This window comes from Papaver somniferum, unplaced genomic scaffold, assembly GCF_003573695.1.
Source record: "Papaver somniferum cultivar HN1 unplaced genomic scaffold, ASM357369v1 unplaced-scaffold_137, whole genome shotgun sequence".
Classification (NCBI taxonomy): Eukaryota; Viridiplantae; Streptophyta; class Magnoliopsida; order Ranunculales; family Papaveraceae; genus Papaver; species Papaver somniferum.
Window position 1 is genome coordinate 18309275 of NW_020622934.1, and position 60948 is coordinate 18370222.

Genomic DNA, 60948 nt, shown 5'->3' on the forward strand with positions numbered 1-60948 from the left:
TTGTAACCAGAAGTCGCCACTATCTGAGGCGAAAGACATGGAGTCATGGATATACCAATAACAAACGCATAACAAAATGGTAACAACCCAACTCTTACCTATTTACAATTTCACTAGATGTAGTGATTATAACGTAAGAATTTCGAAAACTTGCTCGTTCCCTCAAACCTGCAAAGACGAGCAGAGTTCATTATTCAAAAATCATAAATTGATTTTTATAAAACTGTGAACAACCCACGTAAATTTTTACCGAGTGAACATCTACTGACTTTTCAAAAATTGGACAGACGTCCATTCTACAATTGTGAAAACTCACATACAGACATTATTTCACCATGTATAATTGTCTACTTTCAACAGTTTTTCAAAATCAAAACATTGATTTTACAAAAAATATATTTTAACGTGAAACTCACGTAAACTTGAAATATATATATATATATTTGCTCATTCGCGCGAGCATACGTCTTTGAAATAAGAGTATATTTTCAAAATTTGTGAAGGCTCACATATCGAAAATAACATTTTTCATGAAAACTCATCGACAAAATTTTTATTACTAGTAGACACACGTCTATTAAAAAAAAAAACTTTTCTCTCGTACTAGCATCCACCTTTGAAACGAGAGTTTATTCCATTTTCTGAAATCTCACATATTTAAAAAAATAAAATTTTGGTTTCCGTGAAAGCTCATAGACAAATTTTTTATCATTGGACACAGGTCTATTGAAAAAAAAAATCTCTCTTATGCTAGGGATCATTGTTTGTTTCTTAAACTAACGAACGAACGAATGTCTGTTCCTAAAACAAGGATTTCTTTTTTTGGGCCCATAAACACTAAACCGACCAAAACAGGATGCCCGATCGTCCAAATCAGCAGTGCCTCATCTCCGTGCTCAAGGGATGACACTCTATCATATTATCAGGGTCCTCCTCTGAACATTTGTTCGTACATGGAACCATTGGAGCAAATAGGGGATTCTGAAAATACCTTTGTACAACTGAGTTCAACCACCGACCTCGTCTGCGAAAAATCACTATCTAATGCTTACCGCGGAACATGACTGTCCCTCACTAAGCAGGGGACTTAATGTTGATGGTGGATTTTCAACAAAGGTCAAAATCGTAAAATCACGATACTACATGTTTCTGACACGACTTCATGAACGCATGTGACGATTTATATTTTACGAGCTATGATGCATATGTCACTCGAAGGCCTCCCCGGAGCGTTTGATGTTGCTCATTTCATCACGACCTCTATGTAGAATAACATAATTGGGCGGTTCTCCGATGATTGAGAACTTAACGCCTTCAAGACATCAGTGATACTCACTGTTCCCTGACTATATAGAGAGACCCCCCTCTACATAGAAGAACGATTGGGTGGTTATCCGTATGATTGAGATCTTAACACCTTCAGGACGTCGGTGACACTCATTGTTCCCTGACTATGTAGAGAGACCATGTATAGATTCAGGCGGCTCTCCATACATAATTGTTGAGAGGGATAAACGCCTTCAGGATGTCGGAAACACTCGTTGCTCCCTGACTATGCACCTTTCAAAACGGGTATGACGCTTTAACTGGCTAATATCCCTTCTGCAATAGATTAATTCTACCGTGACATTCACCACTGAATTCCTAGAAGATAATCTATTTTATCTCATTACTCCGATTTCATGATCGAATCCACGGTTGATCTCATGGAATGGTAATAGATAATCTCATTATTTCGATTTCATGATCGAATCCACGGCTGATCTCATGGAATGGTAATAGATAATTGTATTACTCCGATTCTGTAGTCGAATCCACGATCCTATGAGATGGTAATGCTCATTTTATTATTTATAATTCATGGTCGAATCCACGGATGATCTTATGGATTGATAATAAATAACAACTCACCTTTATTACTCAGTTCATGAATCATTTTCTAGTGAATTTCATGAATTAGTAATAAATACTCAACAACCGGGCATCTAGATTATCACTGAGTAAGCCCCTAAAATGGTGCAAGTGTACTCAACGATGATGCACGAGCGAGCACCCAAATGCACGAACGAGCATTCAAAAATATGGACAAACGAGGAAACCCACACAAAATAGGAGAGAGAAAATAATAATAAAAAATATATAAGAGGCGCCCAGGGATCGGGCCCACCGGCCTGCCGGTCATGCCACCATGGCTGGTCCCCCACGTCTCTTCCCTTTATTTATTATTATTATTTTCTTATTTTCATGAACTCATGAAAACTCCTTCATTCAAGAAACTTTCCTTGTTTGAGCAAAACTCACGGTTTCTCCATATTTTCACGGTTTCATGAAAAATAATAAAATAGGGAAAGGTGTTGCGGGACCGGGCTACCTAGCCTGCCGGCCATGCACTAGCCGTGACCGGTCCCACACCTTGCAATCCGTTATTTTCATAATTATTATTTCCATCATCTCATGAAACTCCTACGTTTGAGAAAAAATCATGGTTTCTTCATATTTTCTCAAATATTGCTCAAACCATGAAAAGGCCAAAAAGTCAAATGGTCACATGACCGACTAGGCTACTCACGCCAAATAATAAAATATTATTATTTTAATATTTTCCAAATTTTGATCAAACGAGCAAGGTTCTACTTGCTCATTCGAGCAAAATCGAAAATTTCGGTCAAAGATCGAACTCTTCTGAAAATTCAAAATATTGTTCAAACGCACATCAGAAAATACGGAAACTCTCAGGACTGAGACACGAACATTATGGTGACACGGTCATGCTTTCTGACCGACCAAGGACGGACCTAAGGCTTGCAAGGAGCCGGTACCACACATTCTTATAATTTTGACCTAATTTGCTCGATTGCTCATATTGGGTCCAAACTATTTCCAACCAACTTGGAATTTGCTCAAACGACCATAAGCTGGTCCCACGACCACCAAGGGACGGTTTCATGCCCTCACTTCTCCATAAATTAGGTTTTATTACCTAATGCTCAAATGAGCACTATTTTAATAAATGATGAAACCGGCATTTAATCTTCATTCTTTCACCAACTGGTCAACTTATAACCCTGGTGCACCCTCACTCTAGCAATTGGGCATCACATGGTTGTCCATTATCCTATGTGGTCGGTCCCTCCCTCGCTCATGACCTATTTTCAGCAGTTCATCAATTGACGAACAATTGATCAAAAATTAGGGTTTCATATACTGAGAAAGTTTAAACACTAATAAATTTATGTTGATCCAGCAATCAACATCTGGATTAATTATATAATATTCGGTAGTCTACCAATATTTTAATTAATATTTTATTGGGTCACGTCACAAATAAATAATTCGTCGAATTGAGCAATACTTGCTCAGTTGCTCGAATATTGATCCAACTATCAATATTCAGTAATTCGTCGAATTGAGCAATACTTGCTCAGTTGCTCCAATATTGATCCAACTATCAATATTCAGTGATTTGTCGAATTGAGCAATACTTGCTCAGTTGCTTGAATATTGATCCAACTATCAATATTCAGTAATTCATCGAATCGATGCTCAGTCGTCGAATTTACCATCTTTGCTAATACGCACAATGTCAACATCATTCAAAGAACTATACGTCTCAACAGACATGTTCGATCCATGAATCACTGAGCATTCGTCACTCATGCTCAATTCAACAAAATCGAGACTCATTGTCTAAACGGTCAACAACTGACTAATTAAATACACATCTGTCATGCAGACTCGGGGATATCAATTAGGGTTTTGGTCTGGCGGCCTACGGCACGTGGATTCATCCACGATGATAAATGTGAGTAAATCTTGCAAACGGTTGAAGGAGTTAGCAAAGTAGTGAGTGGATGGTTAACCAAGTCTCCGCATGACCTGGAACTGGTTTCACCACGATCTCCCATTTTCCCACTCTTTCACTCAAGAAACCGACACACTTACAGGGATCATCATTCTGGCAATATAAATAAGTCCTAAATCGAGGAAAAAAGACAATGTTCGTTCTACACGAAAACATTCGTCTATACAACAACTCGATTGAAACTTATTCACAGAACTCAACATTCAACAGTTCATCAATTTTTGCAGAAACCCACAACACATCCACAATCCTTGATCATCATTGATCCCACACAATTCTCAGCTTCCCTCCTACATATCAACCCATCTCCCTCTTTGTGACCGAATTGACTCTGGAACGGCCATTGACTTGGTTTAGGCCGGAGTCCTACAGATTGATCTCTCGAATTCAAGCACACCCTTTGCAGTGCATCTGTGCGAGGTTAAGCAGTTGGCTCGGTTGAGGAGTCTCGTCCGCACGCTCGTCTCTTCACTTTCCTCAAAACTAGCAAATCGTTTTCCCCCATCTACAACACCAAATCGAATTGACTCTGGAACGGCCATTGACTCTGGAACGGCCATTGACTTGGTTTAGGCCGGAGTCCTACAGATTGATCTCTCGAATTCAAGCACACCCTTTGCAGTGCATCTGTGCGAGGTTAAGCAGTTGGCTCGGTTGAGGAGTCTCGTCCGCACGCTCGTCTCTTCACTTTCCTCAAAACTAGCAAATCGTTTTCCCCCATCTACAACACCAAATCAAAAATGCATAACCACGGGGAAGGGAAATCCCCGGACACACTAAATTAAAAGAAAAAAATCCCGGTGTGTAGCACGAGCACAAATCTAGTCTCTTAATAAAAACACAAAAACAAAACTAAATCAGGGTATAGAAAGACAATGAACCTTGGATCCAGTAGAACAACTTAATGCATCATGATATGTAGAGAGATTGAACTTTCTAGAAGGTAGGCATACTTCTTCTGGTTAAAGAAGCCTTTTTGCGCCTTAGCAGCCTTTGAATTTGTGTATTAATTTCTCGCATCAGCTCCAGAGCTTAGTGTTTGAAGCTTGATGTTTCAAATATTAAAGATTGAGAATTCAGGTTAACTAATAACTTCAAGCTGGAGTTAGAGATCCGCCATTTCAAATATACTGCATTATGAGGTTAAAAAAAATATACTGTATTATGAGGTTAGAGATCCGCCATTTCAAATTAGAGTTAGTTTATGATCGTTGATATTATTGGCTTAACACAGCTTAACAGACCGTTCTTGTAGGACCGGCAAATTTTATCTTCACGTGAAGAGTTCTCAAAGGTTGGATTTGTTTTTAAAAGGGGTAAATTTCGATACATCGGAATAAGAGTTAGGGAGGATGAGATGACAAACTGGTAAGTATATATCTCATCTAAAATCAGTCCTTCGAGATTACTACTAGCTAACTTAGATCAGGAAAAATATATCATCCATTTTCAAGTAAACATACATAACGAGCCTCAAGCCTATCTTGTTGGAACTAATTGTACCTTCTGCAGAACCAGTGTTGCTTAATTACTTCAGAGACATCATCTTCTTCGACCATCAGATTGTTCTCAAGGTCAACAAAATACCTTCTCCAGAACCAATGGTGCTTCCATACTTCGGAGGCATCTTCTTCAACCAGCAGTCTGTTTGTGCTGGGCATGAAATAATAGGCAAGAAAAGTCATAATCACCCCAAAGAAAGCCAACAAGTAAAGGACAAGAGACTTGAATAGGCAGACTATGGCGGGGAACACAAAAGTGATGAAAGCGGAAAGCACCCAATGCACTATGGAAGCCCAATGCTGGCAGCTTGACTGAACCTCCAACGGGTATAACACTAACATATCATCATCACTAGAGAGAAATATCCGGCCTAATGGACCCCAGGACCATGCAAATCCTGCAACACAAATACAGCTGATGGCTATGATTAAGTAGTCATACACATCCAAACCTCCTAATTTGATCCATACCAGATTCCCCAACATGATCTGAAATCAAAATTTTCATTTTGTTAGTGATACTCAGACACACAGAAGGAAGATAACTGTTCCACAAACTTAGTGTTCTTTACTTAATTTAGTACCATTACCTGACAAACGAATATTTGAACTCCTCCGGCTATGAAGAAAAACCTTCTGTAACATTTCCTGACCGAGATTATACCAACGATGGTTGCAGCAACATTAACCCCTCCAATGATAGCGGTGTACATTAGAGCTGCACTGGTTCCAAATCCCACAGCCTGAAAAAGGTAGGGAGCGTAGAGAACCATTACATTCACTCCTGTGAGCTGTTGGAACAAGGGGAGAGCTATTGCCATCACACAGTAGGGCCTGTTCTGTGTTCGAGACAGAATTTGATACTCGCATCCTTTTGCGGACTTTGATGCTTCATTGGCGGCTAATAAATCTTTGAACAGTATATGAACGCCGTCTTTGGTGCCATGGAGGCGTCGGAGCAACTGTTTGGCGTCATCAAACTTACCTAGCTTAATCATGGACATTGGAGTGTCTGGGAGTAAGAAAGATCCAATAGAGGTGATAGCTGCAGGGATCGCAGCAATGCCTATGCTAACTTTCCGCCCCACCCACCTTTCATGCTGTTGGTGCTGCAGTTTACAAGATTGGCCACAAAGATACCGACCGCAATCATCACTTTAAAAGTGATATTCAAGGAAGCTAAGTAGTTTCTATGAGCGAATCCCATCTCAGACATATAGACTTGAGCACCCTGCACAAAAGTAATGACGCGAAATGAAGAGGAGGGATATATGTAGTTCATAGTTGGAAAGTCATGAATTAGGCGGGAAAGAAATGAAAAGGTAAGATGAGCTTAGTTGATTATTCTCCCATTTGGCCCTTCGCATGAGGAACAAATGAAGAAGATCAGTGTTCAAAATCAAAGCAAATGATAAATTTGTTGGAAAGCAACAGCTAAGGTGGTTTAAACTAGAAATGCAATGACAGTTCAAATCTTTTCGCTAAATTTGACACAAGTTGTTAGGTGGCACATGGTATGATGATGAACTAGACTCCTACACTGTTTGCATAAATACTTGTATGAAAGAATACATACATGACAATGACATCGTACATAATGTCAATGTACTGTTATTAGTTACACCAAATAGTACTGAATAGAGGTAATGTATATGGAACTGCCTCAGTTAGTATATCAAATCTTTTTTGCACGTGTGGCTGATCTCATAGCGAGTGAATTGCCCGTGAAGGGTTCTCACTCTGCCAACATCTTTCCACTGACAAGAGACCAAATAAAGCTCCGTAAAGAAAATGTCTATTATAGTATTATTGGCTTACGTTAACACACAACGAAAGGTGTTGTCTACACTCAAGATGGGGATTCAAATTTCAAACCCATGGCCTTCTGTATCCTGTAGGAGACACTATACCTCGTCTCTGAGCAACGTTATGAGAAGTTCACTCTACCAGAATTATTTGATATAATAGAAATAGAACTACAGGCTTAGACAATATACCTGATACATTAAGCCAAAACCCAAAGCGTACAGAAACGGACCTATGACTAACAGAAATTCGTTGGTAATGAGAACAGTGGCCAGTGAACCCACGGACAGGAGTGCTCCCCCCGAGATCATATGCCTTCTCATATCTAGTCTACTGAAATCAGGTGCATGTTTTCTAATATGTATGGCAAGAATACCGCACATGTAGAGAGCTGCTAGAAACATAGAGACGAGAACTCCGTAAGAGGCCACAGAATCGTTGCAAGTATATGGGTAGAATTGGTTCGCATATCCTGTCCCAAATATAAGCCCTCCTGCAAATCCATTAGATTTATTTCATAAACATCAAGCATTTAAGTGTATGTGTGTAAAAATAAAAAGTTGCTGCTTATATACTTGATAAGGCGGGGTGTTGTAAAAAATGTTATTGGTAAAATGAAATTTCTAACACCGAAGTTATAGTATCGAGAATGGCGTGTTACCATCCCAAGCTACTACTAACTAATAATAATAATGATAATAATATCAGAAACATGTATTGGGTAGAGTTTATACAAGAACCATCTATAACAGTTCTTAATTCTTCCTTTCCCTGAAATAATCAATCGCAAGATAAATTAAAGATCTAGTTCTATACAAACATAGAATTACGGGAAAAGGAAAAGATAAACCCTAATCAAATCGAACTGCATGAAAATCCAGTTCCCAACCTCAGTAACAACTTTTAGAGGTGCTGGTGTGTGTTGAAGTCTAAATTGATTATCAGATTCATCATTCTTATAAACCCTAAACCCAACAAAATCATCCAAAAAAAAATAAAAAAATAAAGCAGAGGGTACATACCTAAGATACCTAGCATATACCCAATCAAGAAAGCAGAAGTAATACCGATAAAACAAGCCGTGAGGAAGATTAAAGACATCTTACTCTCATCGGATTTCTCAACATTCATTTGTCTCATTTTTGACTCAACCGAGGGTAATAGTTCTGTCGGAGGAGTTCTACCACCAAATTTATGTCTCACTGACATACTACTGTAGTGTAGATTTTGACAATGAAGAACTTACTCGGAGAAATAGATTTTTTTTATTTTTGAACAAAGGAGCAGTATATTAAGACAAAGAATGGTCGGGATTGAGTTTTGTGAAGACAAGTAGTGATTCTGATTTTTTAATCCAACAGTAGGAGATTTACACCGTCAGTTTAAAGAGATATACGCTGATCCGCCGTTCTTTATCTTCTCTTACCTTCATCCCAAGTCTCCGGCATATGTGTCCTTATCTCCTCTCTTTTTCTCCCACGTGTCTCATACCAGGTGTTTCTACGATTTTAAAACTGTCCAAACTGATTTACTCTCTTATTTTATTAAAAACCGTAATTGTTAGCTCTTTGTTTGGAATTTTCTTCGCTAACCTATTGATTTTCTGCAGCTCTTTGTTTGGAATTTACTCCTATTGATTTTCTGCAGCAGCGATATTAGAATTATGGGTTATGGGAGAAGTTTTTTTTAAAGGTATTCACCTGCATTTGAATGATGCACATCGTTTAATTTGTTAATTGATCCATCTTTCCGTTTGTGTTGCTGCAGACGATGTGCATATCGATATCAATTTTGGTCAGATTTATTTGAGTAAACCTATGAAGATCACATGGATTCTACACTCTTCGTTTGCTGTAACAACTTTGGGAATGGATGCTAAAGGGTGGGTTGATCTAAGAATGTTAATTTTGCATCCTGGGTTCGATCTCTGGGTTTTTCTTAAGTCCGTTCTATGTTTTTGTTGCATGTTCATTGATTTTTCTTAAGTCCTATGTTCTGTAACTTCGTTTTTTCTATTCCCCTTTGCAACCGCACAGAGATTGTGTCCGACAACTCCAGCAATAAAATCTGAGAAAGTGAAAAAACCATGACCCCGAAAAATCTTATTTTACTTAAATAAGTGTACTAAAAATGGAAGTCTGTAATTTACGTGGTAACTCTGTAATACGTATACTTGAGTTTATAGAAAACTCTCAGAGGGTGAAACCTAGAGCTGCACAAGACCCGGTCCAGACCCGGTGACCCGCTCCAAACCCATAATTCCCGGACCTGTACCGACCCAGACCCGGAGTAGCCAGTACAGGTACCGGTTCTGAATGTTGATACCCGGAACAGACCGGTACAGGTATTGGTTCTGGCCTATTCCCGATCTGTACCGGACCGAAATACCCGGTAAATTAGAGCCATTGATATTTTTTAGGATATTACATCCTAGCCATCCCTTGTAGGTTTAGTCTCATCTTCAAACATAGGGTATATCATTTTATTTTTTTTCGTTTTTCCCGATCTGAACTCCTCCTTCACTGAAGAGTCTGAAGAAGAGAACAAGAACAAGTGAACAACATGCACCATAGATCGTGAAATTTCTTTGTTCATACGTATCAATTTTCACCCCCCACAGATTCAAGGTTAGTCCTGGACTCCTGGCTTGAATCTCAATTTTTTTTCTCTTTTTTTTTTCTCTTTTTTTTTCTCAATTTAGAAATTTGCTTTCCTTGTTTTTCTTCTGAATCTTCTTGGGTTCTTGTTTACTGATTCTTCTACAAAGTAAACAAAGATTCTTAATAAGCTTAACGAATAAGGTGACGCACTGACGCAGTGACGCTGATGCTGTTGTTTGAGTTCTGAAAGAAGTAGAAAAGGGTAAGATTATTTAGGTTTCTGAATTGATTGATTTCTTTCCTTGAAGTTGATTTGTGCTGATAGATTAAAGATGAGTCTTCTGTAAATTTTTAGTTAGAGTTTTGCATGAGGTTTAATTTTTGAGTTTGTAGAAAGTTAGGGTTTTCCCCTGTTTTTCCCAAAAACCCAAAAATTAGGGTTCGTATGAATAAGGGTGACTGTTTTGGAATCCACAGATGAAGAAGATGAATTGGTTAGGATTGAATTTGGGTTGATAGTTTAAGGTTCTGCATAGGAGAATTAGAAACTAGGGTTTTAGGTTGTATTTAAGAATTAATTGGATTGTTTTGGGAGGAAGATGAATTGGGTGTTGCTGTTGGTGTTCTTATGTAGAAATAGATCTAGTATTGGTAAATACAATTGATAAAGTTGTTCTGTTGATATGGATTTGGGTGGTGAATGATTTGGATTCAGTTGAAGGGGTTTGTATGAATTAGTCTTTGTAATTAGGTTTGGATAGAACTTAGGTTTGGATTGAACATATTAGCAAATATTACCATTCAAAATCAAAATATAGAATCATGAGAAATCAGTGTGTAGAACCTAATGTTTGTTTGGCGTTTGATCACTGACAGTAGACTTAATGTTGTAATGTTTCTCATATAGTTTCTTGTAAGATGCTTTGATTGAAAACCTTTCTCGTTTCTCTATCTTGTTGTCTTGTTAATTACCTGCACTGAATCACTGATATGTTGCAGCCTTGTAGGCCTTTGAGGTGCTAAATGGGGAAGCGCAAAGCACCAGATGATTCCAATGATGCTGATGGCATTGCTCCTGTTAGTGTAAGACCATAATAAACTTTTTTTTTTCTTTGACAGATGTGATTGAAGGTGGAATGCGTGAAATAGGTCAACCTGACCATTTTGACATATTGGCTTGGTGGCAGGCTAATGCAAGCAGGTATAAGATACTTTCATACATGGCAAGAGATATATTAGCCATGCCTGTGTCTTCAGTGGCCTCTGAATCAGCTTTTAGCACCGGGAAGCGCGTGCTGACTCCATGGAGAGCTTCTATGTCTACAAGGACAGTCGAAGCATTGCTCTGTACACAAAGCTTTCTTCAAAAGCCCATTGCTCTTGATCTTCTATGTGACTATATACCTGATGATGCTGTTGAAGATGAGGCAGGTAATATATTAGGTTTTCTTCTATTTAATAGAACTTACTTTTCATGTTTTCTTGTATTGCTTGCTTACTTTCTTGTTTTACTTTTTTGTTCCATGTTGCAGCCATATGGGATTCTCTGCTAAAAGAAGCTTGATGTAAACTCCGTGTCAGTGACTCAGTGCAGCCAGTGCCAATTGTTCGAGAAGTCCCCCATCCTTTGCAAGGATTTCTTTTCATTTCTTGTCGCAGACTTATGGAAATGTTGTTTTTAGTACTATGTTTTAATGTTGAACTTTGAACTTAAAGTGTGATACACTTATTATTCTGTGATGTTTTAAACCTTTGTTATTTTGAACTTTGTAATGTTGAACTTAGTCTTAGACTCTTAGTCTTAGGTTGTTACTTTACTGTGTGTGTTAAAATTCAGGTAAAAAACCGGTACCGGAGTGGAACCGGACCGGTCTTACCGGGACAGGTACAAGTCCAGGTCCAGGTACAGGTACAGGTCCTCAAATTGAAGAACCGGTCAACTCCGTGTACAGGTACCGGTTCCCACAAAAACCCGGTCCGAACCGGCCCATGTGCAGCTCTAGTGAAACCTGTGGTTCCACTTTAAATTTGGTTAATTATTTTCTTTTAACTTTCCTACTGTAATTTTGTTTGGTTGATCTAATGGTAATTGATGTCCCTCTTTATTTTTCTTCACTTTTGTTCGTTTTGTTCAATCTCTATGAGGGCTATTTATTTCTATCGCTCTTCGACATTTTTGCAGATCCTCAAAAAAAATTAAAGCATCTTTGCAGAGCATGCATTAGTAACTCAATGGCAGACATATCATCAGAACTACTGGTAAATATGTGTACTGTCATTTTTGTTTTTCATCGATTTTGCTTTTTCGAATTTATAGTTGTCTGATGCTTCCAGATTATGCTTTACCACTACGGCGTCCTTGGGAAGACAAGGATATACTAAAAAACAACGTCGTCACAAAAGTAAGTAGCAATTCAGTGAGTCTAAAGTAGGCATATGGATTTGCAATTTTTTTATTATCTGTTAGTAAGGCAACACTAATAAGGATGTTATCTGTTTCCTACGAGATGCATCAGTTTCCAAAGGATGCATTTGGTTAATTATTCTTCTTTAACTTCCCTCCTGGCAATTTTACGTCTCTTATTATTTTATTCATGCACTTTTGTTCTTTTTGTTCAATTTCATATTCTTTTGTCTTCTATCTTTTTAGGTTGCTTCTAGCATCTTTTATACTTGACTTGGCTACAAGTTTGATCTGCGATATTAAATGGAATGACTATAAGAAGTTCCACGACTTGGTTTGTAATGCTACCTTGGACAGTATATGGTGCAGAAGGAGGGTTTCATCCGGGACAGGCCAGACATGGATCTGCAATTTTGGTTACTATCTTTTGTTAGTATTCCATTAAAAAATTTTACCTTTTTTTTGGGCTGGGTTGTTTCAGATTTCAACCTTAGTTTTGTACTGTGTAAGTGCGCTAATAAGTCATCCGCGACTTAATGAAAGTTCCAATTTTAAACCAGTTAATACGTGGTTTCTGATTAAGTGGAGTTTAAAGTTTGGGGACACCAGTGGATAGTTTAGTGCGGTTACAACTGTTTTTTCTATCAACAAACGGAAGCCTTGACATTTTGCTTGGATGGAATTTGGGATCTTTAGAACTCAGAAGATAAGGTCCAAAGTATTTTACATGCAAAATCGGGTAGGTTAATGCCAATTAAAACCAAGGGTTGCATGGGAGTTGATTTAATTCAGAGTATGTCAAAAGTTTGGCATTTGCTTTCCCACCTGTTTATTATTTGTATTTCAATGAAGTTACTTAATGGTACTGTTTTCATGGTTGTTTCTTTTGCACTTTTCTAAATCCAACCAAGACTGATATCTTCATAGTGAAACACCAACATTTTCCCCTAAATGCGCAATCGGGCACAGATGTATACCGTTTTGCATTCCTGTATGGTATGTATATCAAGTGGAAGTATGAAATACTAATTAACCACATCAACAACTCAAAATTAAAACTATGTGTAGACTTTCCACCTCAATGCAGCCTCAATGTAGATGGGTCACTGTTGTGTTGTCATCGCGGCCATTAGCTACTAACACCTTGCTTCACACCACATTTTTCTACATTTTTCTCACTTGGGGAATGAAACTTCTAATTTTCCGGAACTGTTCATTTTCCGGAACCATTTAATTAAAAGAAGAGATGTTAACATGACAGAAATCCTTGCTTCTGAGCCGGATTGAATTCACGTTTTCTTAAAAACATTACCACCACTAGGAATTGAGCTTACTTGCTACCAAATAAATACACTTTCTTTGTTTTGAAAGTATTAAGCGGGACTTATTAAGTGTCATCCGTTGGCATAATCACATACCACCTCAAAAAAACTAATTTGCTATTTCCAATTCAACAGAGTGACACAACGGTACATCATATTTCACTTGGCAAATGTAGTACTTCCTGATGCATGTAATTAGTATTTTTAAATTTGAAATGTAAAATATTTGTTATTTTAGTATCGAGTGAAAATTTGAATTCACATCATTAACAATAGGAAAATACTAGAAAACGCGCTCTTTCCTAGCTAATTGCACGCGTTCCGACGTGTCATCTAGTCGTGGCAAGCAGATGTGGATTTCTCGCGTCACACGTCACTGAATTAGGAAAGAGAAATAATTGCAGAAACCCATGTGATTGACTTTAACGATGAATTTCTGACTCTTTCTTTTTCTCTATCTCTCTTTTACTGTACTCTTCTTCTTCACTATCTCGGATGAAATTCAGGGGTTGTAAGTATCTTTTACCATCTAAGAAAATCCAATTGATGGTTCTTGTAGTTGATTAATTTTGTATGTAAGGATTTGAGAATTGAAACTTGATAATAGGTTTCGGTTTCAAAGATGTTGTAATCATTGATTTTATTTTTTTTGAAAATCACACGAAAAGAACATAAACAGATCCACATTTAGGATTACAAAAGTGATGATGGGTTCTTCTTCAAATCTCTGATTACCCATTGATAAGCTCAGTTCAACTTAACCTCCAATATTTTACTTTTTTTAAAATAACCATCTTAATTTTGCTTTGTTTTTTATTTATTTTATTTTTTTGATTTGGGCAGATTACTGTTAAGCAATCTCTGAATTTATATCTATGTTGATTAAATTAACAGGAAATCGAAAGTTAGAATTGTTATAATTATACACACCCAAGGAACTCAACTGATGATGAATATGAAGTAATAGAAGAAGAAGATGAAGACCGGAAAGGATGAGGAACTGATGAGCCACCCCCCCTCATCAGAAGGAGAAAATGTTAGATTATTTGGTGGAGAACAATTTGATTTCCACCGCTTAACACCAAAACATAAGATTCTGTAAAATCAGACCCATCTTCTTCTTCATCATCATCATTATCTGTTACTAAATCACCACCTTCATCATCGTCTAACACACATAATTACTTCTGTCTCTGCCATTGTACTGTAAATTCAAGATCAAAATAAGGTCATCATCATCACCATCATCATCAGTACATTCTTATTCTTCAATTACCCAGAGATTTAAAAGAGCCACCTTGATTTTGGGTTTGCAAGACTCAATAAATTCATTGAAGAAATACTACTAGCTTTTGGTTCTTCGGTTCTTAAGCGAATGGAATTTCATTTTATCTCACCTGAAACCAACGTGTGTTGTTCGATCTGAAATTTTATGACATGTCAAATTGACAACTCAGCCCGCGAGTAAATAGCGGGGAAAGCGCGATGAGCCTAGCGCGACCGTTAACAATAATATACCACAAAACTAAATGATTGGATATGCAGAAAGCGCGAAGTCCATCACGCCGAAGACGTACGAGAGGTTGAGCCCAGGCCTTCGGCCTGGGTGATACCCTAGTCACAATTTATACGAGGGATTAACAACATGGATGAATTGGGGGCCCTGGAAAAATAATTGGGGATCCCTTGCTACAGGACAAAAAAGGATCATGAAATAGTAATTGGGGATTATCCCTTATCTCATTTTTTTAAAATGGCTAAACTACCCCAAATCATTAGTATTAATTGAGTTGATTAGTTGTTAATTTTAATTAATTTGATTTTAATCTTTTTTTTTTCAAATTTTTTGTTTGCAATTCTTTTTTTAATTTTCTTTTTAATTTTTTTTACCGAGATTTATATGAAAAATCTTCGTGGAGTTGAAGTATTTCATTGACGACTCTCAAGAATCGTTACTATTTCAAAAACGACCCTCAAGAGTCGTCATTGTTTCAATGACGACTCTAAACAGTCGTTAATGCATATAAAGAGTCGTTATTATCTTCGGAGAGTTATTAATGGCGGAAATACATTAAAGGGTCGTAAAGTATTGAATAAGACCATGACGACCCTTTGATGTACTTTTCCGGAAAAGATAACGACCCTTTTATATGCATTAACGACTGTTTAGAGTCGTCATTGTTTCAATGGTGACTCTTGAGGGTCGTTTTTCAATCATTAACGACTGTTGAGGGTCGTCAATGAAATAATGACGACCCTTGAGGCTCGTTTTTAAAATAGTAACGACTCTTGAGAGTCGTCAATGAAACACTTCACTACCACGACAATTTTTCATACAAATCTCGGCAAAAAAAAATTAAAAAAAAATATTTTTTTTTTTAAAAAAGAATAACAAATAAAAAAAATTAAATCTAAAAAAATAAAAACTAAAAAAAGAAAAAAAAAGAAATATTAATAGGTTGACATGTGTCACAATCCCAAGGGTTGGGGTAATCTAGTATTTTCATGGTATTTAGACACCCCTTATCCTCTTCCCATGAGTGGGGATAGGAATCTAAGGCCCCTAATTATTTTTACAGGTCCCCCAATTGAGCCCTGATTAACAAGTCAGGTGGATTAAACCACCATTCCCCACATAAACTATGTTTACGCGCAGCTTTTTCCGAAGCATCAGCTACCTTATTACACTCTCTATAAACAAAATCACACGACCAAAGAAGGTTAGTATTACATAATGTCACAAACTTCCTAAAAAGAGGAGTACTCTGCCAAGGAGATAAAGTATACTGTTGTTGAAGATAAGAACTGATATTCAGATTATCAGTTTCAAAGATTACCCGGTTCCATCTGTAGTTGCTATTCATTTCCATTGCTTCTGTCAAAGCCCAAGTCTCCGCCTGATGAACACTAATAGCTCTTTTTACTGTTGCTTTTCCAACCACATATCTTCCTGCATAATCTCGAGTTATAATTCCAATTCCAGCTAACAGATAATGAGGACTATAAGAGGCATCAATATTAACCTTTAACATATTCATAGGAGGAGGTCTCCAAATGTTGTGCACATTAGATCTGACAGTAAGTGAGTGAGACTGATAATCAATGGCAATGTCTAAATGATGCTGAGTTATGTAATGACTAACTTGATGTATGACTGTGTTTGGATTAGGTGCAATATTACTAAATATAACTCTACACCTATGTTTCCACATGAAATGCATAATGCAGCCTAAAATATGTATAGAGATAGGAGTGTTATAGATGTTGATACTGCTGTTGTTATCTTGACAATACTGAACCCATTCCAAAAAATTTGAATGTTGCATCATAGTAGAATAACAGTGGGGAAGAAAGTATCTCCAAATAGCTCGAGCAAAGGAGCAATGAAGAATTAAATGATTCAAGTCTTCACAGGTAGACTCATTGCACATGACACAATTCTGATGAGAAGCATATTGGTGTCGAAACAACCTAGATCTTACAGGAATTGCATTATGAAAACATTTCCATCCAAAAAGTTGAATGTTATATGGAATTCTCAACTTCCAAAACTTAAGCCAAAATTGGGGTGAAAGATTAAGAGAAGCATGGTTGTTGAGATCTTGTTCACAAAGAATTTTATAAATCGAAGAGGTTGTGAACATACCAGAAGAAGTAAAAGTAAAAATGAGGGTGTCAGGTTGATCCAGATGAATTGGAATAGTAAGAATTGAGTTCACCTGATCATTGTTAAAAAGTTGTCGCAGAACTGAGACCTTCCATTCACCTGTATGAGAATCAATCAATTGAGATACTAGTTGATAATAACTTAAATGAAGTTCATCCCAATATTGTAAAGCCGTTGATGAAGAAGGAATCCAATTTGAGCTCCAAATATTTATTGAGTTACTATTACCCACTTGCCACTTAGCATATTTCAGCACTATTTGAAGACCAATACACACACTTTTCCAAATCCAACTTGTATTTTTTGTGTCTGGTGGAGGATGAAATTGAAGTTCACTGTAAGGAAAATATTTACCTTTAAAAATCTTCGCCCAAATAGCATCTTGATTGTGTAGAAGCTTCCAAGCTAATTTATCAAGAAATGCCAAATTATAATTACTCAGATTTTTAAGATCCACCAAGTCTTTTAGGCAGCCTCACTGTATCACAAGAAATAAGTTGAGTAGTTCTGTGCTTTTTAGAATTATTCCCCCAGTATTGACGCTGAAGCTTATCCATCTGATGGATAGTTGAGTCTGGTAGACGAAAAATTTGCATCTGATACATACCCATGGAGCTCAGAACAGCATTGACCTGAGTAGTTCGCACTGCTTGGTTGATAAGTTTGCAGCTCCATCCTTGTAATCTGCTGCCCATATTATCAAGGATACCCTTACAGTTTTTTTTGTCTAGATCTGTGCATCAGCAGAGGAATCCCCAAATATTTTTCTCCAAGGCACATAAGCTTCATGTTAAGAATACCACCAATGTTGTTTTTCTTATGGAGAGAAGTATGTTTACCGAAAAAGATTGTCGATTTCTGCATATTTATGACTTGACCTGAAGCTTGACCAAATTTACGCAGAATCTGTTGTAAATGAACCATGTGGGTATTATTAGCCTGAAAGAACAATAAACAATCATCTGCAAAAAACAGATGATTTATTTCTGGGAAATGTCTATTAATTTTAATGCCTTTGAGAAAACCTGAATTCACATTTTGTTGTAGCAATCTTGAAAATGCTTCCATTACAAACAAGAATAAGTAAGGGGACAGGGGGTCCCCTTGTCTAATACCTCGAGTTGGAGCAAAAGAAGCACTTGGGATACCATTTATAAGCAACGAAACATTAGCAGTAGAAACACACAGTTCAACTAAAGCAACCCAATCAGCATGAAAACCCAACTGTCAAAGAATCGAAAGTAAAAAAGACCATTCTATCCTGTCGAAAGCTTTCGACATATCCAACTTCAACCGAATAAGAGCTTGATTAATCTTAGTCTCCATGGTATGTAAATTCTCATGAGCTATTACTACATTATCATGAATATTCCTGCCTGAAATAAAAGCTGTCTGAGTTGGAGAAACGATTCGAGGTAAAAAAAGGTTTCAACCAGTTAGCCAAAATTTTCGAAATAATTTTTTAGATAAAATTGCAAAGACTAATTGGTCTATAGTCTGCAGGGTTTTGAGGATGAGGTATTTTAGGAATTAAAACTTGATAAGTGTGACTGATAGCTTTAAGCATGTGTTTATGTTCAAAAAAATATTGAACCATAGAGATTACCTCGGAGCTAATAGTATCCCAGCATTGCTGATAATACGGCCTGAAAGCCATCATTTCTTGGAGAATCCCAAGGTCGAATACTAAAGACGACTTCTTTAATTTCCTGAGCATCTGGCACTTGAATAAGATTGCAGTTCTCTGTATCTGAAATACATGGCTGAAACAAATTGAGAATATCTGAATCCACAGGCGGTTTTGAAGTAGCAGTAATAGATCGAAAATGAGAAAGAAAAATATCTTCAATTTCAGTTCTTGATTCATACCAGATACCCAGTGGTCTTTGGATAGAACAGATATTAGATCTTCTCTTATTAAAATTGGTCATCGAGTGAAAATAAGAAGTATTTTTATCTGCCTCAAGAAAGTTAGCACCCGCTTGCTGCAAAATATTCCTTTTGAATAGTAAGCCAAGTTTGTAAAGATTTACTTAACTGCTGCACATCAGGATGAGAAGAGGGCATGTTATTATCATAGCAACTCGTTGAAGTTGATGTTGAACACCATGAATTGAAGCTTCAATACTACCAAAAGATAACCTTTTCCAATGTTGAAGTTGAGTTCTTGTGAATTTCAGCTTGCTAGAAAATTGATAAGCAGGGGAGCCCAGAAAATCCAATTGCCAACTCTTATTGATAGTTTCAGTACAAGAAGGTATTCTAAACCAACATTTGTAAAGCTTGAACAGAAAGTGTTTACTAGAGCTAGGAGATGTATGCAGTAAAATGGGACTATGATCAGATGCAATGGGAATGAGGTGTTGAAGAAGAGAACTAGTGAAATTATTAATCCAACAATTATTTACTAAAGCTCTATCTAAGTGAACCGAGACATGATCATCACCAGTTCTATGATTGGACCAAGTAGTATCTTGACCAGTATAACCTAAATCAATGAGACCCAACTGTTGAATGATAGGTCTAACATGACTAGCATGATGCAAATGATTATTTCTACTATGAGTTTCCGAATCATGCCTAGTAAAGTTTAAATCACCTATAAGGACCCAAGGAAGATCAACATAGGGATTCATATTTATCAAATACTGCCATTGATTATCAAACTCAACAGAGTTATGTGCACCATACATAAAGGTTATCAAAAAATCAGGCTTATTGTCATGAGTATGAATAATTGCATGAATAGTGTCTAAAGTAGTATGCATAATTTCTAAATCTACTCCATTTTTCCAAGCAAGAGCAATTCCACCAGAAAGACCAATAGCCGGATAAAAACAATAGTTGGGATATTTAATGTGAGTAAGATATAATTTCATATTACTAGGTTGAGCCTTAGTTTCAGATAAAAAGAACACATCGGGGTCATAATGAGTCAAGCAAAATTTAAGGTAATCTCTAGTATGGGGATTTCCTATACCCTGAAAATTTCATGAAAAAATTTTCATGTCTAAAGAAAACCAAGAATGGAGATAAAATCCAAAGGATAAAAAGCAAAACCCAAAAACAAAAGCAGTAAATAAAGAAAAGTAAAACAAATAACAAGTTTGAGAGACAGATAAAATAACCTGTTGCCAAGCATCAGTGTGATTTTGCGCAAGATACGCTTGATCAGCAGCAATGTCCCAAACACTATCATCTTGAACAGCATGATCCAAATGATGCGAAAAGGTCATATCAGAATTTTCCAAGTCATCTTGCCCTGAGTTCTGCAAAATCATGACCCGAAATAGTTGGCTCATTAACAATAACCAGAGTAGAGACCTTTCTAGATATTTTCTTGACACCACTAGTACTTGCAACTTCACTTGCTAAAGTAGATGAAGGTCTGAAACTAGAAGGAGGTCTAGAAACAGCTGGAGTAGCATTCGAAGATGAAGCCATGTCAGGATCAGTAGCGGAGAAAAGAGAAATTCTCATACCATCATAAGGTCTCTGCTGTTGTTGCTCAAAAGGTTGTCTTAATCGCGATCTCCTCTGAGAACCATGTTGAAGAAAAAGTTGAGATTCTTATTGAGGATTTCGGTAAGCAGGATAGATGAGTTCAACAAAACCAAAACCTCGAACAAGCTCTTCCATTTCAATTCTTCTTTGTGTCATATCAGCACAAGGGTTAGCTTCATGATTAGGCACCTTACAGTTAGGACATAAACGATAAGGTTGTTTTTCATAGAAAAAACCAACCCATCTTGTAACTCCAGTAGCATTAGCAACATAAATACCAGTTATTAAAGGGGTAGCTACATCAATCAACACTAAAGCACGATATTTAGAAGGGGTAGGTTCATTAACACCATCAGGCTCAACAACTCTGACTTCTCCAACAATAGCACAAATAGTCTAAGAACATCTGGATAAGTAAATTCAGGAAGCAGGTACTTGTATGCAAGCCAAAAAGGAGAGACAGAAAAATCTAAGTCACTAAAATCCATAGTAAGATTCCAGTCTTTTAGAACAATCAAGTAACCATCAAAGTTCCAAGCCCCACCAAACAAAATTGCATTCTTATCATCAGCTGAAGTAAATTTGATAGAGAAAATATTAGGATCCAGAGTTCTTACTTGCACATACCATTGTTTGTTTCTTCTAAGGTGAGGCCAAATAAATTTAGCCGCTCTTTCCGCATCCTTCCATGTCATAATACCCGGTGCATAAATTTTTCCTGCTAAACTGAATCTCCAGTCTCTAATACCAGTGAAAATAGCATCAGTAGAATGAGAAACAACCCTTCTAGTAATAGGTTCTTCATCAATTGAAGTTTCTTCCATTTGTTGAGTAATATTTCTAATATGATTTCTAGCCATGAAAGTAATAAAAGAAGATTGAAGATTAAAAAGGGTATGATTAAAGGATCCTAGATAAGTTCTATTTATATAGATAGTGAAAGGAAGAGATGTCGAAAAAATTCTACAGAAAAGGTATTAGGTGTTGATAAACCAGATAAGATAGAATAAAATGGCTAGAAAATAGACAAGAGAATCAATACAAAAGTTACCCATTTTGAATATCATATAGCTATGATGATAACCCCGATGAAGATCTTATGAATTTTATTCCCAATAGAGAGAGTGTCCTAAGGGGTATCTTAAATGTGAAACCTATTATAACCCCCTACTATCTGGGTTCAATATAGAGAAGCCCCACAAAATGGATCCTTCACTATCAACTTTATTCTTCCATATTTTGATATTTTTAGGCCCGGAACTTTAGAATTCAGGGCTTAACAATAAGTATATGATCTAGCAACATAATATTTTTTTTTCTTTTGTTAGAAATACAATACTTCATAAAAGGATTACTCAATCAGGCTAACTACCTGTCGAGCATTAAGTTTTACAAACGTATCAATGTCGTAAAATAGTTATCTTAACTCAAAATTCTGGGGATTTGAGTTGTAGTTCGAGGCTATTTCCTACATTTTTGGCAACCACTCCTTCCTTAGGGGAATAGATTCAAGTTTACGAAAATATGAAATAATATCTACATAGTCTTCTAGCAGAGCATTGTTGGTCGTGTGTTGATGATTGCTCCACTTCCTTCTCAAGTTTGTTACAAGCTTTCTGTCTCCCACCTGGATGATGCAGATTCTTTCTTTTTTGATTTGTATCCACCTCATTGCTACCAGTACTCCAAGTGTGCTTCCTTCATTTTGTGTTGCTATTCTGCAAGTGAAGATTTTGCAGTCTTCAATCATGTGTTCTTCATCTGCAATAACTTCAATAACCGTAGAGTTTGTGGGGTGAATTTGATGATAGCAGTGTGTTATAGCAGTTTTATTTTTTGTTAGTAATTTGATCTGGAGGTTTTGAAGTTGAGAATTTGTTGGAGATCTGTTTAGTGTATGGGATGTGAGGGTATTGTAAGAGTGATTGAGATGATGTTTGATTTGGGAGATTGTCTCCTCAAGAGCTGCACCAAAACTCTTTGCGCACCTATTTTTCCATATAAACCAACAGGTGGTAGCTTCAGTCCGTCTACTGTGAACCCTTTATAAAACTGTAAGCCCTGTGTTAGAGAACCAATTGCCTATCCATTCTGAAATTGTTTCGTTCGGTCCAATGGGACCTCTAGTACCCAAACCAAATCTTACCGCCCTGCTGTAACTATAGTGAAGGAGAAGATGGGAGGTGGTTTCATCATAATTTCCACAGAAGCAGTATATGGGTGATATGTTTGTCATTCTGGTGCTTAATTTAACATTGACTGAAAGGATATCGTTGTAGCATTTCCAGACGAAAACCTGGATTCTTGGGAGGACTTATCTTACACCAAATATGGTTCAGGTTTAGATCCGTTGGAGAGTCTTTAGCAGATTGGATGAGGCATTTGTATACAGACTTGACAATGAGTTTACCATTTGGGTTATCTGGCCAGATAAGTTTGTCTTGTTGGGAGGTAGTGTTGTGCAGGTATATGGAGAGAATATTTTTTCTACTGTTGCAGGATGAAAGACTTGTCTTAGAAAATCTTGATTCCACTCCCTAGTTTGTTCTACAATGATATCACTAACTAAATTCAGAGTGTTTGTTATAATTGGTTGTGTGTGCTCCACTGTCAACTGATTTGGTTGGTTTAGAGGAAACCAGTTGTATTCCCAAATTTTAACATTTTCCCCTGTACCTATTTTCCAACCCCCCCCCCCCCCCCCCCCACATTTTTTAATGATATCTAAACCAATATTGAAACCCTTCCATAACCAAGAGATATTGGTTTTCACTTTATCAATGCACAAAGGAGAGATGCCTTTAAAGTATTTTCATCCATCACCTTAGCCCATAGTTGGTCTGGACTTTGGATCATCCTCCAGACAGTTTTGTTATTAAAGCCTTGTTAAAATGTTCAAAGTTCCTAAAACCCAAACCACCAAAATCTTTTGGTATACAAAACATAACCCACTTTTTAAGACATAGACCTCTTTTATCCTTCCTTGTATTCCCCCACCATTAGGCCCTATTTCGTCTGTCCATCATTTTGGAGACAACTTTTGGTATCCTAAAACAAGTCATATGACAGGTAGCTAGAGAGTCGGTTGCATGTTTTATCATGACTCATTTTCCTGCCAAATAAAGTAGTTTACCAGACCAACCTGCGAGACGACACTTATGCTTCTCCTCTAAAGACTCAAAGCATTTGATCTTTGACCTATGAGTAAACAGAGGGACTCCCAGTTATTTGTCATCAAGCTTGATTCTCCTTACCTTAAGGATATCTGTAATTTTTCTAGCCTTATTTTTCGAGATAGACTTGCTAAAAAAGATCCCGGACTTCTCATAATTAATCAGTTTTCCAGAGCCAGAGCTAAAAGATTCCAAAATGGTTATCAGGCGTCTACTATCTTTTTAGTAGCTTCGTGAATATGAGGAAATCATCATAAAAAAGGAGGAGAGATATGGTAATAGAGTTTTTGGAAAAATTAACTCCGTTTATCCACTTTCGATTTTATGCTTCTAGAAGGACTCTTGAGAGGCTTTCCATACAAATTATGAAGAGATAAGGGGACAGAGGGTCCCCTTGTCGAATTCCACGACTAGGCTTGAAAAAATCAGAGGGGGAGCCATTGACAAGAACGGCACTGGTTGGGGTAATAACACATTGCATGATTAATCCTATCCATTCATCACAAAAACCTAATTTTTTCATAATTCCCTCTAAGAAAGTCTATTCAACTCTATCAAAGGCCTTAGGCATGTCAATTTTCAGGCCCATGTAGCCACGTTTGGTTTTCTTGGTCCTCATAGTATGTATAACTTCATGGGCTATCACTATATTATCCGTAATTTTCCTATCCGGGACAAAAGCCGATTTATAAGGAGAGATAAATTTGTCGAGAAATGGCTTTATTCGGTTTGCAAGCAGTTTAGAGATAATTTTGTAAATAGTGTTACACAAGGAGATAGGGCGGATGTCAGCTGGAGTATTCAGAGCTTCCTTTTTAGGGATCAGAGTTATGAAAGTTGCATTTAGCTCATTTAGAAGATGTTTTGATTCAAAGAATTGTTGGACCATTTAGTGACCTCCTCTTTAATGAGGTACCAATTCTTTTGATAAAAACCGGCAGGGAACCCATCTGGGTCGGGGGATTTATCCGGATGCATGTCAAAAACAATAAGTTTGATCTCAAGTTCTGTTCGGATTTGTAGGATCTTGGTGTTGTCCTCCTTCGTTATACTTTCTGGGATAAGATTGAGGATTTGGTCTTGTAAACCTGGTTGGGTTGAGGTAGCCATGTTGCTAAAGTGCTTAAAAAGTGTGTCCATAATGTCCGGACTGTGATAACACCATTCTCCATTTTCCTTCTTAATTGCCTCTATTCTCAGTTTTTTTGCTTTATATTTAGCCGACGAGTGAAAGTAACCCGTACTCTTGTCCCCTAGTTACATATTATTATCAGTGGCCTTAATTTTCCAGAAAGCCTCTTCAAAATTGTACCATCTTTCCATATATTCTTTTATAAGTTTTATTCTAGGGCTATTTTCTGGGTGTTTCAAGGTATTATTAGCATGCAGAAAGGTTTGGTTAATATTTTTAATATTGTTTTGGATGTTCCCGAAGTACTATCTGTTCCATATTTTTATTTTTTCTTAACATTTTTTAGCTTAGCAATGAACATAAAGGCCTGATAGCCATCTATTTCTAGAGACCAAGCCTCCTCAATAACTTTGAAACAAGAAGGGTCTTGTAGTTAAATACCAAAAAACTTGAACGACTTGGCTCCATCCTTCTAGCACGGAGAAGCCCTTAGAAAAATGGGATTATTATCAGACCCTACAGAAGGCGAATGATATATCATGGCTCTAGGAAAGAAATCAAACCACTTCGGGTTTGATAGGACTCTGTCAAGCCTAGCCTCAATAAAATCTGTACCTGCTCTTTTATTAGACCAGGTATACTCATAGATGACAAAGCCCATATCCATTAAGCCAGCTGCATCAATTAGTTGAGAGAAAAACCTAGTTTCTACAGGATTCAATTTCTTATCCCCTTTCTTCTCACTTTTCTGAAGAACAAAATTCATATCCCCAATTATTAACCACGACAAATCAACAGAAACTGCTAAATTCCTAAAGTAATTCCAACTTAGGTGTTTTTTTATTCTGTAAGGGCATCCATAAACAGCAGATAACATCCATTCGAAATTTCTAGAGCTATCATAGACTAAGACATCGATCTGGTTATCAGAACTATGGATTAGTTGGATAGAAACATTTGAAGACCAAGCCAGAATGAGGCCTCCTGTAGTACCAATCACACCTGAAGGTTCCATGATAATCATATACTGGTATTGGAGTTTTTTTATGAAAGGTTTGATGTATGATTCCTTATGTTTTGTTTCTTGAAGAAAAAGTATGTCTAGGTTTTGATTTTTGAATAGGTGAAGGAGAAGGTAATCAAAATGAAATTTGAATAGATCCCCAATCAACATAATAAACAAGGTCAGTCCAACAACCAAATTGTATCATCTACCTCTAAACAAACACACAATCAATCCACTGAGTCACATGCATTACCTGTTTCAACAATCCAACAAAACCCCATCAGTCCAAAAACCAATCCTTTCCCCTCTTCTTTGAGCTCCATTGCAATCAAGCAAATCCAAAGTACTTCAACTGAATTTCACCAAAAACCCATCCCAAATGCTATATATTGATACAAGTCTGGATCCTAACAGGGATGAAATTACATGAACGCCCTCAAAAGCTGCACAAAAGCACAAGATGAAAAATGGGTGAAACCTAGGGATTCAGCAACAGATAGAGATACTGCTATCTCAAGTAAAAGGGGACCAAGTTTGGAAGCGAATCAGGTAACAAAATACGTGTATCAATTATTTTATTAAATTCAATTCTCTTTCAGTTGCTATCAAATTATGTCGCTAAATTTGCTATCGTAGAATTGCCAAGGCTTAAATAAAAATGCAAAATATCATCTTGAAGACCTAATCATCCAGCAACATAATGAGCCATGGTATCTACTTTTTTGAATAAATGAGTTAATACGATAATTAAAAATTAAAGAAAACTAAGATAATGCGTCTAGCATCCAGTGCTACCAAATAGATGAGTGAATATGCTGAATCCAAATTGTAAACTCGAGGATACCAACTGAGATTTATTACCATTGACAATAGATGGTCATATGAGCCCGTCAACGTATGTTAGCCTTTTCTAACCTATGTAATGTAAAGGAATTGATCTCATACGTTATCCTACTTTAACTTATGTAGTGCGAAATGAAATGACCTCAAATTTCACCACCACGAATGGATACATGGCATATTTTGAATGAAAAACAACTAAAACAGTGACGTGTTAACATATCCACACCTCACATATTACATTTGGAGACTAACATGACAAACTTATCATTTAGATTGCTCTTTGGTTAAAAAAAACAAAAAAAATTATCATTTAGATATTAAATATGCACTTTTAAGACATATGTTGAACAAAGAATAAAGCTTATTTGAAAAAGTTCTGAACAGCAGAATACCAATTCCCTGCTGAGGAGAGACAAAGAGAAAAAATGTCATTAGTGGACACGAACCGTAAGTAACTAAGAGGAGAGACGAGGAAATAAAAATGAAACGACAAGGTAGAGAAGATTTCTTATTACTGAAAAGCTTGAAATTACAATTGGTTTCTCTAAAACTTTAAAAGGGAGAAAGCCAAAATAGATTTACACCAAAAATAATCTATTTCCTAATTAAAATATTTCCTAACCATATATATAAAATATGTATAAATATGTGTATCTCCTAATACTCCCCCCCTCAAGTTGGAGCATGGATATCACGAATGCCCAACTTGCGAGAAGCATCTCAAACTGAGGACGTCCAATAGCTTTGATGAAAATGTCTGCAAGCTGAGCGGTTGTGCGAACATGAGAAGTAATAATAGCGCCAGACTGAATTTGATCGTGTACATAATGACAATCAATCTCAATATGTTTGGTGCGTTCATGAAAAACAGGATTAACAGCAATATGAAGTGCAGATTGACTATCACTGTAAAGGCGCATAGGCTGAGAGTGAAACACACCTATAGATTTCAATAATGCCTTTAGACACATGAGGTCACTACAAGTATGAGCCGTGGAACGGTAATCATCCTCAGCATAAGAACGAGATACAATATGTTGCTTCTTAGTCTTCTAAGATATAGGTGAGCCTCCCAAAAAAATAAAGTAACCAGTAAGCGAATTACGACTAAGAGGGCAAGAGGCCCAATCAGATTCACAATAAGAAGTAAGTTGAAGAGAATTATCCTTGCGTAAAAAAATCCCTTGACCTGTATGACCCTTTAGATAACGAAGAACTCGGAGAGCAGCTTCCCAATAAGACACCCGAGGAGACTGCATAAATTGAGCCAATACATTAGATTATAAGTAATTTTCAAGTAAACGAATGATCAATACGAAACATTCCGAGTCTACATCAAATGATTGTCTCACACAAATCATGTAAGATGTTACAAGGCGATTTTCACATGATCATATTTTGACTCATTATTTAGTTTCAAAAAAATAAATTGTTTCCAACTAAACTCGTCAAGAAGAACGATCACATATTTCGAGAAAGATATAAGCGGATTAAACTCATCTCAAAATATCAAATGTGTATAGTTTAAAAGTCTATATAGCTATACGACTTAATCTCAATAGGAGATAGAATATAATAGACTTCTGAGTGATAGATAAGTTTTAGTCTCCACATAACTTTTGTTGATGAAGTTCCTCCATGCTCTCCTCAGTAGATATCCGTCTTCAATCGATGAACGCCGTGAAGTCTAAAACTCAACTACACATTGTATCCTAATCCGATATATAGATATATATAGACTAGAAATCAAGACTTATATTTTTGATCACCTAAACTTGACAAACAAGCTTGAGATAGCAACATTCGCGAGTTTGACCGAGCAATGCTCTAAAAATCTCCCCCTTTGTCAATTTTAGTGACAAAACTATCAATACATACGGATTACAAAATAAATAAAATTTGTAGATTCTCATCCAGCATGCTTGATTTCCTTGGTTCTTTAACATTCCTTGATTTCTTCGTCACTCCAAGTACTCCAGTGATTTGAACGTGTTCAACTCAGCATCATTTTTGTTGAAGATCCGTATCCATAACAATAAGAAACAGATGTTCTCAATTATTATTATACAGTGTCATAGTATTATTACACAACATCAAAGTTCAATTGTATCACAACTTTGACAATAATACTATTGTGATATGTATCACTCCCTCTTAGTCAATACTTCATCTCACAATGAAAACCACTCCCCCTTATATAATGATCCGCAAACCATATGTATGTAGTGTGAACTACAAAATAATTCTCGTCAATATAAATTGGCAAAGGTACGAAAACTAGCAGGATCGTAATGAAATTCTCCAAGAGATTATTCATGACTAAAAGAGAACATATCAAATTGGTTTTGATGATTTCACATAGTCGAAACTTATTGTACTGATCAAGGAGTTTATAAAGATACAAGATAAATCCTACAATATTCCACAGCCGCACTCCCCACAAAGATTTGGCAATTAAGCACAAGTTCAATTAAGAACTCTCCCCAATAAAATGTCATTCCCTAAAGAACAACAAGAGCGACCTTACTGTTACGAGAAATAAGGATTTCTTTGGACATTAACAAATCATATGAAACATGAATTTGTATCCAGAAAACTCGAATAAATTAACCACAAGAGAACCTTGATGATTAATTTAATCTGAAATGCTCAACATAAGAAAACTTACGGAGCCATACAGTACTTTCACATATAAGTGGATCGAGGAAAGATCAATACTGCGGAATATTCAAAAGTTCATTATATCTTTTATCAATAATTGCATAACGACATAATATACTTAACTTTTGACATATATGGGACAATCATAGTTCACGGACGTAAACATACGCATCCCATAAAAAATTTGCAATATAAAAAACCATAAAGATTAATACTGCAAAATTATCTTCCAAATAACTTCGAATTTAAATAAATAAATCTAAAACATTGCAAGATGAAAACCGTTGGCAATAGCTATGTGTAATCACAATATTTTCTATTCCAAACCCTAGTAATCCTTCTTAAAACACAAGAATAAATTCTCATGAGAAGTTTCCTAAATATTGTAGAGATTTCTCGGAGCATTTACTGAGAATTCCTTCTCATTATTGAAGAACCCATTGAATATGAGATTATTTAATTCCTCCAGATCTTCAGAAATATCAGTTAACTCACTAAGTTCTCTTTTCAGTTCACACGGAGTGTTCTTCGTCAGAGATAACATTTATTCATATTGAGCTATCTTTTCTAAAGAGAACATGATTTGAGATTTTAATTCATTTCTTTTGCTGATAAAATCCTTCACCATAGCCCTAAAGTTATTACCACTTTGACAAATAGATAAAAAATAATTAGAGGAGGAACTTTTTTCATCATTTGTACACTTCTCCGTTTTGTTCCTTGAGGATTGGATTCTTTCCCACAGACACACAATAGCTGCTTCTACTGCATCCATTTTTGTGGTAACTCTAGTTACAGGAGCCATGATACTGTATCTTTCAAAGAAAAAAGTGCGAAGGGCATTTTGATCACAAATGAATATAAATAGATCACCAGAAGAGTATACCCTAAAAAAACTTTGAAAAAGTCTTAACGGTTCACGATCATTATCTATTTTTGATAAGAAAATATTCAATTATAAATCTCAACTTATATAAACCCAAACAAAATAGAAGATAATAAATTAACAACTATACAAGACTTGAGAAACCTTGATGCAATCCTCATATTCTCAAGTTAATAATGAGGATACATACGTCACTATAATTAGATAGTGATGGAGTGAGAAGAATGCTCACATCTTGTGTCACATGGTGACTTGCCAAGGTTTATTGTATAAACAGACTTCTTACCTCGTCTGACTCCGGTTCTCTTAGACTTCTTCTTGTCTTCAGGAGTTCCTTGTTTGTTACCCAAAGCCACATTTCATCCTCTGCATGTCATTCTGAAGTTTGGCCATTCGTTTGTTGTTCTTATTGAATTTCCAACACTTACTTTGAACATGATTCGCATTTCCAGAAAACGAATTGAACAATTCAATAACAAATTTTTTTTTGCTGATTTGACTCCGGTTTATAACAACTTTTAACATCTATTATTCCAGAACCGGCTGAAACAAAAAAGTTTTTTGTGCTCACATCCTTGCTTTTGAACCCTAAACCATTTGTGTTTCCGAAAGACTTCTGACTAAATAACATTGCTGAAATCTTGTCAGAGCTTCCAGACAACCTTCGGAGGTCACACTTAAGAGTATTAATCTCTTTTTCTTTTAGAGATAGGGTTCTGGTGAATTCATCATTAAGACAAAAAATCTCAAGATTTTTCACCTCAAGTGATTATTCAAGTTTCTCCAACGTCATCATTAGTTGAAGATTTTCTTGGTGAATTTCTTCATTTTTATCCAAGAATTCAAGTCAGACTCACATTCTGAATCAGAATTTGAGTTAGTAGAAGTTTCTGCTGTGAGAGCTGAAATTTCTGTGCAAACTTCAAAAGTATGCAAATTGACCAACTGATATTATTTTTCATATATTGAATCATCTGAAGCATCAGAGAGAGAGATGTTCCTCAGATCTTTTGCTTCTTCTCACAATATCCTTGATCTTTTGTAAAATCAATGACCTGTCAGGATCAATATAATTCAGACAACAATCATCAACCCAAGACAAGTTAGGAGAATTATTTGTGTTGGTCACAGCATTGAATGCGGAAGTTCTGACTATGTTCTGATCATGATCAAGAACTCTTAACTTTCCAATGTGAGTTTGTGGAAAGTGTTTCAAGGTTATTTCCTTCAATGATAGCATGTTTCTTAGAATCGCATCTAGATGGCAACGATCTGAGAATTTTCATCACAATATCCTTTTCAGGAATAGTCTTACTCGATGCAAAAGATGCATTAACAATTTCAGACACTTTATGATAAACTCATCAAATGAATCTTCATCATCCATACGAAGGTTTTCCCAATCAGAATTTAGGTTTTGAAGCCTAGCTTCCTTTTCATAGGTATTCCCTTCAAATACGGTTACTAAGCATCTTCATCAGCCATACGAAGGTATATCCCAAACATCTTTAGACCGAGCGCACGTAGTCATTTTGTGCTGAAGATCTGGGTTAATAACATGTATGATTACATTTAAGCCGTCGGAATTTTGCTGTAGAATCTCGTCAGGCTCATAGCTATCAATATCCTTTGCAACAGATACACCGTCTACTGTAACCATTGGAGGAATATAGTTATTAACAACATAAACGCATGATTGAAAATCACGCGCTTGAAGAAAGGCACGCATAACAATTTTCCACCATAAGTAATTCGAGACATCGAATACTGGGGGTACGTTTATAGAGATAGCGCTTCTGTCCATAGAGTCAGATTGCTACAAACACAGACTTATGAGGTCTTAAACGTGTTTGGCTGCTCTGATACCAATTGAAAAAGCGGGGGTCTAACAACCACACCCAATATTTCGTTCGGAAATCTTTATGGACTAACTCCAATATAATTCAAGAGAATCAACTAGACAGTTAGACTCAATCCAAGAAATATATTCAAGATTATATCTCTGTTTCTCAATGTAATCAACAAATCAAACAGATAGAATCCGTTAGCCTGATTATTATGAGAAACAACTTGAACGGTACCAAAGACCAATGTTCAAGTATCAATCAATTTCAATCAACAACCAAAGGTTGGATTTACCAATTGATTGAATCACGCACAAACTATGATATTTCAATTATATAAATAAATACAATGCGGAAAAGAAATAACACAGACACCAGAAGTTTTGTTAACGAGGAAACCTCAATGTAGAAAAACTCAGGGACCTAGTCCATATTTGAACACCACACTATATTAGCCGCTACAGACCCTAGCCTACTACAAGTTAACTTCATACTGAAGTGTAATTGATCCATAACCAAGTATAACACCGATTAAGGTACAGTCGCGTTCCTTACGCATCTGAATCCCAGCAGGACTCTACGCACTTGATTCCCTTAGCTGATCTCACCCACAACTAAGAGTTGCTATGACCCAAAGTTGAAGACTTTATAAACAAATTTATCTCCCACATAAAAGTCTATTCGGATGGATAAATATGTCTCCCATAGAAATACCAACGAAGTTTTTTTTCCGTCTAGGACGTCAGCTAAAGGAATCAATTGTGTTGAGCTTTGCGACGTTCAAGAGACGTAAAAAGCACGACCAAAGCTAAATTGATTGGAGGGTTGGTTCGGTCTCAACTTCATTCTAGTCCGAAGTTTGATAGGCTAGTGTCTGTAACGACTAATACAGTTTGGTGCTCAAAGATAGACGAGGTCCCAAGGTTTTTCTGCAGGTGCAAATTTCCTCGTTAACAAGCATTATATTGTTTTATATTATAATATGAATAAAACAAGTAATACACATTCAATCTAGGTATTAAGTGTGACCAATAACGAGGCTTGTACTTGTTGAATTCGTATCTTGAAAGATAAATAACAAGTTTTTTACTTGGAAGAATTCAAATCCTCTTGATTTGGATAAACTAGATTGATCTTGAATATTAATTTTTGAGATCGTCCAAGAACTCTTATACATAATCAGGTTCACGGTCTTTGTTGTCTAGACATATTGATTGTGGAAGATAAAAGATGTTCATGGATCTTCCATTAGATCTGCTTGCAATTGTATTAGGTTTTGTCCATACAAGTTGTCGAACGAAAAAGCTGGTGGTATACTTGGTACCCTCTCATTTTCAATATCAAACAATAACATAAAATAAGGCAATTATCTGATTTGGGAAACAATTAATAAGAGGCACTTATATTAGTGGGGAATAAAAATTAAAATTGATAATATATCAAACAACATCATTAAATAAGAGGCACTTATCTGATCTTTGTTTCTTCCCCGAAAGGTTTGGTGATGTCTTGAAATATCGTTTCCTGTTAAACACCATGAACGAAGAAAATGGTAGATTGAGGCACATGTTTAACATGTTGTCTTTAAGACAAGAATGTCGGCCGGCTACACACCACTGGACATATACCTCAAGGATTCAACAATCTTAATAAACCTTGAATAACACATTTAAACCTTAATGTACTAGAACTTGGCCGTGGAAAACTCATGAAACTTTTGTAAAAATCTCACATTCGAAAACATTAAATATAAAGAAGAAATAATCTGGCAGAATCGATACAAGAGAAGGTAAACATAATAAATCAGGAAAACTCTTTTATAGAAATTATTTTTTCATTCAACGAACTATATATTTATTCCATAAAAGTTGGAGCGATAAATTTGGAAGGTATTTATATTATTTGAAAAACCATTTTATTATAATTTTATTCAATTAAAACTTTATTTTTCCAACAATAATGGCTCCCATGTTGATTTTGTTGTTTTCTGATTGGGTGTATCTTGCTGGATATTCTTCCCAAGCCATATTAACATTACATATCTAGTGTTGGCGATATGGTATAGATTCGTTCAAGTTTAGAAAGTTACGGCCGTATCTTTGTGCCATTTGTTTTGGGTAACTAAGGTTAGTGTGCATCTTATAGCCTCACAAATCGAGCATAAATTCATAGCTGACGAAGATTTGTGTCCTTCGCAAAACTATCTCTCCGAAAAATACCTCATTTCTCTCAGAAATACAGAGATAAGAAAAACCCTTTCACCTTCGTCCAAGGTTTACTCTGATTTGCTCCATGGAGTGAATCAGAGCAAATCAGCTCCAGTCAATCTTGCCACTAGTTCTCTTAATCCTTTCACAGGCTTTTTCAAAGATCTTTTTAACACAAGAGTTTGGTTTTGGTTTATCTTCCACAAATAAATCTGTGGGGATAAAAACAATCTATTTAACTTGTATTTCTGTTTTTACAAGGTCAAATACAATTTCTACTTTTTAGGAAACTACTTATACAAAGACTAGGAAATATATACAGAAGATTAGACTAGGTTTGGTAATTAGTTGTGCTGGTGACTTGAACTGGTCAGTTCAGAAATTATTGGTGAACTGTTGCTTCTATCCTTGACACCCTCCCTCAAGTTGAGCTGGAGTTTGCGAATGTTCAACTTGTCAGAAATTAACTGAAACCTTGGTGCTGCTAGACCTTTTGTGAATATGTCCGCTAGCTGATCTTTAGAAGATATGAACCTTACATGAAGTTTCTTGCTTGCAACTCTTTCACGGACGAAGTGATAATCTATTTCGATATGCTTCGTGCGTGCATAGAAGATGGGATTCACCGTTAAGTAAGTGGCTCATAGGTTGTCACACCATAACGTTGGAGCTGCAGGAATGATGCCTAGCTCGCTTAATAAAGATTGTATCCATACAAGTTCCGAAGTAGCAATAGCAACCCCCCTGTACTCAACTTCCGTGCTGGACTTTAAAACTGTCTTCTGTTTGCGTGCACTCCATGATGAGATTGCCTTCATAATATATCCAGTACCCACTTGTGGATCGTCTGTCGTCCAAATTTCCAGCCCAGTCCGCATCTGAGTAAGCGTATAGAGCTTTGTTATCGGATGGTTTAATGAGCAACCCATAGTCCACCGTATTCTTTAGATACCGTAGAATTATTTTTATGAATTCCCAGTGCTCTACATAGGGATCATGCATAAATTGACAAGCCTTGTTGACAGCGACTGAAATATCTGGGCGAGTTAAATGAAAGTACTGTAATGCTCCAACGACACTCCGATATAATGTTGGGTCGTCAAACTTCACACTGCCCTGCTTCTGCAATTTTGTCTGAGTTGCTAAGGGTGTGCACACAGGTTTAATGCCATCTAGTTTAGTTCTCCTGAGCAAGTCAGCTATGTATTGTCGCTGAGAAAGCAATAGGTTCTTCCCTTGTCTGATAACCTCAACTCCAAGAAAATATGACAGCTGCCCCATATCTTTAACAGCAAAAGCACAGCTTAAATCTGCAATCAATTTGTTAATATGCGAGGAACTGCTTCCGGTGATTATTATGTCATCAACATAAATTAAGACATAAATAATGGAATCTGCAGACTGTTTGACAAATAGAGAACTATCAGCAATGGATCCTTTGAAGCCTAAGGTAATTAGATGGTTGCTCAACTTCGAGAACCAAGCCCGTGGAGCTTGTTTGAGTCCGTAGAAAGATTTGTGCAATTTGCACACATGATTCGGAAAGTTAGGATCAGCATAACCTGTTGGCTGCTTCATGTAGACTTCTTCCTGCAAATCCCCATGTAAAAATGCATTCTCCACATCCAATTATCGCAGCTCCCAGTTATGCATTACAACAATTGACAATACCAGACTAATTGTGCATGGTTTCACCACTGGTCTAAAGGTCTCACCGTAGTCAATCCCTTCTAGCTGATTATGGCTTTTGGAAACTAAACGAGCTTTGTGACAATTAATGGTTCCATCTGGATTTCTATTGATGCGGAAAACCCATTTTGAACCAACAATATTCATCCTGTTCTCATATTTCACAAGTGAATACGTACCATTTTGTAGCAAAGCATTGATTTGTACATCCATTGCATTTCTCCATTTAGGGTCTAAACGCGCCTTGGAGTAGCAGGTTGGCTCCATGAACTCTGAATCTTCTAGTGGATAATTTGTTGCTGTCAAACACAGTCGCTGCACAGGTTTTGTGATTCCAGATTTGGCCCTAGTTCTCATGGAATGTTGCGGAGGTTGAAGTTGAGAAGCGTCAGTATCACTAGGAATAGTAATCTGGAGCTGACTATTCCCGGAGTTTGCATTGTTAACAACATCTTGTGCAGTACTGATGCTTGCTGATTGCATCGATTTTTCTAACACTGAATATGAACATCTGACGCTGTAAATGCTGGTGAAGGCTGTTGTTGAGCTGTGATTGTTGGCAGGACTGGGACATTTGTTGATGCTCTTAATTGTCTGAAAATAGGGGATGAAAACAATCTTGTGCTAGGAGACGGAGATGGTAGACTGCTCAAGGGACTTTGCTGTTGTTGTGGGGCGAATGGAAATGTGCTTTCTTCGAACCTGACATGACGAGAAATGTATACGCGATTTTTTTGTTGATGAAGATACATATAGCCCTTATGAGAACTACTATAACCAATGAACACACAAGCTACAGACCTTGGTTCTAATTTATTTGAATTGTAAGAACGTAGACAAGGATAAACCAAACATCCAAACACTTTCAGAAACGAGTAATCCGGTGTTTTGTTAAATAATAGCTCTAGTGGTGTTTTGGAGATATTCTGTGATTTAGGTAGCCTATTGATTAAGTAGCATGAGGTTTGGAAAGCTTCAGGCCAAAATGTTTTCGGCATCTGAGCATGAAAGAGCAGCGCTAACCCTGACTCATTTACATGGCCTATTCTACGTTCAGTAAGACCGTTTTGTGGAGATGTGTGAGGACATGAAAAACGATGCAAAATACCAGAATCATTGAGAAAGGCAGTGAACTTTTTGTATTCACCTGCATTATCAGATTGGAAAACTTTTATCTTGTGGTTTGTAAGATTTTCCACCTTCTTTTTAAACTGTGCAAAAGTTGCTAAAGCATCTAATTTTTGGACAAGAGGAAAAACCCATGTATAATGTGAAAAAGCATCCATTAAAAGCATATAGTAACAGAATCCATTCCTAGACATATGAGGAGAAACCCAAATGTCAGAGACGACCAAACTTAATGGTTTATCAAAGATAGTACTACTAATTAGAAAGGGAAGTTTCTTGCTCTTACTAATGTGGCAAGAATGACAAAAATCAAAAGTTTTATTTGATAACGGAAGAGATAAATTATTGATGACTCGATGGACAGTCCTCAGTATTGGATGTCCTAATCTTTGGTGCCAAACTGGCAGAGAATTGGTTATGAATGACTGTGGTTGTAGTTGAGTCTTTCCAGTGCAAACATCATCAAACACATATAGTCCATTGTTATTCCGCCCCCGCAGCAGCGTTGTCCCCGTGCTTTTTTCCTTTACAACAAAGAGATTTGTGTGAAATTCAAAAAATACATCATTGTCTTTACAAAATTGATGTACTGAAAGAAGATTTCTTTATATTGTTGGCACATGATAAATATTATTGAGATGAAAAGTTCTTTTGTTATGAGTAAAAGTTGCTTTACCGACATTTGAAATTGGGAGAGCATTACCATTTCCAACATGGACTTGTTCAGCGCCATCGTACTCATGAGGGATGCGGAGATTTTTGATGTCAGCTGTCAAGTGATGGGTTGCACCTGTGTCTGTAACCTAGCTGTTATCTTCATGTCCTTGAGGAAGTACAATATAGACAGCAGGTGCACGCTGTTGTGGCACAAAATCTTTGTCAAAACGATACCAACATCGAAATGCAATATGATTTATTCGACCACAGAGTTGACAGGGACCTTGTGCAGGTTGGTTGTTTGTCCTTGGACGCTGTTGATTACGATTTGGACCATTTGGTGGATTGTTTCTGAATCTTCTCTGATCAGGCCTTGGCGATGAAGAGGATGCTCCAAATGTAGCCAAATTAGCCAATGGTTGCTGTAGCAAAGCTTGTTGCTGCTCCAGCCGCATGTCATAGGTAAGGAGATGCGTTTTGAATGTCTCCATATCCACATCAATGGCAGTTCCCAATGCAGTAATGATTGGGTCATAACTTTGATTGAGTCCATTAACAAGAACATACTTCATATCTTCAGAGGATACATTGTATCCACAAGCTGCAAGACCATCAGATAAATTCTTAGCTTGAGAAAAGTATTGTTGCATTGTGAGATTACCTTTCTGAAGATTGTGTAGTTGTCTGCGAAGCTGCATCTGATGAGCAGATGTTTTTGGGGAAAACTCCCTTTCTAGAGTATCCCACACTGCTTTTGATGTCTCAAGACCTGTGACTTTGCCAATCACAGTTTCAGATAATGAAAAGACAAGCCAACCCAACAGAAGTTGATCGATGTCTTCATGCTTTGTAAATTCAGGATTAATAACTTCTGAATTTGGAAGGGTTCGTAGGGGAACTGCCTTTGTCCCATCAATGAAACCAATGAGTTTGTATCCTCTCAGAACGGGTTTGAACAAGGTTTTCCAAAAAATATAATTAATTTTGGTGAGTTTAAGTGTGATAAGATGGTTGGTGTGAACATTCTGAAGAGTTGCAATATCTGCCATTTGATGAAAGGTATTTTTTTGTTTTGTTTTGTGGATTGCGTGGTTTTTGGATCGTAGGCTGATACCAACACAAGAGTTTGGTTTTGGTTTATCTTCCACAAATAAATCTGTGGAGATCAAAACAATCTATTTATACTTGTATTTCTGTTTTTACAAGGTCAGATACAGTTTCTAGTTTTTAGGAAACTACTTATACAAAGACTAGGAAATATACACGGAAGATTAGACTAGGTTTGGTAATCAGTTGTGCTGGTGACTTGAATTGGTCAGTTCAGGAATTATTGGTGAAATGTTGCTTCTATACTTGACATTTTATAGTTAGATCTTGTTTTTTCTCGGATTTGATTTCTAGATCTATTTTTTTCTCTTTTGTTCTTTTAGCTTCGTATCAGGGTATTGTTTTCTCTAAAGATGAAAGGATGGGTTATGATCTTCTGCATCGAAGAAATCAACGCATTAATAGTGTGAGTGAGAGATTGTATGTGTTTATTGAAATCAAGAGAATTGAGAGAGTCGAGTATATATACTCAGGTCCATTGTAACAGACAATTAACCTTTTCTAATCAATATCAAACCCTTCATCAACGTAGACATACGATAGTCACTATGGTATCAAACTCAGAAATTTTAATTTCTGAGGGTAATCAATCATTTCCTGTGATTTCTTCACCACTACCACCATTATTTCTCCACCACCACCACCACGATCATCAAATCTCTTCATCACCTTCTGCTGTTACTGAAATCGGAGACTCGAATTATGTTTTCAAAGGTAAAATCATCACAAATTTGTGCTCAATTTGCTCTGATCTCATCTCTTACAACACAAATTTGTCAAATCTATGATTTCTGGTTCTGCATCAACAGTTGGTAATCATCTTCATCTCCTTCTACTTAATGGTATTTTTTGGTAGAAACTAGGGCTTTGTGTTCGATCTGATACTTCTACAACAACGCAATCAAGCATGCTTCTCATATCTGTATTTTGCTTTGCCTAGTTGACTGGTAAATCAAAACTATGTTGATAATCTTGATTTGAAATTCTTAGATTACTTCATATCTGATTTTCATGTGTTCAATTCCTAATCAGTTCATCTTCCAAAATTAATTTTCTTCTTCATCTTACTTTCTCATCATCAATTAGTTATGTCGGTGCTGCCTAAGGGGTTAGAGGAAGCATTTTATGTTTATTTTGAATTGAAGATCACTGCTGCTGAAAATTGGTAAATGTTATGCTGTTCGTGGTAGTTTCTACTACGAAGGAGATAGAGGAACTTCCTTAAATTCATCAGTTGAACATCCTAGGCCTCTGTTGCTGAATTCTGTTGCACTTTGTATGCTTTATTTGCTTTCTTCAGTTTCATTCATATTCTTAACTTCATCTCAGTTCTCACCGATTAGATGGTGTTGATTTCTTCCGAGCGTGTGAGATGATAGAGCTAGTACGAAGCTTTGAAGTTTAGTTTTGATTATGGATATAATCTACGGATTTAAATTTTGGATTGAAGTTGTGTTTGTTGAGTTTGCTTATGATTTTGTATGCAACCTGTTGCTAAGATTGCATATGGTGAAATATGCAGCCTATGGTTCTTTTATCTTATTGCTGTTAAGTTTCTAACTTCCTTCAATTTTAGAAGAATTTGAATAATACAAGGTGCTTTAATAAGTCCTTGTGTGCTGAATAATGCACCAAACTATGCATCTTGCTGATGTGTTTGGAATAGTACTTTGAATAATGTTGAGAAGATCTCACTGAGTGGTTATACTTACAACCTCATTTCTTACAAGTTGATGGTTAAATTGGCCAGAGAAGATACAATTGGTAATTGCTAGAGATTGGTGAGTATTTTTGCAGTATTTTGGAGCATCATTAACTGTGTACAATTCTTGAGATCAAAGTTTGTCAGCTAGGTGTGTGATTCTATTGGAAGCAATGGTGAGATTCAAACTGAGTATTTTTTTATTGGTGTAATTTGTACTTCTGTCTTACTACTGGTGGTACTTTGTCTGACTTTCTTTTTTAAAATTTCTGCAACCACAAACTATTGCTGTCCTACAAGTTGTTACACCTGCCTAGCTTCATCTGTATCATTTATCCTTGGTATGTCTGCTATCAAATGCTCTGGTGCCTGGTGTTTCTCTTATAATCTTCTTGTTGATATTGGTGGTTGCCGTGCTTCGATACTTATACACCAACTTCTTATACAAATCCTAGTCTACTGATTCTTTATGACTATTACTACACCGACAACTGCTTTTGACCTACTGCTTCTCTCAACTTCCTATTCAAAAGCTGCAATCTACTATTCAGTTATGCATACAGCTGTTGCTTCTTTGCTACAGTTTTCATATCCAGGTTGGTACTTTGCTGATTGAATTCTAGTACTGATTCTTCCTAAGATCAACTGCTGCAATACTATGACTTTTTCTTCACCAACTGCAACAACTACTACAACAGTCACAATCTGATTTGCAGCCTCTTATGCTAGTTTCTATGCACCAACTTTTTCAACTGCTTCCTATGGTCTACTACAAGCTTCATTGCAATAGGTGTTTTATATTCAATTGTTCTACTACTGCATCTCTGACTACAGTCGCAATCTATCTGTCTTGGTGTAACTACTCACAATTGTCCTACTGTTTTTGCTTTTTTCTATGTGTGAGTGATTGTATGTGAGTGTGTGAGAGCAAGTTCAATGTTCCTTTGCAATGCCCTTGAACTTGAGGGGGGATAATAGTGTGAGTGAGTGATTGTATGTGAGTGTTTGAGATGATCGAGCATGTGTTTATTGAAATCAAGAGAGTTGAGAGAGGAGTATATATACTCAGGTCCATTGTAACAGACAATTAATATTTTCTAATCAATATCAAACCCTTCATCAATGTAGACATACGACTGTCACTACGCATGTCATCATCTTTTGTGCTAATTTGTGAGCTAAAAGAAGTATCAACGACAGTTTTATTTTCGGCATTTTCTCAACATATGCTTTACAGTTGGGATTTTGTCTCTGATGTTGTTGCAGATCGGTTTTTATTTGGTCTTGTTCTAGTTCCTGCTAAAGACTTGTCCAGCTTCTCTTACAAGGGTTCCTCAAGTTCATATTTGCTATTTTGTGGTGTAATAATTGTGATTTGCAGCGACCTTTTTCTTCACGGCAAGTTACTCCGGCAGGTACCAGATTTGGATGAAAGTCAAGATCTTGTTGTATCAACTAGGGAAGAATGTTGTGTTGTAATCGGTGATTGTTATCTCCGAGAGGTACCTTGTTTACCAACTAGGGTTAATGATATGTTAGATCCTGTGATTGTGTCTGTAATTTTGATTATATGGCTTGTTTGTAAACTGATGACTCTATGATATAAGTTTGGTGATAATATTCTTCTGGAGAGATATTATCCATATTTGATTTGCATTTTTCTGGCCGGTGGAGGAGCTCTAACGAGTGGAATCTGCACATCGTGCGAAGAATGGATCAGTTTTGGCTTTTTAGCATCTCTCGTTTGAGGAGGGGTTGTCAGTACAATCGGAAAAAAAATTCATCCGAGTCTGATCATGCACCAACGATCATCTCTCCAGTATAGAGTTGCAGGTGTTACTTTTATTGTCATTGTTACCGTTTGATGGCCCGATCACTATTAGTGGATTCTAGTTACAGGATTCTGGTTACGAGATTCTACTGTTTGGAAATCGCATAGCGTTGTATTTACTAGTTTTATGTATGTTCTGTGACTTCAGGGTTATCCCTGTTTTTTTAACTATCTTACAAATACAAATGGTTTTAGCCTAATCTAATGCTTTTGAATTACCCATTTCCACCAATCGACGGTCATATTACTTTCAAAATGTAGGAAAGGGAAGGATATAAATCGTGACTGAAAATGCATCTTACACGCCCTCATCCAACGTCCCGGATTCAATGTCTTAATTTCTTCCCCCTTGACTTCCATCGGTTACTCCTAGGGTTTTCATCCGTAGGGGGATGACAACCATGATTCCCTTTAATTCAAAGCAGAATAACTGTTCATACGTTACCCATTAACAACACCGTTATCAATTGTTTTACATAAACCTCTAAAAATTATCTTTCACGGGTTCCCAATGCTTTCCAGTCTCCTTTTTCTCTGTCAAGATTTATTCATGTAATTTTATGTGATTTTGGTATTTTTCTAGGGAAATCGATCTCTATGATTTTAATAGTTTTGTTACTATCCAGTTAACCCAGATCTAAGTTTAGGGTTTAAAATTACCCGCTGATTTTTTGTTTCCTTAGTTTTTGGTTTATACATATCACTGGAAAATTGATTTGAAAGTCATAATCACTGGAAAATTAATTATCTATCACTTAGTTGTTGTGAGTTTTCAGAGATTAAATAATATTTATGCCCTCATCAAGGGATGAACTGCACGCGTTAATTGCAAAGAAAATTTTGAAGTGACTAAACGGTTTCAAAAACTTTGAAATCCATCATGTTGTTGATGCTTCAAGCGGCAGAAGATACAGTCGCGAATGTTAATACCGAACCTACCTTAAAAAATATTCTTATACATCGGTAAATTCTTTGTATTTATCTCGAAATTTATCGAATGTAAAATTCTTTAATTGTAATATAAAATTGCATATGTTCTTGATTTATGGCTTAAAAAGAGTTGGTTATTCGAGCATAAGGAACAATGATCAGTTTTGTGTAACAAATCTTAGTAAGGGTAGCACCATAGATGTTGGATCAAATGTATGTTATGAGTCGTTTGTCAGGAGGTTTACAACTACTTTGAATTGTAAGTTCTCTTATATACTTTAGCTCTTTTATCTTTTACGTAGTCGGAAATAAGATCTTTGGTTGTAGTGAGGAGGCTTTGCTGACCAATGAAAATTTCTTCTGTCCATGTTGTAAGTTTGTTTGAGTGGGATTTGCTTTTGTCGTTTTTTTTTTATTGCAGAGGTGATGGTGTTGGTGACGAGTCATAATTGCAAGTAAATGGGCACAATTTAGGTGGTGCATCACTGTTCTTTTGCATCACAATTTCGGACTCCTTTTCGTTTTTTGTTTTAGGACTCCTCGCTCTTGAACTTTCGTGCAAGAAAATAAAAAGATGACCAATTGAGCAGAAGACATGTGATAAAGTGAGTTATTTCTTCTAGCAAGACGACCTTATCTGACAACCAATTTCAAATAGCAATTGTAGTTTTGCTCGAAGTGGTTGTTCTATCTTCAGGTGCACATATATCGCACATGAATTTCATTTGTTAGTATTTTTCTGATTAGTTTTTTTCTCATAACTCCTTACAGTGCGAAATAGCACGTGCCATTTAAGCAAGTGATCTCAACTATGAGCAGCAGTGTTTCCTCTATGTTGTGCTTGACGGATGGAGGCTGGTAAGTTCATCATGTTGTCAATGATCCCAGGAATATGTGGAGCTGCAACAGATCATACATGGTACATATAAGACAGCAAGATTTTATTTTATTTTGTGTAAATTGACCTTTAGGTATTTGTTGATTAAACTATTTTATATTGTTGTATAATTAAAACTAAATACTCAAATTAGTTATATATATATAAAGGTCATTTTGTGCGTTAAAATTTCATTCTTCGATCACCGGTTTTCAAACAGTGGGCTATGTGGTTTAATAATGGTAACTGCACGGGAAACACACTTTAAGGTAATGTTTGTGCTCTGTTAGATTAATGTCTGTGCGTGTTTTTTTCTCAAGAAAAATCCGTTTTTTGTTTACCTGATTTTCTTTCTCTGCCCAGTGCCCACTCACAGGTGGCTTGACTAACATATAGTGGATATCCAGCTAACCGCTAATAGTATGTTTTTGCATGGTTTTGATAGTCTAGACTAGACATGATTAAAGACTTGAACTTGGTTACCTTTTACTTTGTAATCTTTGAAAATGCACTAAGGCTTGGTCGTACAAACCTTCTACGCCAATTTTAAGTGAATAATTTGCTGGCATGTACGTCGTAGCACAACATTTTGGGAATCCTCAATTCAGCCTCTTTATATTTTTGTTTCTTCCCCCCGGGTGTTGTGGAATGTGTGTTGAAGCTAATAATTCTTTTGGTATCTTACGTTAGCCAAGATTGGTGGAGCCTTAATGCATCATATATAATTGGATTTTATCATGAACATGCATATTTTCTGATATTCTTATGTTGATGAGGTTACCTTGCAGATCTCCACGGAATACCATCACTGCACTCACATCTATATTGGTTAAAACCCACGCACTTGGTAGTATTTCCTTCAAATTGTTTCTTTATTTTGAAGAATCTGTAATCTGTAAGATGTTGGGAAAAGGTACAAGGTTCAGTTGTAGTAGTAGTTAGCCTAGGAACCCTGTTACACAGTACTGGCAATATGGGGTTGTAGCGATAACTTTTGAGTATGATGTTCCTTATGAACAAGTTTGGCTTAGATGATGGCATATTGTGGTACTATGACATCCTAAATGTAATCATTTTGTTTATTAATGAAAATATAGCCTTTTGGTTTGGAAAAGAAAAAGCAGGCACATGTAGAGTTCTAAGGTTGGTTTGGTGTATCCTGTGTACACATATATCTCACTATCAGACACGTGTATATAAAAAGGTACGTGGAAAGCATGCAGGCCAAAACATCAAAACATGATGCGTCACGAAACACCGAATAAACCCCGAGGAGTTACTTTATCTCATTCCCAAAAGAGGAGCTAAGATCAACGGTGGAGAGAAAGTTAGCTGACACGGACTGACAGGGGCAGAAGACACTTGTCTGACACGAGCAGACCCCTCAACTACCCACATTAAACACTCTGAGCAGTGTACGTGTCGACCAACCTGTGGAACGAGCGAGGATGCCTCTGCGGGATCAAGGGGCAAACGCAGACCTCCGCGTGATGGACGCAAGGACACAAGAAGATAAGGTTCCAACGGTCTTCAGAGATGGGTCCCACGTTCTAACCTTATAAATACCCAATCTCCACCAAGAGGAAAGGAGGATCGAAAATATCAGGAAGGGAAGGAGAGAGAGAGAGAGAAACAGTAAGGGTAAGTTAATCCCTTAGAAGAGAGAAACATGTAAACCCCAAAAGTCATTCAACTATTCGTGTAACCGTGAAGAACATAGTAAAACAACAACCCCGTGGATGTAGGCCTTAGTGCTGAACCACGTAAACCTTGGTCTTATTTACATTTCAGCACTTTACATTCATTTAGCTCCGCGCTTGTTTGCTTATATGTTTGTTTCCTTAATACTTATATCCCATGCACAAACGCCACGCATGGAGTTGTTGGATGAGGCCATGATAAACCCGAAGGTTTTGAGCCAATGAATCAACACCAAGGTACCATCATCATAATCTCTTTAGATGTTAATGATTGATTGTGAGCGTTCGGACCCCCTCGTGGTTCGTGTGCCCACAATTTGGCGCTAGAAACAGGGACTTCGTCCCGGTAAAAGATTTATCTTGTCCTGTGATTTCATTTTAATTTGGCATATGATTGCTCTGATTTTATCAGCTCGGACCGTATAGATCATTCGTCAACTGTATTATGTCCCGATAAGAGTTATTGGTCTTCGATAAGAGTTATTGTTCTAATCCATCGGATTTACAATTTTCGTAGTTTTTATACTAAGGATCGCCTTTAATAAAACTCTAACCCGTATTTTATAGCCTGCGGGTATTAATTCCCTCTTGAAAAATTGTATTTCGCCAACTAACCCGCTTCACGCGGATATTCCCGTTTCTGTTGTTTGAAATAACTTATGCAGAGAGAACGTGTTGTGAGTAAAGAAGGCAAGTTTACGCGAGATTTCATTATCAACAAAAGGGCACGTGATGGAAAAGACGCAGGAAGCAGGAAAATCCAAAGCTTTGTCAAAAGAAATACCCAGGACAACCCCGATCATCACCCGAAGCAAGCAGAAAGGAGATAAAGCTAAAATGACCAATCGAAGGCAAGATACTGCAGAAATCACTTCACCCTTGAACGCTAATTCAGTTGCAGCGGCGGCTCTCAGAGCAGCAACGATAAAGTACGGGGAGGCTGCGGTAGTCCCGATGGCTGCGGAGGCTAGCAATACCTTCTCCATGAGTCAACTTAATCAACCAAGAGAAAGGGTGGATGAATCCAGAACATTCCAACCCGCGCACCTTCTAACCTTTGGAATGCCGCTAACAAATAATCAGAATCAAACCATACCGGCGGCTCTGGCACCGCAGAGGGGCGCTCACTCCAATTTGGAAACACCGGCAACCGAAGCTGAACCCCTGCCGCCTTTAGTACAGACCATGGAGGAGGGCGGCACCACGGCTGTAGCGACACGCGCTGGGACTCCCAATCAGGGGTCCAACCAATCACACCGACTAATGGCTGAGCTTGAGGAACTGAGGAAGAACCAGCAGGTTTACGCAGAAGTTGTAGCTCTGTTGGCCAGAGAAAATCAAGATTTAAAGGAGCGGATTGCTCTAAGCACGAAGACCAGCCAACAACTTGATGAAGCAAGCTCCAAAGACCAGAGCCACAACCAAGACTGTGGAGTCGTCCTAGCGCTAATGAAGACGCGACAAGGAGACGTAGCGTATCCGACCCGGATTATGACGAGGAGAGTCAGACGGTAATGAGCTGAATAATTTAGAACACCAACGCTCAATGGAGGAACTACGAGATGAGATGATGGAGAGATCAGGCAATTAAAAAATAAAAGGTGGGGAAGGTTAGAAGAGGTCATGAGAGAAGCTAACTCCACGCCCTTAACCCATCGCTTGGCCAAACACCCCTATTCCATTGAAATGCCCTGTCCCGACGTTCGAATGCTATGATGGATCCAGCGACCCTGCTGCACATGTTCGTACTACAACCGTGTCTAGCTAGATGGGGTCAGAACGACGCCGTACTCTGTAGATACTTCCCGTCAAGCTTGAAGGGATCGACGTTATCATGGTTTGATAATCTGCCACCAAACTCCATCCACTCATACGACCAACTCGCAGAGAAATTCTTAAGAACATACATGTACAACAAGACTTAAACACCGGGATGGATAAGCTCTTTCACTAGCAATTGGCTACAAGGAAACCACGAGGGAGTACACAAACAGATGGCATAAGATCTGCCAAGCCATAGGGAGGTGGACCCAGTGTGTAGCATCAACTGCTACAAATGGGGCTTAGACCGAATGAGTCCCCTATTTTGTTGAATTCACGGAGCGTTCCCAAGACAGAAGGAGATCTCCGAATAATTATCGAGAAACACGCTCGACTTGAGAAAATTCAACGGGAAAACCCGGGGCATATCGCAGAGGTCTCATCGCACAAACTCAGTGGAACAAACCAATGGGGCCAAAAGGGGTTGCTCAGATGAGAGACCTCACGAAGATAGGAAGGAACGGAGGGATGAACGAAGAACAGGCGACCGAAAATTCGAAGTCAAGTTTACACGAAACTCACGCTAGCTATGCTCGTATCCTACGAGAGATCAAAGGGAGGGAAAACTTAGAGTGGCCATGGTCTAAGGGAAGCAGCCCCCGAGATCCGAGAAGTCTAAAGATTACTGTGAGTATCACTGTTTCAACGGACACCAGACCGAAAAATGCAGAACCTTAAAATAATGATCCAAAAATTAATTGATGCTGGGAGAGCTCAACATTACATACGAAGGAGGTTACCGAGGACAGATCCAAACGACCAACCAGTCCAACTTCCGGAAGAAAACCGAACAATCAACACCATCTGGTTCCGAAGCCACAGGACCCTACTCCCAGCGCAGATTGGAAAAAGGTTACGGAAGCAATTCGAAGACCGCTGCGAGATATAAGGTCGATGGGATAGCGGTGGACGAACACGAAGATGGATGGAATCTCCTATCATCTTCGATGCCGAGGATATCGAAGAAGATATGGAAGACCATAACGATCCCTTGGTCCTAACATTACCAGTAGCTGGATGTAACCTCAAAAGATCTTCATAGACGGGGGAAGCTCTGTAAATGTCCTTTTCTATGATGCATTCAAAACGGATGAAGCTACATGATGAACAGTTGATGACCTCTTATCACACCATCTACGGATTCAATGGAGCAGCCACGAAGCCCTTGGGAGACATCGTGTTACAGGTTAACGCAGGGCCCATGAAATGGATACCCGATTCAGTGTGGTGGACACCCCTTCCCCTACAACGCCATTATTGGACGACAATGGGTACACAAGCTCAAAGGAGTTGCGGCAACATACCACCAATACCTCAGATTTCCAACACCTGAGGGAATAATGGAGATCAAGGGAGATCGAATCGCTACGCGAGAGTGCCAGGCCACTCAGGATCATATCAACAATGAGCAAGAAGAGCAGCGAAAAATCCGAATAGTAAGAAATCAAGAAACCGCGAAAGAGAAAGCCGTAGACCTATTCCTTAAGGAAACTACAGGAAAAGGCTTGACGAAAGATGGTAATGTCCAAGGCTCGGAAACAAGTACCTTGATGAGTGCTAAAAAGTGCATATTTTTATATCTTTTTGTTTGCATTTAACTCATATTTTGTGCATTAATTCTACATTTTATCCCATATTCTGTATTTTCTTGGTTTTCAAGAATAAATATTTTTATTAATTAATTTTGCATTTTTAGGTAATAAATAAAGTTTGGATGAATAGCGGAGCGAAAAGAGCAAAGGAACGGCAAAGACTCCCGCCAGGAGGAAGCGAAGAATGATGTTTGCAAGAGCCGGATCAACGAGAAGTGGGCTTGAAGAGGAAGAATTGTTCTTAAAGAAGATATGGGCTTGGCATACCCAAGGCCCAAAACCCTTACCCAAATCCATTTCCATTATCCATACCCATTTCCAAGAGAGCCGTCAGATTGGATCCATCTTGTCATCCAACGGTCGCCTCATCATTGTGCATCAAAATCCGAAGCTCTTGTCAAACACCATAGTACCTAACTCCATCTGAAGCCGTCAGTTTTGTTGTATCTCATAATCCAACGGTCGCTACATACCTCTCCATCGTAGCCGTTCGATTCAATCTATATGGGATCATCCAACGCTCTTTACTTGCTGTTCATCAAGTTCGCTACACCCGCTTCACACCTAGCATCCAAAACCATCGACTTCACCCAAACAAGTTCTTCTTCCCCAAATTTTTTTCCCCAAAAACTCTCTTCTTCCCCCGACAGTTGCAGTCGAGCTCTGCTCCTGCCTCTCTTCCATGTCCACTGCCACCCTCTGCCTCACTACCATCTCCATACCCCGACACCACCTCAAACCCATCTCCCTAGCCTAGTTATTTTCCCCATCTCACAACCACTGAAACCCTAGGTTTTGGGGTGAGTAAATAACTCGAACTAGGGAACAATTAGAGCAGCAGAGGCGTCAATTGAAGCATGAGAGAGGCGGAAGGTCAGAGAGAAGCATGGGTCGAGTCTATTTGCATCAGAGGGTGAGTTAATTTTAGTTATTCTCGAAACCCTAATCCTGCTGATTTGGGGATTTTCAAATTAGGGTTTGGTGAAATTAGGGATTTTGTTGTAAACTATAAATAGGAACTGATGTAGGATGTTAAAAGTTGTTCTTGGGTCATCCGAGAAACCCCCTAATTGGGTTAATTTAATTCTCAATGTCAATTTGATTTCACTGTTAATTTTTAGGGTTCTTCATTTGCAATTTTCATTCACTATTTAGTTGTTTAAATGCTATGTTATTTCACATGATCATGTTTAGTTCCATTTTAATGTTAATTATGTTCTGAGTTCACTGCTGAGGCTCAGATGAAACCTTAGTGCACTATTGAATGATGAATTGCTAGCCTGTTTTGCTTGAGTAATGGGAAGAAGTTGGTGCTCTGATATGCCTGTGATTGACTGTGCTTTCAAAAGACAGTCAATGCTAGGGGAAAATCAGTGAGCAAGCTGATTTTCTTCCCATTCTAGTTGGATGCTTAAGTTTTTAAATCTAGAATTGCATTGTTTAGCTAGGACACAAGGTGGATTCTAAGCCTTAGCTTAGCCACAGCTGCAAACTCCTCCCTGCCCTTGGCTAACAGCCTTGGTTTATTTGGCTTTGTTTCCTGTTAACTGCCACTGTTACCTTTGCTTCACTGTCACATTTACTTCACTGCCTTGGTCTTTCTCTTTGCTTCATTTCCATTGCCATCCTCACTGCCATTTTCACCATTTCCTTTGCTTTTCTTCACTATCACTCTCCACTGCCACTGTCACCTGTTTTGTGTTTTGTATTTGTATCTGTTTTCTTGTGTTTATTGTTTTATCATCCATTGTCTCATTATTTCACTACCATCTTCATTGTCATTGTAAATGCCATCCTTGGCCCTGTGTGATTTAGTTACCTTGTCTGCCTGCACAGCTCCTGCTCTCCCTTTCCCTGCTGAGCACCTGCCCTTTGCTTCTGCTGCTGCTGAAGCCACCACTGCTGCTGCTGAAGCCACCACTGCTGCTGCTCCAGGTCCAGTTCAATTCTGGGCTACAAGTCCAGTTCACATCAAAAGACATTGAGCCCAATTCTCAGTCACTGTCGGTCCAAGGCCCAGTGCAACTCAAAAAAAAACCCAAGCCCAGTTCACAATTGAACTGTTAAGCCCAAGTTCACAGTTCATTCCAAAATCATTCAAATGACCAAGGCCTAAAGCACTTCATCATTACAAACAAACCCAATAAGCCCAAAGCACAATTAGAAGCCCAATAGCAATTTAGAGACCAAATAGCTAGAAACTCCAAACACCCCCAGTCTCTGTGGATCGACCCGTACTTGCACGAGCTACAACTGATGACCGTGCACTTGCGGTATTACTGTAGGCCCGCGTTTTTATTGCGTTTAATTTTCACACACCTCCGGGCCCACCATACCTCAACAACCAGCAAAGAGCAGAAACAAGCTAAATAGCAATTAAAGAGCGCCCCAGTCCTCGGAAACCCGAAGCCTGTGTTCACACCAGTAGAACCCATAAAGGAAATCAACATAGGAACGGAAGAAGACCCGAAGATGGTCAAAATTGGGACCATCATGGACGAAGGAAGAGAACATTCCTTAACCAAATTACTTAAGGAATATGCGGATGTGTTCGCCTGGAAGTTAGGAGATATGCCGGGGATTGACCCAAAAGTAATCCAACATGAACTACGCATCAAACCGGGCACGCCCCCGTTCAGGCAGAAAATACGAAAAGTGGCTCCAGAATATCATGAGGCGGTAGAAACAGAACTTCGGAAGCTACTAGATGCAGGATTTATCAAGGAAGTCAAGTACCCTACCTGGATCTCCAACATGGTCATTGTTCCTAAGAAAAATGGAGGGGTTAGAATATGCATCGACTTTACTAATCTCAACAAGGCATGTCCAAAGGACAGCTATCCCCTGCCGAGCATAGATCAACTGGTTGAAGCAGTTGAAGGAGGGTACGAAGAGCTGTCATTCATGGACGGATATTCTGGTTACAACCAAGTAGCCCTGGCAGAAGAAGATCAGCCACACACAGCGTTCTATACCCCACATGGCCTTTATTGCTATACCAGAATGCCTTTCGGGCTCCGAAACGCAGGGGCAACATACCAAAGGATGGTCGATGCTATCTTCAAGCCATGGATTGGAGGAACCCTAGAAGTCTACGTGGACGACATGCTCGTCAAAAGCAAGCTGCGTAAAAATCACCACCAGGACCTGAGGAATATCTTCGAAGCAATGAGACAGCATCACATGAAAGTGAATCCGGAGAAATGTACTTTCGGTGTCACCTCGGGGAAGTTCCTCGGGTATCTGGTGACGAAAAGGGGCATCGAGGTAGACCCAGCAAGATTCAAGCCATAGTAGAGATGCCGTCCCAAAGAATCTGAAGGAAGTGCAGAAGCTCAATGGGTCCATAGCAGCGTTGGGCAGATTTATTGCACGGTCTTCGGACAAATGCAAACATTTCTTCAATATTCTTAAAAAAGGGAGCAGGTTCGAATGGACCGCGAATGCGAGGAAGCATTCCAAAAAATCAAAGAACATCTAGCTTCAATCCCGATCCTGCAGAAGCCAGACCCTGATGAAGTTTTGGCACTGTACATAGCAGCAACGGAGGACGCAGTCAGCGCGGTATTAGTCAAAACCAATACAAAGGTAGAACAGCCTATCTATTACGTCAGCAAGACACTCAATTCCGCGGAAAGAAATTATACTAAGATTGAACAACTCATCCTCGCACTGGTATGGGCTACCCAAAAACTGAGAACCTACTTCCTAACTCACCTCGTCAGGGTACCATGCAAAGCACCATTGGAAGCAGTCCTCAAAAGCACGGGAAAAGTGGGCCGAATAGCCAAATGGAACACCCATCTGGACCAATTCAACATCATTCATGAAATTCAACATTCTCAGAAGTCCCAAGTGCTGGCAGATTTCTTAGCAGACCTCCCCCTGACAACGACGAAGAGATTAAGGGAATACCAGAAGCCGAGGAAGAAATCAAGGATCCAATGGATATCCTCGAACCTGCGAGTCATAGACAATGGGAAGTCTTTGTCGACGGATCTAAAAATAAGGAAGGAGCAGGAATAGGTATTGTCATTATCACCCCAACTGGAGAAAGGATTATACAGGCACTTAGATTGGAATTCAAAGAGCATACCAACAACATTGTTGAATACGAAGCTGTCGTACATGCCCTACGTATAATAATAGAGATGGGGGTAACCGATGTAAGGCTGACAAGTGATTCGCAGCTTGTCATACGGCAAATAGGGCTCGAGTATAATGTGTACGATGACACCCTTTCAGCTTACATGGCCTTGGTCCAAACATTGGCATCACAAATCCCGAACATTAAGTTCCGGCACTTATGCAGAAGGGACCTCAGGCACGCGGATGCCCTAGCATATATCATCCATGCTGAGGGATAAAAATGCCGAAGGTATTAAAATAGCAAGGGTATACGAGCCTTCGATTGCATCTCAATTCTCCTTCGCTACCAATCAAGATGTGATGGAAGAAAATATCGAAGACCAGGTAGGAGAAGACATCCATAATGACTTTGATGAAGAGGACATCCTGTCAAGAGCAAATCAAGACGAAGACTTCAGCAACGAAGATGACTGGAGGGTGACAATACATGCCTTTCTCGAAAAGGAAGCTTACCTGCGGATCGGAAACAAGCTAGGAAGATGCTCTCCAAAGTGGGAAGATATGATCTTCGGGAGGGGGTCCTGTATAGAAATCCTTCCTTGGACCATTACTACGCTGCTTGTCCCGGAAAGAGGGGCATCGAATTCTAAATGATATCCATTATGGTGACGCGGGGAATCATAGCGGCATGAGATCACTAGCTGACAAGCAAAAACGCAAGGATATTACTGGCCGACAATGATACAAGATGCCGCGAGGATGTCCCGACGATGTGAAGAATGTCAGCGCTTCGCGAAAAAAATCCACGCGCCGGCAACAATGTTAAACTCTGTCGATAGCCCGTGGCCATTTGCAAAATGGGGCGTAGACATCGTCGGGCCTTTCATCGAAGGATCAGGGAAGAGACGATTTTTGATAGTAGCCACGGACTACTTCAGTAAATGGGTGGAGGCTAAGGCCTTGGCCAGGATCAGAGACGCGGATGTGTTCACTTTCATATTCCAGAACATCATTTGCAGATTTGGTATACCTGCTGAAATTGTATCTGATAACGGCAAGCAATTACAGGGAAAAAATATAGACATGCTCTTCGACACTTTCAAAATAAGAAAGAACAAGTCCACCCCCTTATACCCTCAAAGCAACGGACAAGCGGAAGCTACCAACAAGACCCTCGCCCTTATACTCAAAAAACAATTAGACGAGCATAAGGGAAGATGGTGCGAACAACTGCACAATGTCTTATGGGCATACAGGACAACACGAAGATCCGCTACCGGGGAATCCCCGTTTCTTCTAACTTATGGAGCTGAAGCAGTCATACCTACGGAAATCCTCATGCCAACCACGAAGACCGAAGCTTGGGAGAAAAACCTCACAACAGATATGATGTTAGAAAGGTTGGACGACTTGGAAGGAAGAAGGGAAGTAGCATTGCAAAAGATGGAAAATTATCAACGAAGACTAGCAAGGGAGTACAACAAAAAGGTAAAGCTACGGAATTTTGTAGAGGGACAGTATGTGTTGAGAACAATCCCACGGTATCAGCAAGAAAAGAAATGGGGAAAGTTAGCACCTACATGGGGAGGACCTTTTATGATCCACGACATTGCGGGTAACGGTTCCTACTACCTTCGTAATCTAAAAGGCGAGGTCCTCCGGCATCCTTGGAATGCTAAATGGCTCAAACCATACTTCCCATAGAAGCAACGCAGATTTGAATCTGCTTGGAGTGTACCAGAAGAAGAAGGGAGCCTGACCGCTCCACATGTTTCTATCTCTGGAAGAGGAATTGCAGACCTCAACTTATCAATCAAACAAGCTTTCAAATTATCAAGTCAGTGGAATCTACCTACAATATTGGGGAAAGTAGTTAATCTACAATCTCTCAGGGCTCCCCCATCAGTGTCCATAAGTGTAGGACCAGGGGGAAGGCACCCAGCAGAAAGAGATACCCAACCAATCTTAAGGCAACGGGTCGACGGAATGGGTGCGTAAATATTTTAATCCCATATCCTAGAACGTTGCCCCGGCCCCCACCGTCTGGGAATCCTCTGGCCCAGGATTCGCCAGCGGGGTGACAGGTCTCAAGACGATCACGAAGGTACCTTCCTTCAGTATCGCACTCAAAAACACTTAAAAACTTTTGTTTTGATTTTTCACAAATACTTAAAATAAAAACAAAACAACATTGTAGGTATATCAAGAAGAGGATTCATTTCATAAAGGGTGATTACAAGAAGTGAAAGGCCAAAGTCAAGGATACACAATCAAAAAATATTCCTTTTACAGGATCATCAGCAAAAAATATCCTTGTTACATGATTACAAAAAGTATAATGATGTCGCGGATCCTACAAAACGCTGCGATCTCTCCCTAAGTGGCGGCCCCATCGGCAGGATTATTCTGAAGACTTGATGGGACGCTCCCACCAGAAGAGGGGCCCGAGGAGCTGGGCAAGGCAGAAGAAACGGGACGACGAGGATAGTTCTTCACGATACCATGTTCATTCCTTAGGCCAAGTTCTATCCTCTCCAGCATCTTGTTCGTCTCCTCATCCAATTGACAACGAGCCTTGTGTTTAATAACTGTTGTCCGCTGTTGGGCTTGGGATAATAACGAAGATAGCCGATTCACTTCTCTAGAAGCAGCACCAACGGCCTCCTCGCGGGTTGCTGCTAAATTCTTGAAGTGATTGGTCTGTTCTTCCTGCTGCGCTAAGGAAGATTGAGCCTTTTCAAGTTTTTCATTTGTGACGCGAAGGCGTCCCTCGAGCTCTGAAAAAGACAACACCACGGAGTTAGCGTAGAAAAAAAAACAAGGTCACACTCGATGAAATGGGATTATACCTTCGACACAAGCCGAAGCCTCTTCATACTCATTAACAACCGCATCTCGCGCTTCATCAAGATGATCATATTCCGCGGATAATTTCTTATAGTCTAGTTGAAGGTTGGTGAGAGTAAATTGACAGGCATCTAATTCTACCTGCTTCATCGAGTCCATATGACGAAGGTGGTCGACCTATTTATTTATCTCTGAGACCCCTTTGCTGAGTCTGTACATGCACACTTCGAGATTCCTCTCAGACTCAGCATGACGAGCTACGTCGGCACGAGACGCGGAAAGAGCATTGCTGAGAGCGTAGACTTCAGTACGAGCATCATCTCTTTCTCTGGCAAGACAGAGCATATTATCCTGGACCCCTGAAAGAGGAATGGATCGAGCCGTCTGTAATTCTTCTTCCAACAGCTGAATCCTAGATTCCAACAAGGAAGTGCGCTCACGGGCTTCCCGCAGATTATCACGGGTCCACAGCAGTGTGCCATTAAATAAAGCACGATCATGGTTGTACAGATTTTGCATGTCAACCATCTGAACATGCCGCGCGCGCCATACCTCAGCCCGAGCATCCCATTTCTTAGCTTCACTCTTAATTTTCTCAACCAAATCTCTAATACGAGATTTTTGCCGAACTCTTTCGTTTCGAAGCCATATCAGCTCGGGGACGCCATCCACTGGAGATAGGGTGGGGAGACTCAGACAGAACAACTAAGAGATAAAATAATGACGACATACGACGAGGGAAAAGAACCAAACCTGTGAAAGTGGAAACTTGGCTACGAGTTTGCTCTAACTCAGCGCGCACTGCAACGAGTTCTGAACGAAGATCATCCTCTGCTTCACCCAGCTTTTCTTTCTCCTTAAGGCTTTTCTTCAGCTCTTCTACTTCCACCTCAGCCGCAGATAATTCCTTTTCTCGGTGACGAAGCTTAGCCTCGAGCTTCAGAGATTTCGCTTTGAAGAACTGATACAACACGTGGTTACAATGCTCGCTCCTCATCATCTACACATCAAGATGACAAAACATTATTCCACCGAAGCGTCTGATCATCACGTAGAAGTATGTACGAAAATTTACCTCCAGCACACGCTGCTGCGGAAAGCCATATTGATACCCGTCGGCGATAGCCATCATATCGGCAACGGAAGTAGGAGGCTCCGGCACGAGGGTAGCTTCGGGAACAATCAACCTTTTTCCCCAGGCTTCAGACACCTGCGCCTTAGAAGACATCTCCATCATGCGACGGGTATACGCGGTTGATTCCTTTTACCCAGCAACAACAGGAGCGGGATGAGAGACAAACAGAAGATTCTTTTTCTTAAACCAATCCATGATGGCGTCCTCACCCTCAGACGTCGGCGACTGGGGAAGACTATCGGCAGGCGCGTCAACGACAGATTCTCCTTTCTCTGACACGACCCCCTCAGCACGAATGTTGGCATGCTCCTCCGCGCCTACATGCACAGCAGGCTCCTCCGCACCAACATCTTCTACAGTAGCATCCCCATTACCATCACCACCAAGAACATCCCAATCATCATTGGGGGAAAGTAAAGAGAAGTCCTCGGGAAAATCGAGGGCTTCGTCAAATAACTCCCCCGTGGAATACATTCGATCAAAAGAAAATTCTTGAGAAGTGGGAAGGGTATCCGCGACATCACCAGCAGGGACGGAAACATCCCCGATGACAACGTCATCAGCCACCACAGCTTTGTTCCTTCCTTCATCACCAACGTGACCAGCGAAGACCTCTTCTTCGACATTGATAGGGGAGGTACCAGTACGTTCCTCCCCATCTGTAATCTCGTCCTCAGCAAACTCTTCGTTCAATGGACTAGTAACTTCTTCTTGGGCCTCAACCTCACCCATCACCGTAGTAGAAGACTGCTTCGGCCTAATCTTTTTCTTCTTCAATACCTGAAACCAACACCACAAAAAGAATTATTTTTCCCGTCTGATGGAAGTTCTAAAAAAGAAGCGCAGCTAGAATCTGCGTACCTGAGCAGCTGAGATATTCTTCGGTGGGAGTATAGCACCGGAACCATCCTCCTCGTCTCCCTCTACGACGTCCAGGGCATAAGGAAAATTCATGCCCGCAAAGTTCAGACGCCAGGGGAAGAAATCTCCATAGAGAACAGGAGGAGATTCGCGCGGCTTACTATTCTCGGTAGGCCGCCAACCGCGGGGACCAGGAATCCAACCGTAAGCCCACGGACCAACTATCTCGATAACGGCTCGTAGTCATGATCGCGCTTGATTCTCTCTCGCGCGGGGAAGAGTTTCCGACGACTGGACGCCTCCGTGCCAGGAACATACTTCAGCTTGGCATCGCTGACCTCATTTAACAGACGAATCTCGCCTCGAGGAGCAGGGAGATTCCGAAGGCTGACACTCCACGGCTTGCGATTCCTACTATTGACGTAATCACCGAAGGAGTTATTGAAATTCTCGGGAGTATACCATTCCTTCTCCATGGGATTGGGGACGTAACAAGTCATCGACGTTTCCCCCTTACTCCGCAGATAGCATTCCTTCAGGGCGCGGAGATAATTCCCCGATAATTGGGATACGGAATGGCTATGAGTATTGGTGGAAGAACCCTCACGACTAGCGAGCACGTCGTAGTAGAAGGAATCACCTGATTTGTACAACGGCAGCATCAGACCAGCCTCGAATGCCCCAACCGTCGTTAACAAATGAAATTCATCGAACTCATCCTTGGAGATAAGCTCATACGTAATATCATCCTCAGGGGCATAGAAACGAACCCCGAAGGCTTGAAGCTCATGCTTTTCCTTGAATATTTCAAGATCGATATGCTTGAAGGTTACTTTTTTCCTGCTAACAGAGACACTGTGTATCAAGGGAGCAGCCTCATCCTCCTCGGCGGGGCCGGATGAACTAACGAACGCTTCCGAAGCTTTTCTCTTCACGGGAGGATTCTTTGAAGATTCAACCCTAGGAGCTACGCCCTTCGTATTCTTCCCTTTAAAAGTTGGAGAAGACCGTAGATGATGCTCGGGCACTAACGAACGTAGAGGAGGAATGTCAAAAGCAACAGCGCGGGGCGGAGCCTGCGTACTCCTAGTATCATCACGAGGACGAGCCATTGAGCGATCAAAGACTCTTCGAGAACCAGACGGAATTATCGGAGGAATCTCTTCCCTAGAGGACGAGGCTTTCGCTCCAGAAGAAACTCGACTCCGACGAACATCATCTTGAGACTCTCGACGCGGAGGAGATCTCGATAACCCAGAATCAGGAGTCTGATAAGTAGGCCGCGGACGGTCAGACATGGCTGCGGAAAGAATAAAATCAAGAACAAGTTACACACAATCAAAAAAACATCACCAAAAATCAAAAAACACATCCATAGCAATACAACCACGATAACGTAACAACCCTAAAATTAGTATACATGCTCAAAATTTCACCCTCGAAGTAATGGCTTCCTTAATTTAAGATGAAGAACAGGGGCAAACTAGTATGCAAGCATCAGAAGAAGTTCTTCATCACAAACAAGGAACAACAGTAGCAGAAAATTCACAAATCAACACAGCATAAAACGATGGAAATAAAGAAAAGAAAAACTTACCGGCAAAAACAGCAGTAGAAGAAACAAACAGGAGAAGCGGGCGTGGTTAATGCTAAGCTGGAGAGAATTTAAGATCACAGGTGCAGTGAAGACTGACATAAAATTTAAGATCACAGGTGCAATGAAGACTGACAGAGAATTTAAGGTCACGGGTTCAATGAAGACAGACAGAAAATTTAAAGGAAGAATGAAAACTGAGAGAGTGTTTAGGAAGAATGAAATTAAATTTTCTTTCTATCCTTAAAATACCCGAAAGAAAGAGAAGGAAATTAAGGGAGGAATGGGAAACGTGCCCGTTACATAAGCAGTTAATGCACGAATAAAAGACGTGCCCAAGTATCTAGGAGAAGTTATTAGGAGTGAGAAGAATATGCGACGATAGTTTTTCTTCAAGGCACCCATTAGTCATTCAAGCCCGAAGAAAAGGGGCAAATTGTGTACACATATATCTCACTATCAGACACGTGTATATAAAAAGGTACGTGGAAAGCATGCAGGCCAAAACATCAAAACATGATGCGTCACGAAACACCGAATAAACCCCGAGGAGTTACTTTATCTCATCCCCAAAAGAGGAGCTAAGATCAACGGTGGAGAGAAAGTTAGCTGACACGGACTGACAGGGGCAGAAGACACTTGTCTGACACGAGCAGACCCCTCAACTACCCACATTAAACACTCTGAGCAGTGTACGTGTCGACCAACCTGTGGAACGAGCGAGGATGCCTCTGCGGGATCAAGGGGCAAACGCAGACCTCCGCGTGATGGACGCAAGGACACAAGAAGATAAGGTTCCAACGGTCTTCAGAGATGGGTCCCACGTTCTAACCTTATAAATACCCAATCTCCACCAAGAGGAAAGGAGGATCGAAAATATCAGGAAGGGAAGGAGAGAGAGAGAGAAACAGTAAGGGTAAGTTAATCCCTTAGAGGAGAGAAACATGTAAACCCCAAAAGTCATCAACT

At 38.9% G+C, this 60948-nt stretch overlaps 1 protein-coding gene and 3 long non-coding RNA genes across 5 annotated transcripts; 3 read left to right on the forward strand and 1 right to left on the reverse strand.

The window, feature by feature from the left end:
* Nucleotides 1–5220: 5220 nt before the first annotated feature.
* Nucleotides 5221–8396, reverse strand: LOC113334957 (sugar carrier protein C-like). Of its 2 annotated transcripts, none has more exons than XM_026581180.1 (4): nucleotides 8193–8396; nucleotides 7362–7663; nucleotides 5955–6595; nucleotides 5221–5853 (listed from the first exon to the last, which is right to left on the reverse strand). In XM_026581180.1, the coding sequence occupies exons 3-4, from the start codon at nucleotides 6366–6368 to the stop codon at nucleotides 5356–5358; spliced, it is 912 nt and encodes a 303-aa protein (XP_026436965.1). In that variant the 5' UTR covers nucleotides 6369–6595; nucleotides 7362–7663; nucleotides 8193–8396; the 3' UTR covers nucleotides 5221–5355. Both variants share the same exon structure in this region, with proteins under 2 accessions (XP_026436965.1, XP_026436966.1).
* Nucleotides 8397–8753: 357 nt separating this feature from the next.
* Nucleotides 8754–9185, forward strand: LOC113334816. The gene is made up of 2 exons (XR_003352979.1): nucleotides 8754–8862; nucleotides 8938–9185. It is a non-coding gene; the product is annotated as an uncharacterized LOC113334816 (long non-coding RNA).
* A 30032-nt stretch (nucleotides 9186–39217) lies between these two features.
* On the forward strand, nucleotides 39218–41831 carry LOC113334501. The gene is made up of 2 exons (XR_003352850.1): nucleotides 39218–39714; nucleotides 40751–41831. It is a non-coding gene; the product is annotated as an uncharacterized LOC113334501 (long non-coding RNA).
* Nucleotides 41832–43077: 1246 nt separating this feature from the next.
* Nucleotides 43078–45276, forward strand: LOC113334712. Its single transcript, XR_003352886.1, has 4 exons — nucleotides 43078–43722; nucleotides 43885–44068; nucleotides 44235–44382; nucleotides 45129–45276. It is a non-coding gene; the product is annotated as an uncharacterized LOC113334712 (long non-coding RNA).
* Nucleotides 45277–60948: the final 15672 nt, after the last annotated feature.

Bases quoted from the DNA above. Each gene is read 5' to 3' on its own strand.
- LOC113334957 (XM_026581180.1), bottom strand. From the start codon at position 6,368: ATGTCCATGATTAAGCTAGGTAAGTTTGATGACGCCAAACAGTTGCTC. The intron at 5,854-5,954 runs GTAATGGTACTA...TTTTGATTTCAG, and splicing joins TTCAAATATTCGTTTGTCAG to ATCATGTTGGGGAATCTGGT.